Source organism: Tachysurus fulvidraco, chromosome 13 (assembly GCF_022655615.1).
Source record: "Tachysurus fulvidraco isolate hzauxx_2018 chromosome 13, HZAU_PFXX_2.0, whole genome shotgun sequence".
In the NCBI taxonomy this organism is placed as follows: Eukaryota; Metazoa; Chordata; class Actinopteri; order Siluriformes; family Bagridae; genus Tachysurus; species Tachysurus fulvidraco.
The window spans coordinates 24960331-25029654 of NC_062530.1; the positions used below are offsets into that span (position 1 = coordinate 24960331).

The 69324-nt window shown below is 39.5% G+C and overlaps 10 protein-coding genes and 1 pseudogene across 10 annotated transcripts in view; all 11 read left to right on the forward strand.

Annotated features, from left to right (window-relative positions):
- LOC113652539 (extracellular calcium-sensing receptor-like) overlaps window positions 1–2161 on the forward strand; it is a 3294-nt gene extending 1133 nt beyond the window's left edge. The window contains exons 3-6 of the mRNA XM_027161652.2: window positions 1–450; window positions 572–799; window positions 906–1029; window positions 1254–2161. The exon at window positions 1–450 is cut by the window's left edge and continues 342 nt beyond it. Of these exons, the coding sequence (XP_027017453.2) occupies window positions 1–450; window positions 572–799; window positions 906–1029; window positions 1254–2161 (1710 nt within the window). The remainder of the gene's footprint in view (window positions 451–571; window positions 800–905; window positions 1030–1253) is intronic.
- A 4352-nt stretch (window positions 2162–6513) lies between these two features.
- On the forward strand, window positions 6514–9799 carry LOC113652732 (extracellular calcium-sensing receptor-like). Its single transcript, XM_027161980.2, has 6 exons — window positions 6514–6725; window positions 6843–7134; window positions 7300–8091; window positions 8225–8449; window positions 8557–8680; window positions 8867–9799. The coding sequence occupies exons 1-6, from the start codon at window positions 6514–6516 to the stop codon at window positions 9772–9774; spliced, it is 2553 nt and encodes an 850-aa protein (XP_027017781.2). The 3' UTR covers window positions 9775–9799.
- Window positions 9800–13497: 3698 nt separating this feature from the next.
- On the forward strand, window positions 13498–16757 carry LOC113652540 (extracellular calcium-sensing receptor-like). The gene is made up of 6 exons (XM_027161653.2): window positions 13498–13709; window positions 13849–14140; window positions 14280–15071; window positions 15208–15435; window positions 15546–15669; window positions 15850–16757. The coding sequence occupies exons 1-6, from the start codon at window positions 13498–13500 to the stop codon at window positions 16755–16757; spliced, it is 2556 nt and encodes an 851-aa protein (XP_027017454.2).
- Window positions 16758–21669: 4912 nt separating this feature from the next.
- Window positions 21670–25054, forward strand: LOC113652541 (extracellular calcium-sensing receptor-like). The gene is made up of 6 exons (XM_047822807.1): window positions 21670–21881; window positions 22015–22306; window positions 22558–23349; window positions 23479–23706; window positions 23817–23940; window positions 24147–25054. The coding sequence occupies exons 1-6, from the start codon at window positions 21670–21672 to the stop codon at window positions 25052–25054; spliced, it is 2556 nt and encodes an 851-aa protein (XP_047678763.1).
- Window positions 25055–29177: 4123 nt separating this feature from the next.
- Window positions 29178–32502, forward strand: LOC125146245 (extracellular calcium-sensing receptor-like). The gene is made up of 7 exons (XM_047822808.1): window positions 29178–29359; window positions 29481–29772; window positions 29935–30726; window positions 30866–31093; window positions 31204–31327; window positions 31552–32428; window positions 32475–32502. Exons 1-7 carry the CDS (start codon window positions 29178–29180, stop codon window positions 32500–32502), a joined length of 2523 nt encoding a protein of 840 aa, XP_047678764.1.
- Window positions 32503–36108: 3606 nt separating this feature from the next.
- On the forward strand, window positions 36109–40305 carry LOC113652542 (annotated as a pseudogene).
- Window positions 40306–43247: 2942 nt separating this feature from the next.
- LOC113652637 (extracellular calcium-sensing receptor-like) lies at window positions 43248–46496 on the forward strand. The gene is made up of 6 exons (XM_027161840.2): window positions 43248–43462; window positions 43601–43892; window positions 44066–44857; window positions 44949–45176; window positions 45335–45458; window positions 45595–46496. The coding sequence occupies exons 1-6, from the start codon at window positions 43248–43250 to the stop codon at window positions 46494–46496; spliced, it is 2553 nt and encodes an 850-aa protein (XP_027017641.2).
- A 2478-nt stretch (window positions 46497–48974) lies between these two features.
- On the forward strand, window positions 48975–52694 carry LOC113652636 (extracellular calcium-sensing receptor-like). The gene is made up of 6 exons (XM_027161839.2): window positions 48975–49189; window positions 49326–49617; window positions 49759–50550; window positions 50752–50979; window positions 51073–51196; window positions 51790–52694. Exons 1-6 carry the CDS (start codon window positions 48975–48977, stop codon window positions 52692–52694), a joined length of 2556 nt encoding a protein of 851 aa, XP_027017640.1.
- A 3306-nt stretch (window positions 52695–56000) lies between these two features.
- Window positions 56001–59792, forward strand: LOC113652652 (extracellular calcium-sensing receptor-like). The gene is made up of 6 exons (XM_027161864.2): window positions 56001–56281; window positions 56386–56677; window positions 56790–57581; window positions 57721–57942; window positions 58053–58176; window positions 58433–59792. Exons 1-6 carry the CDS (start codon window positions 56064–56066, stop codon window positions 59329–59331), a joined length of 2547 nt encoding a protein of 848 aa, XP_027017665.1. The 5' UTR covers window positions 56001–56063; the 3' UTR covers window positions 59332–59792.
- A 1720-nt stretch (window positions 59793–61512) lies between these two features.
- On the forward strand, window positions 61513–64759 carry LOC113652544 (extracellular calcium-sensing receptor-like). Its single transcript, XM_027161655.2, has 6 exons — window positions 61513–61727; window positions 61833–62124; window positions 62288–63079; window positions 63208–63435; window positions 63566–63689; window positions 63858–64759. Exons 1-6 carry the CDS (start codon window positions 61513–61515, stop codon window positions 64757–64759), a joined length of 2553 nt encoding a protein of 850 aa, XP_027017456.1.
- A 1524-nt stretch (window positions 64760–66283) lies between these two features.
- LOC113652702 (extracellular calcium-sensing receptor-like) overlaps window positions 66284–69324 on the forward strand; it is a 3244-nt gene continuing 203 nt past the window's right edge. Inside the window, exons 1-6 of the mRNA XM_027161943.1 lie at window positions 66284–66498; window positions 66679–66970; window positions 67053–67844; window positions 68025–68252; window positions 68351–68474; window positions 68620–69324. The exon at window positions 68620–69324 is cut by the window's right edge and continues 203 nt beyond it. Of these exons, the coding sequence (XP_027017744.1) occupies window positions 66284–66498; window positions 66679–66970; window positions 67053–67844; window positions 68025–68252; window positions 68351–68474; window positions 68620–69324 (2356 nt within the window). The remainder of the gene's footprint in view (window positions 66499–66678; window positions 66971–67052; window positions 67845–68024; window positions 68253–68350; window positions 68475–68619) is intronic.

Below are 69324 nucleotides of genomic sequence, written 5' to 3' on the forward strand. Positions count from 1 at the left end.
TTGCTACCCATGCTTTCTGAACACAACATCACCGGCTATCAGTGGGTGGGAACTGAGGGCTGGATCTCTGATCCAGTAGTGGCCAAATTAGATAAGCACAACATACTGCAAGGAGCTATAGGGCTAGCCATTCCCAAAACAAAAGTCACAGGTCTGAAGGATTTTATTCTTGATATTAAACCACTGAAATCGGTAGGCAGTACCATTTTTACTGAATTCTGGGAAGCTTTGTTTAAATGCAAATTTACAGTGCAGAATGATTCAGAGGACTCAACAGTATGTACAGGTGAAGAGAAACTCTCTGAGATAGAAAACACCTTTACTGATATGTCTTTTATGCCAATTTTCAATAATATCTATAAAGCAGTCTATGCCATAGCCTATACTCTACACAGTCTTCTTGGCTGCCAACAAACATGTCCTACAAAGAAGCAGCCGGATCTGTTCACAGTGAGTAAATACCATTTCTGAAATGCATTTTGCACTGAAATATGGACTTTACACAAACTTATAATTTACATCAAATATGTAAAGCTTTCGTGAAACATAAAAATTTGCTCTATTCCATCAGTTTCTAGAACAACTCAAAAAGGTGCGTTTCAAGACAAAAGATGGTGAAGAAGTTTATTTTGATGCAAATGGTGATCCTCCAGCAAAATATGAAATAATAAACAGGCAAATGAGTCAAGATCATCAGTTTGAATTTGTTACAGTTGGACTTTATGACTCCTCATTTCCTGTTAATGATCGATTAGCAGTAAACATGGCCTCTATTGTGTGGGCAAACAATTCAAATCAAGTGAGTATTAGGGGACAAAATTCTATGGTATCAATATAAACCATAAAAAGACTTTACAGACTGTCTATCATATTATAATGTAACTACATATTGTATTTAAACAAAGGTGCCCACATCTGTATGTAGTGAGAGCTGCCCCCCTGGTACAAGGAAAGCTGTACAGAAAGGAAAACCAATCTGCTGTTTTGACTGCATACCATGTGCTGCTGGAGAGATCAGTAATATGACAGGTACAGAATATCTCTAATAAAGAAATATAAAAGAAAATTAAAGCTACTACTACTATGAATAATAATAATAATAATAATAATAATAATAATAATAATAATAATAATAATAATAATAATAATAATAGCAGATAAGGATATATACAGGTATAGGAATTAACCTTTTATATAAATGTATCTACATTTTTTCTCATTTGGTATTTTTTATCTCTCTCACTCTATGGCAGATTCCATTGAATGTGAACAATGTCAGCAAGATTACTGGTCAAATGCTGATAAGAGTAAATGTGTAAAGAAGGAAGTTGAATATTTGTCCTATGAAGAAACAATGGGGATTTTGCTAACAGTTGTTTCTATTGTTGGTTCTTTAATGACAATTATAATATCAGTCATATTCTTTAAATATAAAAATACACCAATAGTCAAAGCCAACAACTCTGAGCTGAGCTTCCTGCTGCTCTTCTCTCTGACTCTGTGTTTCCTCTGTTCACTTACTTTCATTGGTCGGCCCTCTCAGTGGTCCTGTATGCTGCGTCACACAGCGTTTGGGATCACCTTTGTCCTCTGTATCTCATGTGTTCTGGGAAAAACAATAGTGGTGTTAATGGCCTTCAGGGCTACACTTCCAGGGAGTAATTTAATGAAATGGTTTGGGCCTCCACAGCAGAGACTCAGTGTACTCGCCTTCACTCTTGTACAGGTTCTTATCTGTCTGCTTTGGCTGACAATATCCCCTCCATTTCCCTTTAAAAATCTAATTCACTACAAAGAAAAGATCATTCTTGAATGCAGTTTGGGCTCAGCTATAGGTTTCTGGGCTGTACTGGGTTACATAGGATTTCTTGCTTTCTTGTGCTTTATTTTAGCTTTTCTAGCTAGGAAGCTTCCGGATAATTTTAATGAAGCAAAATTCATTACATTCAGCATGCTGATGTTCTGTGCAGTTTGGATCACATTTATTCCTGCTTATGTGAGTTCACCTGGAAAATTTACTGTAGCTGTAGAGATATTTGCTATTTTAGCATCAAGCTTTGGTTTACTATTCTGTATCTTTCTTCCAAAGTGTTACATAATTATCATGAAGCCAGAGAAAAACACTAAAAAGCAAATGATGGGCAAAGTGCCAGGTCAGTGATTTAATAATGTAAAAATACTGATTAATGTGGACCAAAATAAAGCATATTATTAAGCATTTAGTTTTTTAACATTTCATTACAAATGTATCAGATGCCAATAAAATGTAAAAAAAAATTGACCTGAATATTGACCTGTTGTTTTAATGCTGTACCCTACTGCATGATATTAACCTTTTGATTCTGAATTTATATTAAGATGTTATATACATATGGTATGAACTAATTAGGAACTACAATAAAACTACCCACAATGTTACAAAATGAGTGATGAATTGTGCCTTGTTGTTTTATATTTTGTAGTTATTTTGAACCTCATCTTAGCTGTATTCAGTTATATGCTCCTTCTGCTTACCAACTAAAATAGCTTAGTTTATTATTTACCCAATATTCACTCAAGTCTTACATACACTCAATATTCCTATTTTATACCATTTCATGTTTTCACAGGAGACAATAGTGTTACACAATTGTAATCAAAAAGTTATTAATTATAAACTTGTTCTATGCCCTTCTGGCATGTGGCATATGTTATTACCTCATTGTATGGTTTTTAATGATACATTTTATTGCATAACAGATGGGATGAATTGGCATTTATGTCATTTTATGAAGGGCCTTGTTTAGGAACCCGGCAGTGGCAGCTTGGAGGTCCTGGGATGTTAATCACTGAGCTATTCATATTAGGACCCTTGGAAATTCATGTCCATAAATCACACTAGCCATGTAGCTAAAATATTATCTCCTATTTCATATTTGTGAAATCCGTAAAATCTGTATGTAGTGCCGCCCCCCTGGTAAAAGGAAAGCTGTACAGAAAGGAAAACCACACCAGGTTACATATGTAACCCGGTTCCCTAAGGAGGGAACGAGACCCTGCGTCAGTGCTGACGCTATGGGAATGCTTCTGTGAGGAAGTTGTGTCTGAAGCTCTGTGTGCACACACGCCAATTTAATGGCTTGGGAAGGACATGTGATGAAGTGATTGCGTGCCAGCAAGTCCATATAAAGGCATCTACAGTATGTCACATTGCTCCAGCTTCTATTTGTCTGAAGAAAGCGCGAGGGGATGCCAGGGCGTGGCCAGCAATGCAGCATCTCGTTCCCTTCTCAGGGAACCGGGTTACATACGTAACCTGGTGTAGTTCTCTTTCGAGGGAACTCAACGCTGCGTCAGTTCTGACACTATGTGAACACCAAAACCCACGCCGCGACGAATCGGTCGATGACTGTGCCAGAGGCCGTGAAATAGCACAAGCAGACTGGGAACAGACCATCAATGGCCCTGCAGGTCCTGGGACCCTGGAGTTGGGTCCAAGTACAGGTTATAGTACCTGATAAAGGTGTGCAGAGAGGACCAACCTGCCGCAGCACAAACATCTCCAAAGGGAACACCCCTGGCCAAGGCACTGGATGAGGCCTGATGCCGAGAGGCGATTCAAGAACGCGCACCTCATAGGCCTGAGCTAATGGCCTCCACAACCCAGTGCATCAGGCGCTGCTCGGAAACCGGATTACCCTTATTCTGGCCCCCAAAGCAGAAAAAAGAGAGGAGGAGTTACTCCACAAGCTAGAGCGGTGGACATAAGTCCTCTAGGCCCTTTCTGGGCAAAACAAATGCAGCCTTTCCTGTTCCGCTGACTCATTGTGCGGTGGACACTAGGCAAACAGTATGACTGGACAGCCAGCCATCCTGGGCACCTTAGGGACATATCCTGCCCTGGGGTGCAGAATAGCCTTGGACATGCCAGGGGAAAAGCAGCCCCTCCATGACCACAGAGGGGTCACAGGAAGGAAGGCGCAGTCTGCAGGAAGGCCTCAGCCACCTGACACCACGCAGAAAGCGAGAGACCAGAGGCAAAAAAGCCTCCACTTCAGAGCATATAGCTTCCTAGTCTCGGTCACCTCAGATGAGAGGCCTGCCTCTAGGAACTGGTCCCCCTCAGGGGCCAGACCCAAAGCTTCCACATCTCGGGGCGGGGTTGTAGGATTGCCCCCTGCACCTGAGAGAGGAGATCCTCCCTGATGGGAACCTCCCATGGAGTGCCATTCAGAAGGGAGGCTAGGACTGTGATTCAACTCGAGAAGGCCTACGAGGGGCAACTAGGAGGAGGTTGACCCGGTTGTGGCTCACTCTGGCTAGGACTTGCAGGAGCAGAGCTACCAGGGGGAAGGCGTACGGATGGATCCTCGGCCACCTCCATACCAAGGCATCCAGGCCCAAAGGGGCCGGATAAGGGAGGGAAAGCCATGGCGGACAGTGGGTCGACTCCTTGGAGGCGAACAGATCCACTTCTGCCTGGCTGACCATCTGCCAAATTCGCTCCACCACGTGGGGTTGTAGACTTCACAGGAAGTCTGCCTCCCAATTTACATGCCCTGGAATGAAAATCGCTCTCAGCGAAAGGAACCTGGTCTCTGCCCAGAGCAGAATCTGCTGTGCCAACCTGAAAAGGGGGTGCAAATGCAGACCACCCTGATGATTGATATAGGGAACCACCGCAGTGCTGTTTGTCAGTACTAAGATATGGCAGCCCCTGAGGTGTGGAAGAAAGTGTTTCAATGCTAGAAACACAGCCCTCATCTCCAGGCAGTTTATGTGCCATGAGAGATAGTGGCCCTCATAATTGACCCTGGGCAGGACGGCCATCCAAGGCCAATCCCCAGCCCGAAAGTGTGGCGCCCATTGAAAAAGTCCTGCGACGGTGGCACGCCCTTAGAGTGATACCCAAGGCCAGGAGCCGGTCTTTTTTTCACATGAGAAGGGTACAAAGCCCACGGCACGTAACATTTATAACCCTGAGGGGATGTCTGCGAGCATGAAAGCCCGCACCCCTGAGCCAGAGCTGGAATGGCCTCATGTGAAGCAGACCCAAAGGGATAATGTTGGCTACTGCTGACATGAGGCTGAGCACCCTCTGTGCCTTGGCGATAGAGAGGCTTCAGCCTAGCCGAATAGCTTTCACTGCTGACAAGATAGAAGCCACCTGAGTGGGACACAGATGTGCCTGCATTGTGGTGGAGTCCCAAACTAGACCCAGAAAGGTGGTTCTCTGAAAAGGAGAAAGCACAGACTTTTCTGGGTTCAACCTGAGGCCTAGAGACCTCATATGGGCAAGTTTCCACGCTTGTTGTCTGATAGTGGTGTCAACCTCGTGCAGACCTCCCAGATGTCCTGAAACAGCGCACTGGCAGGTGATAACCCAGGGAGATCTGTGCCAGCAATAGGAGCAGGTACAGACCCTATTCAGGAATGCTCCCCTACTGCCCGCCCGGTCACTTCCATTGTTCGGGGGTAGTAGGGAGGGTGTTCCTGAATTGGACCCTCCTAGGAACCCCAGTCCTCGGTCATCAGGACTCCTTCGTAGCCTGCCTGGCCGAGATGACGGACCTAAGGTCCCCTCTCACCTGATGGGTCTTGGCTCAGGTACACTGACCGGCCTCCCTTGTCTTAGACGGGGGGCATGGACCTCCACACTAACCCTCCTTACTGCCCTGAGTGAGCTAAGAGGGGGTTGGGTGTGGCTGGAAGATGACCCAGGCTGCTCGCCACGACAAAAGAGAAACTCCCTGAACGCCGCCAAAAAGCATTTTACCTCCTGGTGCCTGTCAACGACAGTACTCACTGCATCGCCAAACAAACCCTGAGGTGAAACCGGGGCATCCAGGAGAAAGGACTTATCCTTATCTTTAATATTAGTTAAATTGAGCCACAGGTGCCTCTCTGTGGCAAACACTGCAGCCATTGAACGGCCTATGGAGCGGGCCATCTGCTTCGTGGCACAGAGCGCAAGGCCGGTGGCTTGGCGGAGCTCAACTGAGTCCTCATTATAAGATTTAGACCACGTTCACCGGAAGCAAACAATCCTTTCCAGTAGTGTTACAGTTTAGTTTCTTAAAGGGCTAATATAACATTTTAGCAATGCATGAAAAAGGGCATTAGTACATCTGTCGCACATTTTACACAAGCTTAAATAACGTGAATGACATGTTATCTTTTTAACCTGGTTACATATTAACATGATTTCAATAAAATTAGCATTCAATAAAACATATATAATACCAGGGTATTATATTGCAACATATATTATAGAAGGTGCTCAACTGCACAAACTGTAAATGAGTAGGTTTTTAGTAAAACAACACTAAAGCACGGAGGTCAAACAGGGTAAAGGCCTAATTTAGCCAGAATAGAACTGTCACACCTCCTCTTGCTGTGACCCACGTGTGTAACTTCACCATAGAGGATTTGTTTTGCTTTCTATATAAATACGACCTATTCTTTTTGTTCAGTTAGCTAAGAGATCAGACCATAGATTATAAACTTTTCTCTCCTCTACACCTGGATAGCTTGATGGAATCAATGTTTACACTCATTCAAGTGGTAATGGCCATCATCTATTCATATACTGCAGAAGAGACTTGTAACCTGCGTGGAGAGCCTGCATACCCACAGATATGGAAGGAGGGCGATATTATAATTGGAGCAATTTTCCCTTTTCATTTTAAATGGGAGATTACAGACTCGTCCTATTCGTTTATGCCACCTCCAGTGAAGTGCACGAGGTAAGCAGTATACATGTTATGTGAAATATTATAATACATTACTAATAAGATCAAAACAAATTATAGTATTTAATACTTTACACAAACAAATACATATTTCTATCTGTTTTTAACAAGTCTGGAATTCAGATCCTTCCAATATTCACAGACCTTGATATATGCAGTAGAGGAGATCAACAACAGTTCATCTTTACTGCCTGGAGTTTCACTGGGCTACAAGCTCTTTGATACCTGTGGTTCCACAACACAGGGAGTGAAAGTAGCAATGGAACTTCTGAATGGAAATGAAAACTCAGTTTCAGATCAGATGTGCACAAAGCCTGCACAGGTTCAAGCCATAATAGGAGAGACATATTCATCAGTGTCCATGGCTATATCAAAGAGTATTGGACCTTTCAGCATGCCCTTAGTAAGTATTCACATTACTTATATTTAAGTTATTGTGAACGTGACTTAAAAGTAATGCATTGAATTGCTTATTCCTAACTGATGATTTACAACATAATGATATTATGTTACAACATAAAATATACTGACTGCTATTGCTGATGTAACTGTGTGAATCTCATTTTAGATCAGTTACTTTGCTACTTGCGAATGTCTCAGTGACAAAACGAAATATCCCTCTTTTCTGCGCACTATACCCAGTGATTATTACCAGACCTTAGCACTTGCAGAGATGCTCAAACACTTTGGCTGGACCTGGGTGGGAGCAATAAGAAGAGATGATGATTATGGTAACAGTGGTATGGCTGCATTTACTAAAATTGCAGAACAACTGGACATATGCTTAGAATACTCGCTTCCATTTTTTAGAACATATTCCAAAGAAAGAGTCTTGAGAATTGTTGAGCAAATTAAAAGCTCTACTTCTCGAGTGATAGTGGGCTTTGTCACTCAATGGGACTTTGAAGTTTTGCTACCTGTGCTTTCTGAACACAACATCACTGGATATCAGTGGGTGGGAACTGAGGCCTGGATAGCTGATCCAGTTGTTGCCAAACTAGATGAGCACAACATACTGCACGGAGCTATAGGGCTAACTGTTCCCCAAACAAAGGTGACAGGTCTGGAGGATTTCATTCTTGATATAAAACCACTAAAATCAGTCAGCAGTGCAATTTTTAATAAATTCTGGGAAGATTTGTTTACCTGCAAATTTGCAGTGCAGAATGATTCAGAGGACTCAGCAGTATGTACAGGTGAAGAGAAACTCTCTGAGATAGAAAACACCTTTACTGATATGTCTTTTATGCCAATTTTCAATAATATCTATAAAGCAGTCTATGCCATAGCCTATACTCTACACAGTCTTCTCGGATGCCAACAAACATGTCCTACAAAGAAGCAGCCGGATCTGTTCACAGTGAGTTGATATTGTTTTTTGTACTCAAGCATTTTACACAAACACATGCAATAATTTAATTAATTAGGAGAAAAATAACCCTTATAATAAAAATAAATAAATAAATAAAAATGTATTTGCTCTACTCTATCAGTTTCTAGAACACCTGAAAAAGGTGCGTTTCAAGACAAAAGAAGGTGAAGAAGTTTATTTTGATGAAAATGGAGATCCCCCAGCAAAATATGAAATAATAAATAGACAAACAACTAAAGATCAGTACAAATTTGTCACAGTTGGACTTTATGACTCCTCTCTTTTTGTTCATGATCGATTAGCAGTAAACATGGCCTCCATTGTGTGGGCAAACAATTCGAAGCGGGTAAGAATAAGAAAAATGTGTCATAAATGTAATGCATAATCACAGAAATACTTTATAACGTGACGTTATCATAAGATAATTTTAAATAACCACATTTTCTATCAAAGGTGCCCAAATCTGTATGTAGTGAGAGCTGCCCTCCTGGTACAAGGAAAGCTGTACAGAAAGGAAAACCCATCTGCTGTTTTGACTGCATACCATGTGCTGCTGGAGAGATCAGTAATATGACAGGTACAGAATATTGCTAATAAAAAAATAATAGAAAATTAATGCTACTACTACTATGAATAATAATAATAATAATAATAATAATAATAATAGTAATAATAATAATAATAAGTATCATTATTATTATTAATTTAAATTCATCTACATTATTTCTCATTCTGTAACTTTGTCTCTCTATCTCTATGACAGATTCCATTAAATGTGAACAATGTGAACAAGATTACTGGTCAAATGCAGACAAGAATACATGTGTAAAGAAGGAACTTGAATATTTGTCCTATGAGGAAACAATGGGGATTTTGCTAACAGTTGTTTCTATTTTTGGTTCTTTTATGACAATAATAATATCAGTCATATTCTTTAAATATAAAGACACTCCAATAGTCAAAGCCAACAACTCTGAGCTGAGCTTTCTGCTGCTCTTCTCTCTGACTCTGTGTTTCCTATGTTCACTTACTTTCATTGGTCGGCCCTCTCAGTGGTCCTGTATGCTGCGTCACACAGTGTTTGGGATCACCTTTGTCCTCTGTATCTCCTGTGTTCTGGGGAAAACAATAGTGGTGTTAATGGCCTTCAGAGCTACACTTCCAGGCAGTAATGTCATGAAATGGTTTGGGCCTCCACAGCAGAGACTCAGCGTACTCGCCTTCACTCTCATACAGGTTCTTATCTGTGTGCTTTGGTTGACAATATCCCCTCCTTTCCCATTTAAAAATCTAATGCACTACAAGGAAAAGATCATTCTTGAATGCAGTTTGGGCTCAGCTATAGGATTCTGGGCTGTGCTGGGTTACATAGGATTTCTTGCTTTCTTTTGCTTTCTTTTAGCTTTTCTAGCACGGAAGCTTCCAGATAATTTTAATGAAGCTAAATTCATTACATTCAGCATGCTGATGTTCTGTGCAGTTTGGATCACATTTATTCCTGCTTATGTGAGTTCACCTGGAAAATTCACTGTAGCTGTGGAGATATTTGCTATTTTAGCATCAAGCTTTGGCTTACTATTCTGTATCTTTCTTCCGAAGTGTTACATAATCATCATGAAGCCAGAGAAAAACACTAAAAAGCAAATTATGGGAAAAGTGCCAGGTCAGTGATTTAATAATGTAAATATGCTGTTTAATATGGACCAAAATAAAGCATATTATTCACACTAGAATCAAAATCAAATTTTCATAAAATTATTTAGATTTTCTGAAAAATGATTGGATGTGTGAATTACAGTCTTGAATTACTGTATTCGGTACAAAAATATTAGTAATTGTCTGATTATATATACGTATATATACGTATATATACACGTATATATATATATACGTATATATACGTATATATACGTATATGTATATAATTTTATTGTTATATTAATGCTGTGCCGCTATTTGTGATTTTACAAATGACTTACAGAATTCTAATAAAACCACCTTAAATGATACAAAATGAGTGGTTTTTCAGTTGTTATTTATATTTAATACAATTGCATGAACCATATTTTAGCTGTATTCATTAGTTACCTACTTTGCTACCAAAGAAACTAGCCTGCAAAGGAAGATTCAAACTATGTACAGGCTGAATTTTATTTCAGCTGCATCAGAATAGTCAAAACATTTCACTGTGTTTCAGATGTCTACTTCAGATCGGGCTGATATGGCATCTGCAAATAACAGGGACGCTACCTCTAGTTACCTAGGCTGTATCATACAGTAACAACCTAACTGAATTTCACTTAATGCCAAGAGAAACTCTCATTGCTCTCCCACAGAGACTATATAAAATACAGTAGCAAATCAGATACCCTGTAATAATTTAAAGATACACGATAAAAGGCCTTCTTCATATACACAAAACAAATGCAGACTGGATTAGCATTTTCCCACAACCCTTACAAAACCCCCTGGTCCATTGTTAGGATGGACCTGTATTGTCCTCCCTAATCCTCTTGGGTTAAATCTCCTTTCTAGGACATTGGTATATACCTTTATTAAGGAGATTATCAAATCGCATCCACCCTTGATATCTTGGTACTAAAATGGGCTCTGGAATTTCCTCCTCAGGGAAGAGCAAGGAGTTCAGTTTCGAGGGAACTCGACACTGCGTCAGGGCTGATGCTATGGGATGGGAAGGCTTCTGTGAGGAAGCTGTGTCTGAAGCTCTGTGTGCAGATTGAGTTAACGGAAGCAGAGAAAGTGATGGGTATTTCCCTTTCTCTTGCCCTCTCCCCTGACTCCGTTTGCTCGGTTTCGGGTTCAGGAGCTCGTGCTGCGATTTCTCCTGACCTGGAAGAGAGCATGCTGCTTCCGCGTCCATCCAAGCCTTGTTGAACTACTTCAGCCCTTGTGGGTAAGGCCTACATGGCAGCAGGCCAAGCAGGTGCAGCCCTGCACCCCATGGCAGTTTTGCAGGCCTACCAGGCCGACCCGCTAACAGAGGTCGACAGAGGCCAGGGGTTGGGACCTCAGGTGGTATCTGAGCTCCACCGAGCCACTGACTTTGCACTCCGTGCCACAAAGCAGACTGCCCGCTCCATAGGCCATGAAATGACTGCGCTGGTTGCCACAGAGAGGCACCTGTGGCTCAATTGAACTAATATTAAAGATAAGGATAGGTCCTCTCTCCTGGATGCCCCAGTGTCACCTCAGGATTTGTTCGGCGACGCATTGAGTACTGTTGTTGACAGGCACCAGGAGTTAAAATGCCTTTCGGCGGTCAGTCAGGGAGTTTGTCTTTCGTCGCAGCGAGCAGCCTTGGTCATCTTCCAGCCGCACTCAACCCCCTCTTAGCTCACTCAGGGCAGTAAGGAGGGTTAATGTGGCTGCCCGTAAAGTAGAAAACAAATATATGCAGTAGTGTTAAATACAAAATAAAAGAAGCAAACAATACAGTAGTTCTTTCAAGCTAATTGCACCAGGTAATAATAATGTATTGTGTAGTTTAAAAAAATGTTTTATTGCACAGTTATTGCAAAAAAAAAATTAAGTTATTGTTAGTGCATGTTTTAGCAGACCCAGTTTTCATGGCATAACAGACCAGATTATACAGTCTAATAGCAGTAGGGAAAAAATGCCTTCGCTATTGATCCTTCCGATCCTGAAGGAGCTGCTCAAAGATGAAACTATTTTGTACAGAGGTGAGAGTAATTTTTCATCAATGATGATGCTAGCTACCATCCTCCTTTCTCCCACCTCCTGTAAGGTGTCCAGGGGAATCCCCATGACTGAGCTGGTCCTCCTTATCAGCTTGTCCATTCTCTTGCTGTCTGCAATAGAGATGCTGCTGCACCAGCATACCATTCCATAGAAGATGGCTGAGGCCACCACAGAGTAAAAAAAAGTTCTTCTGTAGTGCTCCTTGCATTCCAAAAGAGAAGATTCTGCTCTGCCCTTTCTTAGAAGTTACATCTGATTGATGAGCACCCAGGTACTTATAAGAGACCACTCTCTCAATATCCTTTCCCTGAATGTTCACTGGTGATAGTGAAGTGTGTTTTTGCCTGCGGAAATTCACCATCAGTTCTTTGGACTTCCTTGCATTTATCTGGAAGCAGATCCTTTGGCACCAGTCCACAAAGTTCTGGATCAGTTCTTTGTACTCACTGTCATCATTATCCATGATAAGGCTGACAAAGCAGAGTCATCAGAGAACTTCTGCAGGTGAAGGGTTGCTGAGCTGAACATGATGTATTCAGTGTGACAGTGATGAGGAACGGAGACAGGACCTTTCCCTGTGGGGATCCAGTGTTGCAGATAACCATGTCAGACTCACAGACACAAGACGTAACATACTGTGGTCAGTTTGTGAGGTAATCCAGTATCCAGGTACTGTAGATCGATGATAGTCCACTCCCATGTACTCCAGCTTATCCCTTAGAAACTCAGTATAAAAGCACTAGAGAGGTCAAAAAACATGACTCTCACTGTGCTTCCAGAGTTTTACAGGTGTGAAAGCTCTATTAAGAAGGTAGATGACAGCATCATCAACTCCAATGCCAGGCTGGTAGGCAAACTGAAGTGGCTCCATCGATAGGTTCACCATAGGTCAGAGATGAATAAACACCAGCCTCTTCAAAGGCTTCATCCGATGTGAGGTCAGTGCTAATGGTCTGTGGTCCCCAAAGTCTTTTGGGCATGATGTCATTGGTGTAGGTACCACACAGGATGTCTTCCACAGCTCTGGCATCTTCCCCAGCTTCTGGCTCAGACCAAACATGTACAACAATATGAGAAACAGCTGGTCTATACAGGTCTTAAGGAGCCTGGATTTGATGCTGTCTGGGCCTTCAGCCTTCCTCAGCTTGATAATTTTGAGCTCCATTCTTACCTGGGCTACTGTAAGGGGTAGTATGTTGTGTTTGAAGTGGGGGCTGGGGTTACTTGGTAGGGGGATAGGTTGGATGTGTTCTGGATGAACTGTGAGCTGAGAGCAGTGCAGAGAGATGTGGAGCTGGGGCAGGGGTGAATTTGGTATAACATGGTGATGAATGCACAGTTGCAAACAAGGAAACCTGCAGAATACCTAGTAATGTTAAACTTTACTCCAAATGTACATTTAATCATATGTGTACTGATACAGTATATCAATCATTTATTGAAAATCTTTCCCAAAATAAATAATATGGCAAAAATCCAAAGATAAAGTATAGCATTTATTTTAAAAGAGAAATGCCACACCTCCTTTGGCTGTGATCCAAATGCATAACTTAACAATGGATGATTTGTTTTGCTTTCTATATAAATACCACCTATTTTTCAGTTCAGTTAGCTCAGCGATCAGACAATACTGTAGATTATAAGTTCTTCTGTTCTCTAGAGCTGGATAGCTCAATGGAATCAATATTTACTCTCTTTCATGTGGTAATGGCCATCATCAATTCATATACTGCAGAAGAGACTTGTAACCTGCGTGGAGAGCCTGCATACCCACAGATATGGAAGGAGGGTGATATTATAATTGGAGGAATTTTCCCCTTCCATTTTAAATGGGAGATTACAGACTCATTCTATTCGGTTATGCCACCTGCAATAAAGTGCACGAGGTAAGGAGTGAATCATTCAAGTCAAATATTAAAATTTATTAATACTAATATTCACACTGATTACAGTATTCACTTATTTACAAAATAATGTAAATATATTGTAAATGTAAAATAAGGAATTCTTTTCTGTTTTTATAAGTATGGAATTTAGAGCCTTCCAGTATTCACAGACCTTGATATATGCAGTAGAGGAGATAAACAACAGTTCATCTTTACTACCCGGAGTCTCACTGGGCTACAAGATCTTTGATTCCTGTGGTTCTCCAGCACATGGGGTGAAAGTAGCAATGGCACTTGTGAATGGAAATGAGAACTCAGTTTCAGATGAGATCTGCACAAAGCCTGCACAGGTTCAAGCCATAATAGGAGAGACATATTCATCAGTGTCCATGGCTATATCAAAGAGTATTGGACCTTTCAGCATGCCCTTAGTAAGTATTTATGCATTTATAACTTTTAGACTTTTTATATTATTTACTTGTGATGATTTATTTAAAGCTCAAGATACATGACAGCATATGAATGATTCTGACTATTGTTCCTGATGTAACTGTGTGAATCTAATTTTAGATAAGTTACTATTCTACATGTGAGTGTCTCAGTGACAAAAGGATATATCCTTCATTTCTGCGCACTATTCCCAGTGATTATTACCAGACCATAGCACTTGCAGAGATGGTCAAACACTTTGGCTGGACCTGGGTGGGAGCAATAAGAAGAGATGATGATTATGGTAACAGTGGGATGGCTGCATTTACTAAAATTGCTGATAAACTAGGCATATGTTTAGAATACTCCCTTCCATTTTTTAGAACATATTCCAAAGAAAGAGTGTTGAGAATTGTTGAGCAAATTAAAAGCTCTACTTCTCGAGTAATAGTGGGATTTGTCACTCCACGGGAATTTGAGATTTTGCTGAACGTGTTTTCTGAACACAACATAACTGGATATCAGTGGGTGGGAACTGAAGGATGGATTGCTGATCCAGTGGCAGTCACGTTGGATAAGTACAACATACTACAAGGAGCCATAGGGCTAGCTATTCCCAAAACAACTGTAACAGGACTGAAGGACTTCATTTTAGACATAAAACCATTGAAGTCAGTAGGCAGTGCCATTTTTACAAAATTCTGGGAGGCTCTGTTTACTTGTACATATAAAGGGCAGAATAATTCTGGGACTATTCCAGTGTGTACAGGTGAAGAGAAAGTGTCTGAAGTGAGAAACACCTTCACTGACATGTCTATGATGCCAATTTTCAGTAATGTGTATAAAGCAGTATATGCCATTGCCCATACACTCCATGAACTTCTTGGCTGCAAACAAACATGTCCTACAAAGAAGCAGCCAGATCCCTTAACTGTGAGTTTTTTAAGTCATGTTTTTGGTCATTTAATTTTGACATATAAAGATTCACTTATTTAAATGAGTGTGCAAAATATTTTATAGTTTGTAAAAATCTATTATTTTCTAAACACTATGAACTTTATTCAATCAGTTTCTAGAACACCTGAAAAAAGTACGTTTTAAGACAAAAGAAGGTGAATATGTTTACTTTGATGAAAATGGTGATCCTCCGGCAAAATATGAAATAATAAACTGGCAAAAAACTAAAGAAAACCAATATGAATTTGTCACTGTCGGACTTTACGACTCCTCTGTTCCTGCTCAGGATCGATTAGCAGTAAATATGTCCTCCATTGTATGGGCCCAAAATACAAATAAAGTGAGTATATTAAAGTAATTGTAGCTTGACTTCAATTAAATTTATTACCACAGTATTTTTTTATAATGTCTATCTTACTTCAAGTACCCACATTATTTTATGTCAAAAAGGTGCCCACATCTGTATGTAGTGAGAGCTGCCCCCCTGGTACAAGGAAAGCTGTACAGAAAGGAAAACCCATCTGCTGTTTTGACTGCATACCATGTGCTGCTGGAGAGATCAGTAATATGACAGGTGTGTAACGTTTTTAAAGAAACAACATTTTATAGAATAAAACTACATAATAATAATAATAATAATAATAATAATAATAATAATAATAATAATAATAATAACTGCAAAACCAACATTTCTTCCATATTGCTTTTGTATTTCTGTAATGTCTGAATTTTTTTGTCTTTCACTCTATGGCAGATTCCCTTAAATGTGAACAGTGTCAGCAAGATTACTGGTCAAACGCAGACAAGAATACATGTGTAAAGAAGGAAGTTGAATATTTGTCCTATGAGGAAACAATGGGGATTTTGCTAACAGTTGTTTCTATTGTTGGTTCCCTAAAGACGATAATTATAGCAATCATATTCTTTAAATATAAAAATACACCAATAGTCAAAGCCAACAACTCTGAGCTGAGCTTCCTGCTGCTCTTCTCTCTGACTCTGTGTTTCCTCTGTTCACTTACTTTCATTGGTCAACCTACTGATTGGTCCTGTATGCTGCGCCACACAGCCTTTGGGATCATCTTTGTCCTATGTATCTCCTGTGTTCTGGGGAAAACTATTGTGGTGTTAATGGCCTTCAGGGCTACACGTCCAGGAAGTAATATCATGAAATGGTTTGGGCCTCTACAGCAGAGACTCAGTGTACTTGCCTTCACTCTCATACAGGTTCTTATCTGTGTGCTTTGGTTGACAATATCCCCTCCTTTCCCCTTTAAGAACCTTAAAAGCTACAAGGAAAAGATTATACTAGAATGTCATTTAGGCTCAAACCTAGGTTTCTGGGCTGTACTGGGTTACATAGGAGTCTTAGCACTTTTATGTTTTCTTCTAGCTTTCCTAGCTAGGAAGCTTCCAGATAATTTTAATGAAGCTAAATTCATCACATTCAGCATGCTGATGTTTTGTGCAGTTTGGACCACTTTTATTCCTGCTTATGTCAGCTCTCCTGGAAAATTTACTGTAGCTGTGGAGATTTTTGCTATTTTAGCATCGAGCTTTGGTTTGTTACTCTGTATTTTTCTTCCAAAGTGTTACATAATCATCATGAAGCCAGAGAAAAACACGAAAAAGCAAATTATGGGAAAAGTGCCAGGACAGTGAGTTAATAATGTAAATATTCTGATTAATATGGACCAAAATAAAGCATATTATCTGCTGCACATGATGTTTGATTCTCAGCATATTTATTTATTTAGATTGTATGTATTTCTTCTGAAAATTTTTGGATTATATAAACTGATTCGGTAATATTATATGCGAGGTTTTAACAACAACAAAAAAAAATACACATCTATACTTTATCCTTCTATTGTTGCATATCCTACTACTTCTATACCTTATGAGGAACATCTCTGTATACTTTCCTTGGTAAGTTTTACTAAATGACATATGGACACAAGCATTAACATCAAGCTGCAGTATAGTTGCTCCTTGTGGAATCTGTATGAATGATATACCCTCTTAACCTGGGTAGCAGCTTTATGGCACACATAGGTAGGATGTGTGAACCTGGTTCCCTTTCGAGGGAACAAGATGCTGCGTCAGTGCTGACGCTATGGGAACGCTTCTGTGAGGCTTCTGTGTGTCTGAAGCCCTGAGTGCACACATGCCATTTTAATGGCTCGGGAAGGACACGTGACGGAGTGATTACGTGCCAGCAAGTCCATATAAGGGCATCTACGTCACACTACTCCAGCTTCTTTGTCTTCAGGAAGAGCTTTGTGTATGTGTGTCGATTGTTTGTCCTGTCTGTCTAGTACAGGGAAAAATTATATATATATATATATATATATATATATATATATATATATATATATATATATATATATATATATATATATATATATTAGGGCTGTAATTTTCAGCTACAGCTGCGCCTCGTTGTTCGTGTCCCGCGTCCGCTGAGGTCTCGATCGCCGGGGTTCGTAGGTTGAGTTAACGGATGTGGAACAAGAGATGGGGTTTTCCCTTTCTCTTTCCCTCTCCCACAACACTGTTCGCTCGATTTCGGTTTCAGGAGCTCACGCTGCAATTTCTCCCAACCCGGAAGTGAGCATGCGGCTTTCCGCGTCGGGCTCTGAGGAGCTCGATGTGGGCAGGGAGGGGCTTCCCCCCTCTGAATAGCCGACACAATCAGCTGTGTTCGAGGCACTCCTCGTGACATGTCTAGCTAAAATTAGATTGGCCCGAAGAGGAAGTAAGTGTCGCCCGTTATAAGCTAGACGACCACTTCTGACTTCAGGCCGCAAGCCACCTTCACGTGGGCGGCTGCCGTATTTCTCAGACCTCCATGCCGAGGTGTCGAGGTCTTTTCTCCTGCCATGTCAGACTAATCAGCCATTATAGGGCTTGAAGGCCATGGTATGGGGCGATGCCTGGAATTGAGGAGACGCTTACGGGTTATCTCTCACCTACATCGCCCGCACGGAGGAAACCTGCCTTCAGGTGGTATCTGAGGTCCACCGAGCCACTGACTTTGCGCTCCATGCCACAAAGCAGACGGCCCGCTCCAAAGGCCATGCAATGGCTGCACTGGTTACCACGGAGAGGTGCCTGTGGCTCAGTTTGACTAATACTAAAGATGAGGATATGTCCTCTCTCCTGGAGGCCTCGGTGTCACCTCAGGGCTTGTTCGACGATGCAGTGAGTACTGTCATCGACAGGCACCAAATGCCAGTTGGCGACATTCAGGCTCCCCTACTGCCTGCCCTGCCGCCTCCGGCATTTCAGGGAGCAGTGGGGTCTGTGCCTGCTTCTCTTCCTTGCATGGGTCTTCCTGGGTTGGCACCTGCCAGATTCAGGGCACCCGGGAGGTCTGCGCAAGGTTGACACCACTATCAGGCAGCCAGGCAGCGTGGAAACTTCTGCCAGGGGTGTCTCAGTGGGTCCTGGATACCCCTCCCGTCCTCCGCGCTTCCAGGGTGTGCTGCCTACGATTGTTGGCAGACACCAGGGGGCGTTCCTCCAAGAGGAACTCTCTCACTCCTGAGGAAAGGGGCCATAGAGCATGTTCCCCTCCCAGAGCGGGACTCCAGCTTTACAGCCAATATTTCATTGTTCCTAAGAGGGACGGGGGCTGTGTCCAGTTTCGGACCTGTGGGCTCTGAACTGTACTCTGAAGACTTACAGGTTCAAGATGCTCACGCTCAAGGTTATCGTGTCCCAGATCAGGTCCAAAGACTGATTTGTGACTATTGACCTTGAGGACGCTTACTTTCACATAGACATTTTGCCAGAGCACAGGAAGTTCCTCAGGTTCACTTTTGGGGTGAGAAGTGTACCGGTATTGTGTTCTTCCTTTTGGCCTTGGCCTTTCACCACGCACGTTTACAAAGTGCATAGACACTCCCCTGGCACCATTGTGTCTCCAGGGCATCTGTGCACTGAATTACCTGGACGACTGGATCATTCTGTCCCAGTCAAAGGCTAGGGCAGCCAGTCATTGAGATGCTGTGCTTGCCCATACGAGGTATCTAGGCCTCAGGTTGGACCCAGAAATGGGTGTGCCTTCTCCTTTTCAGTGAACCACCTTTCTGGGGCTAGTTTGGGGCTTCCCCCTGATGCTGGCACATCTGTCTCCCGCTCGGGTGGCTTCCATCTTGTCAGCGGTGAAAGCTACAGACAGACAGCACTGCGGTGGTTTCCCATATCAATCATCAGGGCGGTCTGCATTTGTGCCCCCATTTTAGGTTGGCACAGCAGATTCTGCACTGGGCAGAGACCAGGTTCCTTTCACTGAGAGCGATTTTCATCCCAGGGCATGTAAATAAGGAGGCAGACTTCCTGTCGAGGCAGGTGCTGAGGCCCGGGGAGTGGCATAGATGCCATAAAATGTCTCCACCCCCATGGGTTGGAGTGACATTGGTGTGGACATGGCCGAGGCTCTGTCGGTGCACCTTCCCCCCGGTAGCTCTGCTCCCGCAAGCCCTAGCCAGAGTGTGCCACGACCAGGTCAACCTCTACTCCTAGTTGCCCTTCGTTGGCTTTCTTGAGTTGGTTCACGGTCCTCCCTCCTGAACGGCATTCCATGGAGGTTTCCGTCAGGGAAGATCTCTTCTCTCTGGTGCAGGGGGCAATCCTACACCCTTTCCCCAAGATATGGAAGCTTCGGGTCTGGCCCCTGAGGGGGACCAGTTCCTAGAAGGAGGCCTCTCATCCGAGGTGACCAAAACTCTACTGAATGCTAGGGCTCCCTCCACCAGGAAGCTATTTGCTCTGAAGTGGAGGCTTTTTCACCTCTGGTGTGATGAACACTGTCAGAATCCAGTTCACTGCCTGGTCAGTACAGTGCTGGAGTTCCTGCAGTCTCTCTTTTCTCGGGGCTTGTCCCCATCTACTTTAAAGGTGTACGTGGCTGCCATTGCTGCCAACCACAAACCTGTCCTCGGGGCCTCCTTTGGTAGGCACCCTCTGGTCTCTTGCTTCCTGCGTGGTGTCAGGTGGCTGAGACCTTCCTGCAGACTGCGCCTTTTCTCCTTGGACCTCTCTGTGGTCCTGGAGGGGCTGCTGAAAGCCCCTTTGAGCCCATGGAGTCAGCCTCTGAGAAGTTTCTGACCCTGAAGTCGGCTCTGCTTCTTGCCTTTGCCTCTCTCAGGAGAGGCGGGGATTTGCAGGCTTTGTCAATCGCCCCCGGCCGCCTAGAATTTGCCCCCGGCATGTCCAAGGCTATCCTGCACCCCAGGCCAGGATATGTCCCTAAAGTGCCCAGGATGGCGGGATGTCCAATCATCCTGCAGGCCTACTGTCCCCCGTCCGATGAGTCAGCAGAACAGGAAAGGCTGCACTTGCTTTGACAAGTAAGGGCCCTGAGGACTTACGTCCACCGCTCTAGCTCGTGCCGTAGCTCCTCCGCCCTTTTTGTCTGTTTTGGGGGCTGGAAAAGGGGTAATCCGGTTTCCAAACAGCGCCTGGCGCACTGGGTGGTGGAGGCCATTACTCAGGCCTATGAGGTGCGTGATCATGCCTCACCTCTTGGCATCAAGGCCCACTCCACTAGGGGTATCGCCTCATCCAGTGCCTTGGCCAGGGGTGTTCCCATTGAAGATATTTGTGCTGCGGCAGGATGGTCCTCTCCGCACACCTTTATCAGATTCCATGACCTGGACTTGGACCCCACTCCAGGGTCCCAGGTATTGTGGGGCCTGTGATGTGCTGTTCCCAGTCTGCTCGTGGAATCTGTATGAAGGATACTCTTAACCTGGGTAGCAGCTTTATGGCACACATAGGTAGGATGTGTGAACCTGGTCTCAGCAAATCAAGCAAATGTCAATCTGCAAGAAACAGACTTATTTCATTCTTTTTTCTCAGGTCTAAATTAAATTTTTAATTCAACAGGCTGAAAGAAAAAATTTAATTCAACAAATGTGGCAAACTAGTGGCCTCCTCCCAACTCTTGGTTTAATGTTTGTTTTTTTCAGCACTTTATGTTCTCTCCATCTCATGATAATATGTTCATTAATAAGGAAAAGTGGATAAGTTTAGCTTAATTCCACTGCAAAAATTCTAACCATTGATTACAGTGACTGGAAGCATTTTTTAAACTATATTTATGTGTCTGTTTTAGAAATGTTTTAAAATGGGAGGTCACAAGAGAGTAAATGTTCCCATAGAAGGGATATTTGATAAAAGAGTGCTTCTCCAGAAATTACATGAATATTAAGGCCCTATCCATCTCACTGAAGGTCAACTCCCAGAAGGTCTGATAATTTAACCACTTTGATTAAAGTCACAAACTATATTATTTTTAATAAAACACTTGAAATAAAATATTGACAATTTGAGCACAAAGAACACGCTAAATATGAATCTTGTGCCAAGATGTCCTATTTGTTTTAGGTTAGAAACATGTCACACCTCCTTTGCTTGTGACACATATATATTAACAAAGAGCATTTGCATTTCCTAGTATATAAATGTCTCAAATCCTTTCCGTTCAGTTGGCTCAGATCAGACATAACGTATATTTGTTATATTTATCTCTCTGAATATCTCTTCTTTTAACCTGAATAGATAGATGGGGTTAGTCATTACACTTATACCTATACTGATGGCAACAATCGATTTGTACACTGCCAAAGAGACTACTTGCACTGTGCTTGGAATGCCAGACTATCCACTGCTCTGGAAGGATGGGGATATCTCAGTTGGAGGAATTTTCCCCTTTCATAAATGGCAGCTCATGTACCCATCCTATTCGGTTATGCCACCTCCAATAAAGTGTATGAGGTAAGCATAAACATTAAGTGAATATTGTAATAAATTATATTCTACAATTGGTAATAATCCTAGGATTAATTATATGATATACAGAATAATACATCTGTATTTTTTCTATTTGATTTTTTTTTTTTTTAACAAGTATGGAATTCAGAGCCTTCCAGTATTCACAGACATTAATCTTTGCAATAGAGGAGATCAATAACAGTTCATCTTTACTGCCTGGTGTCTCATTGGGCTACAAGATCTTTGATACCTGTGGTTCTGCAGCACAGGGAGTGAAAGTAGCAATGACGCTTGTGAATGGAAATGAGAAATCAGTTTCAGATGAGATCTGCACAAAGCCTGCACAGGTTCAAGCCATAATAGGAGAGACATATTCATCAGTGTCCATGGCTATATCAAAGAGTATTGGACCATTTAGCATGCCCTTGGTAAGAGTTTAATTATTTTTTATTCAAAAATATGACATTTACAATATAATTTCAAAGGTGAGAGAGCATTTTGTATTTTATTTGCAGCTAATGTTATGTGGCTGAATGAACAATACTGACTATTATGCCTGATATAACTATGTGAAAATGTTTTTATTTAATTACTGTCTTAGCTATGAATATCTAATTGTACTACAGATGTTATGCAACTGACCTTAATGCCTTAGATGACGGTGTGTATCTGATTTTAGATCAGTTACTTTGCTACCTGTGAGTGTCTCAGTGATAAAAGAAAATATCCTTCATTCCTGCGCACTATACCCAGTGATTATTACCAGACCTTAGCACTTGCAGAGATGGTCAAACACTTTGGCTGGACCTGGGTGGGAGCAATAAGAAGGGATGATGATTATGGTAACAGTGGGATGGCTGGATTTACTAAAATTGCAGAAGAACTGGGTATATGCTTGGAATATTCACTTCCATTTTTTTTATCGTACTCACAAGAAAAAATTGTAAGAATTGTTGAGCAAATTAAAAGCTCTACTTCTCGAGTGATCGTGGCATTTGTCACTCGTTGGGACCTGGAGATTTTGCTTAATGTATTTTCTGAACACAACATAACTGGATATCAGTGGGTGGGAACTGAAGGATGGATTGCTGATCCAGCAGCAGCCACATTGGATAAGTACAACATACTACAAGGAGCCATAGGGCTAGCTATTCCCAAAACAACTGTAACAGGACTGAAGGACTTCATTTTAGACATAAAACCATTGAAGTCAGTAGGCAGTGCCATTTTTACAAAATTCTGGGAGGCTCTGTTTACTTGTACATATAAAGGGCAGAATAATTCTGGGACTATTCCAGTGTGTACAGGTGAAGAGAAAGTGTCTGAAGTGAAAAACACCTTCACTGACATGTCTATGATGCCAATTTTCAGTAATGTGTATAAAGGAGTGTATGCCATTGCCCATACACTCCATGAACTTCTTGGCTGCAAACAAACATGTCCTACAAAGAAGCAGCCAGATCCCTTAACTGTGAGTTTTTTAAGTCATGTTTTTTGGTCATTTAATTTTGACATATGAAGATTCACTTATTTAAATGGTCATGCAAAATATTCTATATTTTGTAAAAATCTATTATTTTTATGAACTTTATTCAATCAGTTTCTAGAACACCTGAAAAAAGTACGTTTTAAGACAAAAGAAGGTGAAGACGTATTCTTCGATGAAAATGGTGACCCTCCGGCAAAATATGAAATAATAAACTGGCAAAAAACTAAAGAAAACCAATATGAATTTGTCACTGTCGGACTTTATGACTCCTCTGTTCCTGCTCGGGATCGATTAGCAGTAAATATGTCCACCATTGTTTGGGCCCAAAATACAAATAAAGTGAGTATATTAAAGTAATTGTAGCTTGACTTCAATTAAACTTATTACCACAGTATTTATTTATAATGTCTATCTTTCTTCAAGAACCCACATTATTTTTTGTCAAAAAGGTGCCCACATCTGTATGTAGTGAGAGCTGCCCCCCTGGTACAAGGAAAGCTGTACAGAAAGGAAAACCAATCTGCTGTTTTGACTGCATACCATGTGCTGCTGGAGAGATCAGTAATATGACAGGTATTAGAGGACAAACAACAATTAACAATACAATTACATTTACTTCTTTTTTAATGATATACTTACATTTAATAATAATAATAATAATAATAATAATAATAATAATAATAATAATAATAATAATAATAATAAGTATTTAGTCTGCTCATAATTTATGTAACTGTTGAACTTTTTCTGTAATTGTTATCTCTCTCACTCTATCACAGATTCCAATGAATGTCAACAGTGTCAGCAAGATTACTGGTCAAATGCTGATAAGAATAAATGTGTAAAGAAGGAAGTTGAATATTTGTCCTATGAGGAAACGATGGGGATTTTGCTAACAGTTGTTTCTATTATTGGTTCTTTAATGACAATGATAATAGCAATCATATTTTTTAAATATAAAAATACACCTATAGTCAAAGCCAACAACTCTGAGCTGAGCTTCCTGCTGCTCTTCTCTCTGACTCTGTGTTTCCTCTGTTCACTTACTTTCATTGGTCAACCTACTGAATGGTCTTGTATGTTGCGTCACACAGTGTTTGGGATCATCTTTGTCCTCTGTATCTCCTGTGTTCTGGGGAAAACAATAGTGGTGTTAATGGCCTTTAGGGCTACACTTCCAGGAAGTAATATCATGAAATGGTTTGGGCCTCCACAGCAGAGACTCAGTGTACTTGCCTTCACTCTTGTACAGGTCATTATTTGTGTACTTTGGTTGACAATATCCCCTCCTTTCCCTTTTAAAAATCTTATGCACTATAAGGAAAAGGTCATTCTTGAATGCAATTTGGGCTCAGCTATAGGTTTCTGGGCTGTGCTGGGTTACATAGGAATTTTAGCAATACTATGTTTTATTTTAGCTTTTCTGGCTAGGAAACTTCCGGACAATTTCAACGAAGCAAAATTCATCACATTCAGTATGTTAATGTTCTGTGCAGTTTGGATCACTTTTATTCCTGCTTATGTCAGCTCTCCTGGAAAATTCACTGTAGCTGTGGAGATATTTGCTATTTTAGCATCAAGCTTTGGTTTATTATTCTGTATCTTTCTTCCAAAGTGTTATATAATCATCATGAAGCCAGAAAAAAACACAAAAAGACAAATTATGGGAAAAGTGCCAGTTTTGTAGGCCAACTGTATAAAGATACTCGATTAAAATGTTTAACTTATGAAAATATTCATTAATTGATATTTGTAAATAAACTAATAGAAATTAAAAAACCTTGACAATAGAGCACTGGCTATCATTGTTAATGGTGACATTATTTTGTGTCTCTTGCTGTTAAAACTTTCTTTTGAAGAAAAAGGTACCTTTTTTTTAATAAAGAGAGACATAAACCAAATAAAACTTCCAAATAAAATAAATAGTAACATAAAATAAATAGTAAAAAATAAATATTTTCAATTTCAGGTTTCAATATTGTCCACCACATAAAACAAATAATTTAAAAATAACACACATACAAACAACACTAATTAAATAAATATACAACAATGTTAACAATACATTCCAATCACTTAGTAACACATTTAAGCTATACTGTACAAAAAGTAACGATAGTAATGATAACAATATTCAACAGGCAACTTAATACTGTACATAAAATAAAGTAAATAAAGTAATACATTCAAAGTTAAAAACACTAATTTTTAAGACTGCGCACAAACATCTCTCGCCTCAGGCCGCCGCCATGCGGATTGCTCACCGAATTCTGATTGGTCCAGAGGATATATAGCGTTTAGGCATAAAACAGGTTTGGCGCTTAGCGCGGTTTGGAAAGAAACTGCATCTTGCAGTAAATTTTAAACAAGGAAATATAGCGTTTTGGCATGACTCATTGATGGAGCAGTATATAGGTTCACAACACAGCAAAATGACATGACAAACTCGTTTTGGAAAACAGCTCTTCATATATATATATAATAAACAATAAACAAGGAAAAGAAACAGACTAGATTTGTAAAGTTTGTCACGACAAACTTTGATGTTGGCTTTGACGGTGCAAGTATTTGCAAAGGACGGTGCTTTTGGAGGCAAGTGGACATAAGGGTTAGTGTTGCTTTTGGAGGCAAGTGGGCAGAAAGCTAGGGTGCCAAAACATTTGGAGATAAGTGTAGACAAGCATGTGACATCATCCAAATACTCTTGAGGAAGTTCCCCTCATTTGGCTGAGTGTTTTGATATGTCACATGTCCATGTTGTGCTCATTTTTGATTTTCACATGACATCACGTGACGTGAGCAGAATCCACGTGAGGCAGTTCCCCTCATTGTGCTGAGTGTTTTGATATGTCACATGTCCATGTTGTAAAAAGTTTTTTGATTTTGCTTATATTGTGGGTGAGGCTGCGGCATAACCGAAAGGCCAGTCAGTACACTAATTTAAAACTTTGTTCAGAGTATCACTCTAAAGTAGCTGGCCGAGTTTGGTGTAGATAGTTAGAAAGCTTGCCGAGTTATAAACCTCCAAAGTTTATAATGGGAGTCTATGTGGGAAAAAGCCAATTTGTGACCTGGTACCGGAAGTACTGGTACTCGGATTGCTTAGAAAAGTAATAGCAACAAACTTCAGACAAGGATCTACGACATATCCAAATTTGGTGGCTCGAAAGCTCTAGGAGGAGTTGCTCTTGATAAACTTGAAAAACAAGGGTGCATCAAACAACAACGGTTTACATATGTAATCTTGTTCTCTGAGAAAGGAACAAGATGCTGTGTCATGACTGACAGCATGCCAGCAAGACCATAAATGGATGTCTAGATCACATTACTGCAGCTTCTACTGGATGTACAGTACGAGTTGGATCCTGGTCTAGGTTATATAATGTGATAAAGGTGTGTGGAGAGGACCAATCCTGCTGCAGCACAAATATCCTGGTGGGGTATAACCCTTGCCAGAGTGCTGGACAAGGTGATACACCTAGTGGAATGAGCCATAATCCCTAGAAGTCACATCTCATAGGCCTGGAGATAGCTACTGTACCAGCACCCTGACTATGGTGCTGCTTGGAGACCAGATTGCTTTTGTTGTGGCCACCAAGGCAGAAAAAAAAAGGGAAAGGATTTACCCCAATTGGCAATTGGCATAAATTGTGAGAAACCAAACTCTCCTGGGGTGGAAGGCAGAAGGCCTGCAGAAAGACTGAATGACCAGCAGAGCCATTTCCAGGGTCAGAAACTCCTCAGAGGCTGACTCCATTGGCTCAAAGAGAACTTAAAGCAGCCCCTCCAGAACCACTGATGCACCTTTTCCACCAAAAAGAACCGGGTGCTGGTTCAGAGTTAGTGCTGGTGCTGGTTCAAAGTTGGTTCCACTGGCGAACCTTCTAAGAACCGGTTTGCTCTCCACCGGCTAGAGAGCCGTCACAGATCCGAGTCTGACGTCACTGTATACGTGTCACGTGTCCCAGCAACTTTAGCGCAGCAGCGGTAAACACAAACACATCAACAATGGTGGATGTTGCTTTACTGTTAATGCTCATGGCTTTGAGAGCCTACATTGGCATCCAAACATGGCGATTCCAACGTGTATGTGCAGCTCCATGTAATCTATATAAATGGAGGTTGTTATCGAGAAAGTACATAACATTATTACGCTAACAGTAGTACTAAACTAGGTTCCGATACTGATTACACTACAGGCAAAAGTTCAACGTTGTCTCCAAAACCTTGGTTGGGATACAGGAGTCAAGAAGCTGGTTCCCCTCCTCTTAGTCTGGGGCCAGACCAAGAGGTTCCATATCCCAGGGGCGGGGATAGAGAATCACCTCCTGTGCCTGAGATGTTCCTCCTGTGTTGGAGCACACAGGTCCAAAATTGGGCATAGCCCCTGTCCTTCTTGGGAACCAAGAAACGCCGACTGTACAGCCAGAGGTTTAACAAGTGAAGGGAATACACTCTACTCCCCTTTTCTAAGATAAAAGGGAAGTTGCTTCTGGAGAAATGAGGTTTGGACTGTGCCAATAATAGTGGACAGCACAACTTGAATGGTGGCAAACTGGATTCTGTAGCCCTTTTCCAGATATCCAGAACCCACTGTGACACACCTGACAGGCTTTCACACTGCCCGGTGGTATGTTTTTTTTTTGTCCTCGGGCATCCTCCAGGGTCACGCCCTGACCGACCCACACCCTGAGCCCGGTTTTCCCACAAAGAAAAACAGCTGTTGGTGTTCTTTGAGAGGGATTCTCTAAGAACACCAGCCACAAACCAGGAGTTCACTACCAGTTTTACTTTTAATTTCACTCACTCACTTTCTACCGCTTATCCAAACTACCTCGGGTCACGGGGAGCCTGTGCCTATCTCAGGCATCATCGGACATCAAGACAGGATACATCCTGGACGGAGTGCCAACCCATCACAGGGCACACACACTCTCATTCATTCACACACTATGGACAATTTTCCAGAGATGCCAATAAACCTACCATGGATGTCTTTGGACCAGGGGAGGAAACCGGATTACCCGGAGGAAACCTCCTGAGGCACGGGGAGAGCATGCAAACTCCACACACACAAGACAGAGGCAGGAATCGAACCCCGACCCTGGCGGTGTGAGGCGAATGTGCTGACCACAAAGGCACCGTGCCCCCCCTGCTTTTGATTTCAATTCCTGGTTAACAAACAGTTAAACCATGTGCACACATTAAGTATCGTCAGTCTTGCTGCAAGCCATTTCTCCTTTGAGTTGTATTATGCTATGGTGTTTGACATTGTTGTATTTGGATTTTTTGATTTTCAGATTAAATGAATTTAGTATTTAATACAACATAGTGTGCAAGCACAAGTTTGGTCTCATTTAAATATATTTGCATAGGAATTATGTGACATTATATTATATAATTATAACATATTTTTCGGAAATGTTAAATCTTATATGCATATCATTACACATAACATAGCAATCATTATTTTATATATAAATAATAATAATAATAATAATAATAATAATAATAATAATAATAATACATTTGAAAAAAAAAAGAGAAACAATGAAAAACAAAGGAACATTCCCTGATACAATGGTAAGCAAGCATAACCAAGTGGAAACAATAGGGTAAATGACATCAAAACCCACCTGATTCATATTACAATTATGTCACACCTCCTTTGGTTGTGTTCATATAATATGAGGTGTTATTGTTTCCTTCTTTATAAATAGCATAGGTTACTTCTGTTCAGTGATCTAACAGATCATACATTCATTATTACTAACTAGATGGAGTCAATCTGTACACTATTGCATATTGTAATGACAATCATTAATTTTTCCAGGGCCCAAGAAAAAACTTGTAGTGTGTATGGAGAGCTTTCATACCCACAGATATGGAAGAATGGTGATATCATTATTGGAGGAATTTTCCCTTTCCACAGTAAATGGGAGATGACAGACTCATCCTTTTCAGTCATGCCACCTACAATAAATTGCATGAGGTAAGCCATGTAAATATTATGTTAAATAATACAACAAATGACTACTAGCAATTTGCCTATTGCATATGATATCATAAATTTAATAATGTATCTGTATTTCTATTTGATCCTCTTTAAAAAGTCTGGAATTTAGCGCCCTACAGTATACACAGACCTTAATCTTTGCAATAGACGAGATCAACAACAGTTCATCTTTACTGCCGGGAGTCTCACTGGGCTTCAAAATCTTTGATACCTGTACTTCTCCAGCACAGGGGGTAAAAGTAGCAATGGAACTTGTGAATGGAAATGAGAACTCAGTTTCAGATGAGATGTGCACAAAGCCTGCACAGGTTCAAGCCATAATAGGAGAGACATATTCATCAGTGTCCATGGCTATATCAAAGAGTATTGGACCTTTCAGCATGCCCTTAGTAAGAATTTTTTTTAATTATTTAATGTTTAGAACACTACTGTACATGTAAGAAGACAGAAAAGTATTTTATTGCTCATTCATAATTGATAATGTTGTGTGATGGTACGAAAAATACTCACTGAATATTATGCCTGATATAAGTATTTAAATCTAATTTTAGATAAGTTATTATTCCACCTGTGAGTGTCTCAGTGACAAAAGAAAATATCCCTCATTTCTGCGCACTATTCCCAGTGATTATTACCAGACCATAGCACTTGCAGAGATGGTCAAACACTTTGGCTGGACCTGGGTGGGAGCAATAAGAAGAGACGATGATTATGGTAACAGTGGGATGGCTGCTTTTACAAAAATTGCAGAAGAACTGGACATATGTTTAGAATACTCGCTTCCATTTTTTAGAACATATTCCAAAGAAAGAGTGTTGAGAATTGTTGAGCAAATCAAAAGCTCTACTTCTCGAGTAATAGTGGGATTTGTCACTGCCCGGGAATTAGAGATTTTGCTTAATGTATTTTCTGAACACAACATAACTGGATATCAGTGGGTGGGAACTGAAGGATGGATTGCTAATCCAGCAGCAGCCACATTGGATAAGTACAACATACTACAAGGAGCCATAGGGCTAGCTATTCCCAAAACAACTGTAACAGGACTGAAGGACTTCATTTTAGACATAAAACCATTGAAGTCAGTAGGCAGTGCCATTTTTACAAAATTCTGGGAGGCTCTGTTTACTTGTACATATAAAGGGCAGAATAATTCTGGGACTATTCCAGTGTGTACAGGGGAAGAGAAAGTGTCTGAAGTGAAAAACCCCTTCACTGACATGTCTATGATGCCAATTTTCAGTAATGTGTATAAAGCAGTATATGCCATTGCCCATACACTCCATGAACTTCTTGGCTGCAAACAAACATGTCCTACAAAGAAGCAGCCAGATCCCTTAACTGTGAGTTAACAATGTTTTCTAAGTCATGTTTTTTGTAATTTAATTTTGACATAGATTCACTTATTCAAATAAGCAACAAAATATTTAATAGTTTGTAAAAACAGGTTATTTTCCTAAACTATGAACTTTATTCAATCAGTTTCTAGAACACCTGAAAAAAGTACGTTTTAAGACAAAAGAAGGTGAAAATGTTTACTTTGATGAAAATGGTGACCCTCCGGCAAAATATGAAATAATTAACTGGCAAAAAACTAAAGAAAACCAATATGAATTTGTCACTGTCGGACTTTACGACTCCTCTGTTCCTGCTCAGGATCGATTAGCAGTAAATATGTCCTCCATTGTATGGGCCCAAAATACAAATAAAGTGAGTATATTAAAGTAATTGTAGCTTGACTTAAATTAAATTTATTACCACAGTATTTTTTTATAATGTCTATCTTACTTCAAGTACCCACATTATTTTATGTCAAAAAGGTGCCGACATCTGTATGTAGTGAGAGCTGCCCCCCTGGTACAAGGAAAGCTGTACAGAAAGGAAAACCAATCTGCTGTTTTGACTGCATACCATGTGCTGCTGGAGAGATCAGTAATATGACAGGTACCGAATATTGCTAATGAGGACAAACCACAATTAACAATACAAATACATTTACTTCTTTTTTAATGATATACATACATTTAACAATAATAATAATAATAATAATAATAATAATAATAATAATAATAATAATAATAATAATAATTTAATCTGCTCATAATTTATTGTATAGATTTAACTTTTGAACTTTTTCTGTAATTATTATCTCTCTCACTCTATTACAGATTCCAATGAATGTGAACAGTGCCAGCAAGATTACTGGTCAAATGCTGATAAGAATAAATGTGTAAAGAAGGAAGTTGAATATTTGTCCTATGAGGAAACAATGGGGATTTTGCTAACAATTGTTTCTATTATTGGTTCTTTTATGACAATAATAATAGCAATCATATTTTTTAAATATAAAGACACTCCAATAGTCAAAGCCAACAACTCTGAGCTGAGCTTCCTGCTGCTCTTCTCTCTGACTCTGTGTTTCCTCTGTTCACTTACATTCATTGGTCGGCCCTCTCAGTGGTCCTGTATGCTGCGTCACACAGTGTTTGGGATCACCTTTGTCCTCTGTATCTCCTGTGTTCTGGGAAAAACTGTAGTGGTGTTAATGGCCTTCAGGGCTACACTTCCAGGCAGTAATGTCATGAAATGGTTTGGGCCTCCACAGCAGAGACTCAGTGTACTTGCCTTCACTCTTGTACAGGTCATTATTTGTGTTCTTTGGTTGACAATATCCCCTCCTTTCCCTTATAAAAATCTCATGCACTATAAGGAAAAGATCATTATTGAATGCAATTTGGGTTCAAACCTAGGTTTCTGGGCTGTACTGGGTTACATAGGAATTTTAGCAATACTATGTTTTCTTTTAGCTTTTCTGGCTAGGAAACTTCCAGATAATTTTAATGAAGCTAAATTCATCACATTCAGTATGTTAATGTTCTGTGCAGTTTGGATTACTTTTATTCCTGCTTATGTCAGCTCTCCTGGAAAATTTACTGTAGCTGTGGAGATATTTGCCATTTTAGCATCAAGCTTTGGTTTATTATTCTGTATCTTTCTTCCAAAGTGTTACATAATCATCATGAAGCCAATGAAAAACACTAAAAAGCAAATTATTGGAAAAGTGCAAGTGCTATAAGCCAATTGTGTACAGGTATTTGATTTATAAATCTAACTCATAAAAACATTTATCAACTAATATCTGTAAATGAAAAAAATAATATTAGTAATAAAAGAAAACTTGACAACCGATGACTGACTATCCGTGTTAAAGGTGAAAATTTTTGTGTTTATTAAAACCTTTCATTCAAAGAAATTGGTATGCAGGTACACATAAGATGAACAATAAAGCAGGAAATAAAACAGCAAAACAAAAACAAATTACCATATAAGAATGGCCAGGCAAGACAATACAACACAACAACATTACACTCAGCAAGAAATGCTATCAGAATAGATGAAATAAATTTAACTTTTTGCCTGGGTGTCAGGTACCTTGGATTGTTGGTGCCAGGTACCTTGTTTCAGTATTTCTATAACTGCTGATCTCCTGAGATATTAATGCAAAGCAGTCTAAACCAGATGGTGCATTAAAGTTAAAAAAAATAAAATATAAAAAGGTGATGAGATGTGAAAGGTCAGGAAGGACAGAAAGGCTACATTACCTCAGATGATCACTCTGTACAATTGTGTTGAGCAGAGAAGCATCTCAAAATGACAACATGTCAAAGATTAATACAATACAAGAAGAGATGAATTCATCACTGGGGCCCTCATGACTTTGGGGACCTGGGGACCTGAATCTAATGTGTCAGAAGGAATGGGCCAAACCTGAATAACAATGGTGCAAAAACCTAATTACTTATCTAATTACCTCTCAAAGCTAAATAACCTACAGTGGTCTGAAAAGTGTTTGTCCCTTCCTGATTTTTTTTAAATTTTTTGATCTAATGAAGGACAATGATCCAAAACACACCAGCAAGTCCACCTCTGAATGACTGAAGAAAAACAAAATGGAGACTTTGGAGTAGCCTAGTCAAAGTCCTGACCTGAATCCTATTGTGATGCTGTGGCATGACCTTAAAAAGGCAGTTCATGCTTGAAAACCCTCCAATGTGGCTGAATTACAACAATTCTGCAAAGATGAGTGAACCAAAATTCTTCCACAGTGCTGTAACAGACTCATTGCAAGTTATTGCAAACGCTTGATTGCAGTTCTTGCTGCTAAGGGTGAGCCAACCAGTTATTAGGTTTAGGGGGCAAGCACGTTTTCACACAGAGTCATGTAGGTTTGGATTTTGTTTTCCCTTAATAATAAAAGCCTTCATTTAAAAACTGTATGTTGTGTTTACTTGTGTTATCTTTGACTTTAAATTAGTTTGATGATCTGAAACATTAAAGTGACAAAGATCTTTTTCCATTCTATTCCATTTTCTACCGTTTATCCGGAACCGGGTCGCAGGGGCAGCAGTCTAAGCAAGGACTCCCAGACTTCCCTCTCCCAGACACTTCCTCCAGCTCCTCTGGGGGAATACCAAGGCATTCCCAGGCCACCCGAGAGATATAGTCCCTCCAGCGTGTCCTAGGGCGTCCTCCCGGTTGGACATGCCCGGAACACCTTCCCAGGGAGGCGTCCAGGAGGCATCGAGATGCATGAGCCACCTCAGCTGACTCCTCTCGATGTGGAGGAGCAGCGGCTCTACTCTGAGCTCCTCCCGAGTGACTGAGCTCCTCACCCTATCTCTAAGGGAGCGCCCAGCCACCCAACGGAGGAAACTCATTTTGGCCGCCTGTATCCGGGATCTTGTCCTTTCGGTCATGACCCAAAGCTCATGACCATAGGTTAGGGTAGGAACGTAGATCGACTGGTAAATACAGAGCTTCGCCTTGCAGCTCAGATCTCACTTTACCACAACAGACCAGTATATCGACCGCATCACTGCAGAGGATACACCGATCCGCCTGTTCATCTCCCACTCCGTCCTTCCCTCACTCTTGAACAAGTGAACCCCAAGATATTTAAACTCTTTCAATTGAGGCAGGAGCTCTCCACCAACCTGAAGGTGGCAAGCCACCCTTTTCCGGCTGAGAACCATGGCCTCGGACTTGGAGGTGCTGATTCTCATCCCCGCCGCTTCCCACTCGGCTGCAAACTGTCCCAGTGCACGCTGAAGGTCCTGATTTGATAAAGCAAACAGGACAACATCATCTGCAAAAAGCAGAGACGAAATCCTGTGGTCCCCAAACCAGACTCCCTCCGGCCCCCGACTGCGCCTAGAAATCCTGTCCATATAAATAATGATCAGTACCGGTGAAAAAGGGCAGCCCTGCCAACATGCACCCTTGTTCCCTACAAATCTGACTTACTGCTGGCAAAGCAAACCAAACTCCTGCTCTGGTCATGTAGGGACAGGACAGCCCTTAGCAGAGGGCCCCAGACCTCGTACTCCCAGAGCACCCCCCACAGGTCACCATGAGGGATATTGTCGAATGCCTTCTCCAGATCCACAAAACTCCCATGAACCCTCCAGCAACCTGGCAACGGTATATAGATGGTCCAGTGTTCCACGACTGGGATGAAAACCGCATTCTTCTTCCTGAATTCGAGATTTGACTATCGGCCGAATTCTCCTATCCAGTACCCTGGCATAGACTTTTCTGGGGAGGAGTGTGACCCGCCTGTAGTTGGAACACATCTTCCGGCCCCCTTAAACAGAGGGACCACCACCCCCGTCTGCCAGTCCAGAGGCACTGTCCCCAGCCACCACGCGATGTTGCAGAGGCGTGTCAGCCAAGACAGCCCCACAACATCCAGAGACTTGAGGTACTCAGGGCGGATCTCATCCATCCCCTGTGCCTTACCACCGAGGAGCTTCTAAACTACCTCAGTGACCTCAGCTTGGGGGATTGACGAGTCCACAACTGAGCCCTCGGCCTCTGCTTCCTCAGTGGAGATCCTTGAAGTACTCCTTCCACCAACCGAGGATGTCCCCAGTCGAAGTCAGCAGATTCCCACTCCCACTGTAAACAGTGTGTGCACCTATCAGCTGCCTCCGGAGTCCCCTGAGCCAACCAGGCTTGATAGGCATCCCTTATTTCCGGGGCCCACCATCGGGTTCGGGGATTGCCGCCACGACAGGCATCGGAGACCTTACGGCCACAGCTCTGAGCAGCCGCGTCGACAATGGAAGTGGAGAACATGGTCCACTCAGACTCTATGTCTCCAACCTCCCCCGGGATTTGGTTGAAGCTCTACAGGAGATGGGAGTTGTCAATCTCTCTGACCAGAGACTCTGCCAAACGTTCCCAGCAGACTCTCACAGTACGTTTGGGTCTGCCAAGTCTGTCCAACTTCCTCCCCTGCCATCAGATTGACCATCATGTGCCTCCAGGTGTCACTGTTGCTGCCCACGTGAGCGTTGAAGTCCCCCAGTAGAACGACAGAGTCCCCGGTCGGAGCACTTTCCAGCACCACTCCCAGAGACGCCAAGAAGGTCGGGTACCCTACACTGCCATTTGGCCCATAAGCCCAAGCTGTGTATGGAGGCGAGGCCAACTATCTCTAGTCGGTATCTCTCAACCTCCCGCACCAGCTCAGGCTCCTCCCCCCCCCAGCGAGGTAACATTCCATGTCCCTAGTGCCAGATTCCGTGTCCGGGGATTGGATCACAGAGGCTCCCGCCTTCGACTGCCACCCAATCCACATTGTACCAGCCCCTTACAGTTCCTCCTGCAGGTGGTGGGCCCACAGGAGATCGGCTCCACGTCTCTCCTTTGTGCTGGGCCCCATGGGGTAAGACCCGGACACCAGGCACTCGCATGCGAGCCCCAACCCTGGGCCTGGCTCCAGGGTGGGGCCCTGGTTGCGCCATACCGGGCGACATAACAGACCTTGTTTTATTTTTCCTCATAAGGGGATTTGAACCGCTCTTTGTCTGGCCCATCACCCAGGACCTGTTTGCCTTGGGAGACCCTACCAGGGGCAGAAAACCCCAGACAACATAGCTCCTTGGATCATTTAGGCATGCAAACCCCTCCACCATGATAAGGTGTCGGTTGATGCAAAAAAAGGAAGGGGGCCAAAATTTTTCACACCAGTTTATGTTAATAATTTGTGGTGTCTTCTGGCCTTTGCTGGTCTGCCATAGTTACTTTGATCAAAAGGTACAGGCTCTTTTTTGATACCTTGAATAATGAAGGCTACTGTATACAATTTAATGAAATTATTATTTCAATATTTTATAAAACACATTGTGCAAGAGCAAGTTGGGTCTCATTTACATATATTTACAGATATGTTCTAGATTTCTGACCCAAGAAAACATATATTTATTAAAAATGTGATATATATATATCAATATACTCCAATATATATATTGCGTTCTATGCATAGCCACAATAATTCTATTTAAAAAAAAAAAAATGAAAGCAATATTTGAAGAAAAACAAAATAAAGCAAAACACAGGATCAACTCTGCCCCACCCCATGGTAAGGGTAAATAACATTAAGGCCCACCTGATTCAGATTAGAATCGCCACACCTCCTTTGGTGTGTTCATATAATATGAGGTGTTATTGTTTCCTTCTTTATAAATAGCATAGGATTCTTCTGTTCAGTGACTCAACAGATCACACATTTATTATTAACCAGATGGCGTCAATCTGTACACTATTGCATATTGTAATGACAATCATTAATTTTTCCAGGGCCCAAGAAAAAACTTGTAGTGTGTATGGAGAGCTTTCATACCCACAGCTATGGAAGAATGGTGATATCATTGTTGGGGGTATTTTCCCTTTCCACAGTAAATGGGAGATGACAGATTCATCCTATGCAGTCATGCCACCTACAATAAATTGCATGAGGTAAGCCATGTAAATATTATGCTGAATAATACAATAAATGACCACCAACAGTTGGCAATACCACTGCATATGATATAAACTGAATAACGTTTCTGTATTTTTATCTGATTCTATTTAACAAGTTTGGAATTTAGAGCCTTCCAGTATTCACAGACATTAATCTTTGCAATAGAGGAGATCAATAACAGCTCATCTTTACTGCCTGGTATCTCATTGGGCTACAAGATCTTTGATTCCTGTGGTTCTCCAGCACAGGGAGTGAAAGTAGCAATGACGCTTGTGAATGGAAATGAGAACTCAGTTTCAGATGAGATCTGCACAAAGCCTGCACAGGTTCAAGCCATAATAGGAGAGACATATTCATCAGTGTCCATGGCTATATCAAAGAGTATTGGACCTTTCAGCATGCCCTTAGTAAGTATTTATGCATTTATAACTTTTAGACGTAATATATTATTCTACATGTGAGACGTATTGTGATGGTTATTTACAGCTTATGACATGTGACAGCATGAATGATACTGACTATTGTTCCTGATGTAAGTGTGTGAATCTAATTTTAGATAAGTTACTATTCCACCTGTGAGTGTCTCAGTGACAAAAGGATATATCCTTCATTTCTGCGCACTATTCCCAGTGATTATTACCAGACCATAGCACTTGCAGAGATGGTCAAACACTTTGGCTGGACCTGGGTGGGAGCAATAAGAAGAGACGATGATTATGGTAACAGTGGGATGGCTGCATTTACCAAAATTGCAGAAGAGCTGGGTATATGTTTTGAATACTCACTTCCATTTTTCAGAACTTACTCACAAGAAAAAGTGTTAAGAATTGTTGAGCAAATTAAAAGCTCTACTTCTCGAGTGATCGTGGCATTTGTCACTCCCTGGGACCTGGAGATTTTGCTTAATGTATTTTCTGAACACAACATAACTGGATATCAGTGGGTGGGAACCGAAGGATGGATTGCTGATCCAGTGGCAGTCACGTTGGATAAGTACAACATACTACAAGGAGCCATAGGGCTAGCTATTCCCAAAACAACTGTAACAGGACTGAAAGACTTCATTTTAGACATAAAACCATTGAAGTCAGTAGGCAGTGCCATTTTTACAAAATTCTGGGAGGCTCTGTTTACTTGTACATATCAAGAACAGAATCATTCAGGGACTATTCCAGTGTGTACAGGTGAAGAGAAAATGTCTGACATTGAAAACACCTTCACTGACATGTCTATGATGCCAATTTTCAGTAATGTGTATAAAGGAGTTTATGCCATTGCCCATACACTCCATGAACTTCTTGGCTGCAAACAAACATGTCCTACAAAGAAGCAGTCTGATCCCTTTACTGTGAGTTAACAATGTTTTTAGGTTACACTTTTTGTGTCTATAGTGCTTTGGTTGCTATAGACAGCAACATTTATATTTTAATGTAAAATGCATTTCTCTCCAAAACTGAATTCATTTTAATTTTACCCATCAGTTTCTAAAACACCTAAAAAACGTGCATTTCAAAACCAAAGAAGGTGAAGAGGTTTATTTCGACAAAAATGGTGATCCTCCAGCAAAATATGAAATAATAAACTGGCAAAAAAGTAAAGAAAACCAATATGAATTTGTCACTGTTGGACTTTATGACTCTTCTGCTGGTGCTCAGCATCGTTTAACAGTAAATATGGCCTCTATTATCTGGGCACAAAATACAAATCAGGCGAGTATTTAATGACATTTGTGACTTGAATTCATTACCACTGATAAGGTGTTCTTACTCTATATAATATAAAAATTTTGTTTAATTATAGTCTTTGTGCCCATGGGTTATATATTTTAATGCTTAAGCAATGCCCAGTGGAAACAGCATTTAATATGAATTTAAACATTTGCCTTGGTCACAGGTGCCCACATCTGTATGTAGTGAGAGCTGCTCGCCTGGTACAAGGAAAGCTGTACAGAAAGGAAAACCCATCTGCTGTTTTGACTGCATACCATGTGCTGCTGGAGAGATCAGTAATATGACAGGTACAAAAATGCCTTAAATCAAAGAAACAAAAAGGAGTTAAATACAGTATTACCGTTAAAATTTAAGAAATCAGAATATATTTTAAAATATTGTAATGATACAATATTTTAAAATAACAGCAACAAAGTTTGTGTTCTATCATATTGTGTGTTTCTGACGTATTTAAAAGCACTATCTTTCTCTCTTTGACAGATGCGATTAAATGTGAACAGTGCCAGCAAGATTACTGGTCAAATGCAGACAAAGATAAATGTGTAAAAAAGGAAATTGAATATTTGTCCTATGAAGAAACAATGGGAATTTTACTAACAGCAGTGTCTATTATTGGTGCTTTAATGACGGTGGTAATAGCAATCATATTTTTTAAATATAAAGACACTCCAATAGTCAAAGCCAACAACTCTGAGCTGAGCTTCCTGCTGCTCTTCTCTCTGACTCTGTGCTTCCTCTGTTCACTTACTTTCATTGGCCGGCCATCTCAGTGGTCCTGTATGCTGCGTCACACAGCGTTTGGGATCACCTTTGTCCTCTGTATCTCCTGTGTTCTGGGGAAAACTGTAGTTGTGTTAATGGCCTTCAAGGCTTCACTTCCAGGAAGTAATGTCATGAAATGGTTTGGGCCTCTACAGCAGAGACTCAGTGTACTTGCCTTCACTCTCATACAGTTCCTTATTTGTGTGCTTTGGCTGACAATATCCCCTCCTTTCCCCTTTAAAAACCTAATGCACTACAAAGAAAAGATTATTTTAGAATGTCATTTGGGCTCAGATTTAGGTTTCTGGGCCGTGCTGGGTTACATAGGCCTTCTGGCACTTTTATGTTTTGTTTTGGCTTTTCTGGCCCGAAAGTTACCGGATAATTTTAATGAAGCTAAATTCATCACATTCAGCATGCTGATGTTTTGTGCAGTTTGGATCACATTTATTCCTGCTTATGTCAGCTCTCCTGGAAAATTCACTGTAGCTGTAGAGATATTTGCTATTTTAGCATCAAGCTTTGGTTTACTATTCTGTATCTTTCTTCCAAAGTGTTATATAATCATCATGAAGCCAGAGAAGAACACCAAGAAACAATTAATGGGAAAGGTGTCTTAACTGAGATAATATACATTATGATTTATTATTATGATTATAATTATACTATAAATTACTAAGGGCCATAATTATATAACCCACTTAATCTTTCAAACCTTTTTCAAAAGAAGGATAATCTTTACTTGTAAGTAAACTAAAATGCAATACGTTTTTCTTTTTACAGTAAATCACTATATGTAAACTTAAAAAAAATGCCCTTAAAATGATAGAATTAATAAATATTACCATTTCCCTATTTTCATTTCCAGTGTCATTTACTTAAATATTTTTTTTTTACGGTTAACAAATTGATAGTACCTGTTCATTCATTCATTCATTCATTCATTCATTTATTTTCTACCGCTTATCCGAACTTCTCGGGTCACGGGGAGCCTGTCTCAGGCGTCATCGGGCATCAAGGCAGGATACACCCTGGACGGAGTGCCAACCCATCACAGGGCACACACACTCTCATTCTCTCACCATACGGACAATTTTACAGAGATGCCAAACAACCTACCATGCCTGTCTTTGGACCGGAGGAAACCCCCGAGGCACGGGGAGAACATGCAAACTCCACACACACAAGGTGGAGGTGGGAATCGAACCCCCAACCCTGGAGGTGTGAGGCGAACGTGCTAACCACTAAGCCACCGTGCCCCACGATAGTACCAGTTTTGCTTTTTTAATATTTATCATATATAAAAAGATCATACCAAACATATTTGCTTACTTACGCCTATTAGATTTACAACACTGATTGTTGTAAATACATATTATATTTAATGAAAGTTTGAACACATTTCCTTACATCCCCTTCCTACCTCATCTTTGATGTGTGTATGACACTCTCCCCAATGTGTATCTGGATTGGAATCTAATATTCAGGACATATTAATACATAGATACATCAAATCTCATAGAAACAGTATTTTTTTCATGTAATCCTAATTAACCACTTATTATGGAGCTGCATAATTTCATATGAGGATTAATGTAGAACTGTACTGATTTGGCCATTTATCTGTCATTTTCTACATATCCACAGGGGGTCACTAATTCCTGCTGTTACACATGGCCTTACACATGGGTCAGATATTCTGTAAATATATTCCCAATTTCCTGCCAATATTTCTTTATAAGTCTTAGTTCCTGCTTGGGAGGTTTCATAATGCATAATTTCTTTTTTGGGCATAAACACCACTTATAAATGAGCACCCATCTGAGGAAATATTGGCTGTCTGTAGTGACAAATTAATTTTATTTCATGCATAAAATAAAAAAAAAACACACATTACTGGCTATGGGAGTCCAAGCAATGACACCACTTGCAGCATCATTTTTCTCTCATCTCTTTGGTCTTCATGATAGTTTATCCTTTTCCTAACAAATGCACTCTTCATGGGAAAACTCAGGCCTAAAAAAATATTTTTGACACTATATCAGAAAATGATTTCAGGGCTGTCAAGTGTCACGAACTGAGAGTGACAGTCACACATTTGGGTCTTTTGTCACGATCTCCCGCCACACATTATATTTCTCACGCAGAAAAACTTTTTAACTATCATATATTTAATATGCCGCAGAGCCCAAAATATATCAGTCCACACCGCTGTCTCTATGGAACCGGGCAGGAATCAAGCGCGTCTCCCCTGGAGTCGAGCCTGACACTTATCAGCCAATCAAAAAAAGGGGGGGCTACACAAGAGCCAATCAGAAAATAGCACTATTGTATCTGGGTAAGATTTAAAGCAACAACCAATGAAAAAAAAAAACATATTCATTAGAAAGGGTATTTTCGATGGTCGGTTTGAACAAAACCTCAACACGAAAGAGCTTGTCTCTGGCCGGGACATTGTCCTCAATCATGACACTAAAAATGGCTGGGCTTGAGCCGAACTGTTTTATATGGGAGCGACATTACACATGATAAAGGAGTCCAAAAAGGCAACAAACACTTACAATAAACAACACCAGTCATAATCTCTCTCTCTCTCTCTCTCTCTCTCTCTCTCTCTCTCTCTCTCTCTCTCTCTCACACACACACACACACACACACACACACACACACACACAAATTAATAAATGGAAATTACTTTGTATTTGGTTAAATTGCGGTCAGTGATCCTTACTAAACACAACTCCCCCATTATTGTTTTTTTATTTTGGAGGGGGTTTGGAGATGTCACACTTGCCTGTCTTCAAAACTTAAGAGCCCTGTGAATGCTGAACTTCTGATTTATCATCTCATACCTCTCCCTATATATATATATATATATATATATATATATATATATATATATATATATATATATATACTGCTAGCATGTTCTGTATATGCTAATAATTAGCAATGTGGCATGTGGCCCACAAGTGAAGAGATTAAAATAGCATAATAATTCAATAATTTAAGATTGAACTAAAAATTACATGTCTCTGCCTACAGTATATAGTAAGCCTTTTCTGAAGTCTTACAAAGCCAAGAGGCTAACTGATGTAGTGGAGAATAAAGTATTAAAACAAAACAAAAAAAAGACATTGGCAAATATAGTCTTATTATTGCCTAGCCGTTTCATCTGCATACTTACTACAGAAAGGTATATTCTCTGAATTTTGAAATAAGGTGCCAGTTAGTGCTGGTGAGTGACAGATGCAGTTATTCTACATAATTGTTTGTAATATCTAGAATTACTGATTATTCTTTACCCCTAAAGAACAATATGTTGGGGGTGCAGTAGATTCTGTGACCGAGGAAAAGAAACAGGAAAAGTAAAGATAAAACAGGCTCACATTGTCACGCCTTCTTTGATCATGACCCACAAGTGTAACTTTACCATAGAGATTTGCCTTTCAATTTGTATAAATACCATCTATGCTTCCTGTTCAACTTAATGATATATCAGACAACACACACATTCATACATACACACTCTCTTATATCATTTCTTGAGCATTAGTTCTAAATGGAGTCCATTTTTACACTTGTGCATGTTTTAGTGGCCATTGTCAATTATTCAGGAGCTAATAATTATACTTGTAGCCTGCGTGATGAGAATGTAGACCCACATATATGGAAGAATGGTGATATCATAGTTGGAGCAATTTTCCCCTTTCATAGTAATTGGGACATCTCGGAGTCATCTTATTCTGTCAGACCATCTTCAATGAAGTGTATGAGGTAAGCAGCATTGAAAAAATACATCCTGGCATTATTGATCATCTATTATAATTAATATATGTATAATGATCCACAAGTAGCAAAGTTACTGTTAGTAAATAATATTAAGTAATTTTTTCTGATTTTTTTTTTAATCAGTCTGGATTTCAGAGCTTTCCAGTATTCACAGTCCTTGATTTTTGCAACAGAGGAGATCAACAACAGTTCCTCTTTATTACCTGGAATATCATTGGGTTACAAGATCTATGACACCTGTGGTTCTGCAGCATTGGGGACGAAAGTGGCTATGGCTCTCATTAATGGAAATGAAAACTCAGCCTCTGATGAGATTTGCACAAAGCCTGCACAGGTTCAAGCCATAATAGGAGAGACCTACTCTTCAGTGTCAATGGCTATATCAAAGAGTATTGGACCTTTCAGCATTCCCTTAGTAAGGTTTAACTTAATATTTATACATTTTGGGGAAAAAACATTACAACACTATTTTACGAATGTGTATGAAATGAACATCTGGAAACAAACTTTCTAGTTTATTTCTGATGTGAAATGAAAATATTCTGACTGAACCTAATGCCTGAGATACCTGTGTGAATCTGATTGTAGATCAGTTATTTTGCCACCTGTGAATGTCTCAGTGACAAAAGGAAATATCCCTCATTTTTACGCACTGTTCCCAGTGATTATTACCAGAGCAGAGCCCTGGCAGAGATGGTTAAGCACTTTGGCTGGACTTGGGTGGGAGCAATAAGAAGAGATGATGATTATGGTAACAACGGTATGGCCACTTTCACAAAAGTTGCCGAGCAACTGGGCATCTGCTTAGAATATTCGCTTCCATTTTTTGGAACCTACTCAAAGGAGAAAGTGCTAAGAATTGTTGAGCAAATTAAAAGCTCAACCTCTCGAGTAATAGTGGGATTTCTCACTCAATGGGATTTGGAAATTTTGGTGCATGTGCTTTCTGAACACAACATCACTGGATATCAGTGGGTGGGAACTGAGGGCTGGATCGCTGATCCTATAGTGGCCACAAGCGATAAGCACAACATACTGCAAGGAGCCATAGGACTGGCTATACCCAAAACAAAGTTGGCAGGTCTAAAGGACTTCATTCTAGATATAAAGCCACTAAAATCTGTAGGAAGTGCAATTTTTACTAAATTTTGGGAGAGTTTGTTTAAGTGTAAATATACAGTGCAGAATAATTCAGAAAACTCACCAGTGTGCACAGGAGAAGAGACGTTGTCTGAGATGGACAATGCTTTCACTGACATGTCCCTGATGCCTATTTTTAGTAATGTATATAAAGCAGTATATGCCATTGCCCATACGTTACATGAACTTCTTGGCTGCAAAGAAACATGTCCTACAAAGAAGCAGCCCGATCCTTTCACAGTAAGTTAATACTATAGTACTTGTTTTAAATTTTTTACAGTTTTACATCTACATTTTTTTATTAACATATAAATTTTCTTTATTTCCTAAGTTTCTAGAATACCTTAAAAAGGTACATTTTAAGACCAAAGAAGGTGAAGAAGTTTATTTCGATATAAATGGTGACCCACCAGCAAAATATGAAATAATAAACTGGCAATTAAATAAAAACAATCAAAGTGAATTTATAACTGTTGGACTTTACGACTCCTCTTTACCTGCTCCTGGTCGACTAGCAGTAAATTTGTCCTCGATTGTGTGGGCACAAAATAGCAATAAGGTGAGTGTAAGGTAAAATTTAAATAAAAATCCCCATATTTTAAATATTTTGTTACATATTGACATGGCTATTGTTTCAATTATGTAATACTTAAATGATTAAAATAAAATAAAATAAAATATTTATAATTTCTTTGTAAATATTCATATCGATGCTAGGTACCAATATCTATATGTCAAGAAAGCTGTCCTCCAGGCAGCAGGAAAGCTGTACAAAAAGGAAAACCCATCTGCTGTTTTGACTGTATTCCATGTGCTGCAGGAGAGATCAGTAACATGACAGGTAAAGAAATGACCAAGAAAGGACCAGGGAAAAAACCTTCCCAGTTGAAGGGTCTCCAATATATCAATATCCTGTATATACATCACTTTGTCTATCTTATTTTTTATTACTTACTTTCCCTTTTTCTATATGACAGATGCTATAAAATGTGAACAATGCCCACAGGACTACTGGTCAAATGCACACAAGGATGAATGTGTAAAGAAGGAAATTGAATATTTGTCCTATGAGGAAACAATGGGGATTTTGCTAACAGTAATGTCCGTTGTTGGTGCATTTATGACGATGGTAATAGCGATCATTTTCTTTAGATATAAAGATACCCCAATAGTCAAAGCCAATAACTCTGAGCTGAGCTTCCTGCTGCTCTTTGCACTGGCTCTGTGCTTCCTCTGTTCACTTACTTTCATTGGTCAGCCCTCTCAGTGGTCCTGTATGCTGCGTCACACAGCGTTTGGGATCACCTTTGTCCTCTGTATCTCCTGTGTTTTGGGGAAAACCATTGTGGTGTTAATGGCCTTCAGGGCTACACTTCCAGGAAGTAATGTCATGAAATGGTTTGGGCCTCCACAACAGAGACTCAGTGTACTTGCCTTCACTCTCATACAGGTGCTAATCTGTGTGCTTTGGTTAACAATATCCCCCCCTTTTCCTTTCAAAAATCTAAAGCACTACAAAGAGAAGATTATTCTAGAATGTCATTTAGGCTCCAGCTTAGGTTTCTGGGCCGTGCTGGGATATATTGGACTTTTGGCACTTTTATGTTTTGCTTTAGCTTTTCTCGCACGAAAGTTACCAGATAATTTTAATGAAGCTAAATTCATTACATTCAGCATGCTAATGTTCTCTGCAGTCTGGATCACTTTTATTCCAGCGTATGTGAGTTCACCTGGGAAGTTTACTGTAGCTGTGGAGATATTTGCTATTTTAGCATCAAGCTTTGGTTTGCTGTTCTGTATCTTTCTTCCAAAATGTTATATAATTATATTGAAGCCAGAGAAAAACACCAAAAAGCAAATCATGGGGAAGGTTAAGTAAAGCTTCTGTAATAGTGTACATACTAATCAACTTTATTGCCCTATATGAAGCTTATTGCCAAATACTTTAAATACTAACGTTATGCTTTTTTCACTGAAACACCAATATAGACATGAATATTATTCTTAACATTAATTCAACAGTATAAATTGCTGTTACAGCTTTGAACCATTGTACAGTGTAAAGTTTATTTTACTATATAGAACCCAGTTCATTTGTTGTAACAGAAAGGGTGTAAAGGGCCTTTGAACTCTTCAATAAAATTTCATACACCATATCTATAACAGTTGCAGTAGCTTATTACATAGAAACATACTGTAGATTATATCGGAACTAGTTCAGTAAAATGATGAATAGCCTATATGGAAAACCCTATAATAAAAATGAATAAAGTACAGTCATTTTAAAGAGTTTGTGGTGTGAAGATTTCTATAGAATGTACCTGTACCGGATTCTTGTACTCATGCCTTATCTGAAACTACCTTCAACTTTAGTTACCAAGGGCTTAATAACACTTGTGTGGTGTTCACCAAGTTCTGTAAACACACAAATAAGTCAACTGACAATTAAATACAAATAACTGCAGGTCATTTTTTCCAAAGCATAAACCAACATTTATAGCAATCAGGTGAGGAAAAAAGTTTTACCTACTGTACATTGTAAATGAAAAAAGCCACATGTAGCACCACCTACACCACCAACACCTACACATACAATATTCTTATAAAAGTCTTATAAAAGTCTTTTTTGATGTACAACTCATTTTACAAGCCATTTTATTGCCTCAGTTCATTGATGTTTGAAAGCATGTGTTGTTTGTGGTGATGGGTAAAAAGCAAACATAACCTAATGTGGTGCTTTGCATAATGACCAAGCATCTCCATCTTGGTCTCATCAGTCCAAGTCATGTCGCCATATTCTTTATGGAGAAAATTGGTCACCCTTAAATAGCCATATGTTTAGTCTTTTTGTAATTGTGCTGTCACGGAGATAAACATTACATGGTCTGATGTAACATCCGGTCCTGCAATGCCGACCCAAAACCACCAGATGGAGCTGGTTCCGAGTGGCAGAGAACAAGCAAATGATTGTTTACACCTGTGTGTCTGCTGAAAAGCCTACATAAATTATTTTGTTGTTTTAAGATTAGCTGGAATACCAGAGACCATTCCCATGCAGCTTAATAAATCAGACAGTGCTGAGCAGCATGATTCCTGGTGTGTATTTTCAGTTTTGTGTATTCTTACAGTGTCATAAATAAAATCATTGCACTAACAACATTTTAAGGCCTTGGTACAAGTGTAGTTGAAGGACTGATAAGTACTTGATAAGCTTTGTAGAATTAGCCAGCACTCTAGCTGCTGGTTCTCAAAGCCCTTGCGTCACTGTATTGAAAATGACCCAGAGGATGATTAAGAAGCACCTTTGAGCATGTAGCAGGGATATGCTGCTGGCCGGATTCAAAGTGGCCAGTCTGTGTCCAGCTTCTGCCCAAAACGCTACATATTGTGAGACAGCCATTTTTCCTGATCCATTCTTGCCACTATGAAGCTGTGTTGTACATGGTTGTGGACATTCATTCATTTTCTACCACTTATCCATTCTGGGGTCACGGGAAGCCTGTCAGTATCTCAGGCGTCATCGGGCATCAAGGCAGGATACATCCTGGATGGAGTGCCAACCCATCGCAGGGCACACACACTCTCATTCACTCACGCAATCACACACTATGGACAATTTTCCAGAGATGCCAATCAACCTACCATGCATGTCTTTGGACCGGGGGAGGAAACCGGAGTACCCGGAGGAAACCCCCGAGGCACGGGGAGAACATGCAAACTTCACACACACAAGGCGGAGGCGGGAATCGAACCCCCAACCCTGGAGGTGTGAGGCAAACGTGCTAACCACCAAGCCACCGTGCCCCCCTGGTTGTGGACATAGCTACAGGTATAAGAATTCTATAAGTAAGCTTATAGTTCAAATATTATAAATTATTATGACCCAGTATAAAAAATAGATAACCATAACTAAATACATTGGAAACATTTGACAAATTTCCTTAATGTAGCATCCAGTAAAAAAGAGTGAATGAATGAATGACACATGAATGTAGAATCCCAGTGTCCAAAGCAAACACGTGTGGAGACTGTGTTATATTTGGAAAGCAAAAATATTAGTGTCACTGCAGGACAAAACCTCTGCACTGCTTTTTCTGTGAACTGTATAAGACTTTTAATATTGGTAATACATCATTTCCATGGCATGTAATCAGGTTGTGCAGGGGGAATGTATTCCAGAAAACATCTCACCTCCTTTGATTGTGGCACATGTGAGTAACTATACCATAGAGGATTTGCATTTCCATTTGTATAAATACCATTAAATCCTTCCCGCTCAACTAACTGGCAGATCATAACTTAATAGGCACACATATGCTCTGTATTCATCATCTGTTCTCAAAAGCAGGATAGGTAAATGGAGTCAATATTTACTGTCTTGCATATGATAATAGCCATTATCAATTTTTCCAAAGCTAATGAGACTACTTGTAGCCTTCAAGGAGACCTTGCATACCCATATTTTTGGAAGAATGGTGAAATCATGGTTGGGGGAATTTTTCCCTTCTATAGTAGTTGGGAGTTCGCAGACATGTCCTTTTCAGTCATGCCACCTCCAATAAAGTGCACAAGGTAAGCATTATTTACAAAGGATAATTCTTAATTCATGTTATTAATTGAGTGTTTACTATGGGAAAATATGATTAGATGCCTTTACTGTATTCTAAAATGTTGGATTTGTCACTCTGTCTGATTTTTTTTTAATTAGCTTGGATTTCAGAGCCTTTCAATACACACAGTCCTTGATCTTTGCGATAGAAGAGATTAACAACAGTTCCTCTTTACTTCCTGGAGTCACCTTGGGCTACAAGATCTATGACACTTGCAGTTCTTCAGCAATGGGAGTGAAAATGGCAATGACGCTTATTAATGGAAATGAGAACACAGTTGCTCATCAGGTCTGCACAAAGCCAGCCCAGGTGCAAGCCATAATAGGTGAGGCATACTCATCAGTGTCCACAGCTATAGCGAACAGCATTGGACCTTTCAACATGCCCATAGTAAGAACATATGTGATTTTTAACACTTTAAAGACATTTAAGTTACAGCTGAAGGCATTGTTATAGCTCACTCTTTGTGCATTGTGTTGTGCAAAATGAATGAACATAATGCCTGAGTTGCTTGTGTTAATGTCATTTTAGATCAGTCACTATTCCACCTGTGAGTGTCTCAGTGACAAAAAGAAATATCCCTCGTTTCTGCGCACTGTTCCCAGTGATTACCACCAATCTAGAGCCATGGCTGAGATGGTCAAGCACTTTGGCTGGACCTGGGTGGGTGCAATAAGAAGAGATGATGATTATGGTAACACTGGGATGGCTACATTTACTAAAGTTGCAGAACAGTTGGGAATCTGCTTAGAATATTCCCTTCCCTTTTTTAGAACCTACTCAAAAGAAAGAGTGCTGAGAATCGTAGAGCAAATCAAAAGCTCCACTTCCCGAGTGATAGTGGGATTTCTTGCTCACTGGGATTGGGAGATTTTAGTGCATGTATTCACTGAACACAACATCACTGGATACCAATGGGTGGGAACAGAAGGTTGGATTGCTGATCCGGTTGTGGCCACACTGGATAAACAAAATATATTGCAAGGAGCCATAGGGCTGGCTATTTCCAAAACAACTGTAACAGGACTAGAGGACTTCATTCTAGACATAAAACCACTGAAATCTGTAGGAAGTGCCATTTTTACCAAATTCTGGGAAGCTCTTTTTAACTGTAAATATGCAATGAAGAATGATTCAGAGGGGTTACCACTGTGCACAGGAGAAGAAAACCTGTCTGAAGTGGAAAACACCTTCACTGATATGTCTATGATGCCCATTATCAGTAATGTGTATAAAGGAGTTTATGCCATTGGCCATACCCTACATGAGCTTCTTGGTTGCAAAGAAACCTGTCCTATAAAGAAGCAGCCTGATCCTCTCACTGTGAGTTAAAAGTGGTGCTAAGGCACTGTTTATGCACCTTGGATAACACATACTGTACAAATATGCTGTATTGAAAAAAAAAACTGTGTATACTTTACACACAAAGTGTAATATTCCTTACTTTAGAGAATTTCTAAAGTATATCATTTTTCTTAACATTTGAACTTTCCTTGGTTAATATCTAATTGTTGTTATTTTTAGTTCCTTGAACATATCAAAAAAGTGCATTTCAAGACCAAAGATGGAGAAAGCATATATTTTGATAAAAATGGTGACCCTGCAGGAAAATATGAAATAATAAACTGGCAAAAAGATAAAGATCACCCACATAAATTTGTCACTGTGGGATTTTATGACTCTTCCCTACTTCCTCAGAGTCGTTTATCTGTAAACATGCCCTCTATTATTTGGGCAAACGATACTGATACAGTGAGTATATAAGAAAATATGTGAACATATTTCATGATATAATTCTTTTAATATGTATAGCACTGTAAAGTACTAAAAAATGCCTTTGCTTAGATTCCAAAATCAATATGCAGTGAGAGCTGCCCACCAGGAACAAGGAAAGCTGTGCAAAAAGGGAAGCCAATCTGTTGCTTTGACTGCATACCATGTGCTGCAGGAGAGATTAGTAATATGACAGGTACAGAAATATCTAGGTGTTGTGACAATTATAGTGCCATTTAAGACTTTGCCCTGGACATCTAAAAGCTTGCAAATAAGGTTATAATTCAAAATCAATTTTGCTGTAGGTAGGTTGATTGGCATCTCTGGAAAATTGTCCGTAGTGTGTGAGTGTGTGAGTGAATGAGAGTGTGTGTGTGCCCTGTGATGGGTTGGCACTCCGTCCAGGGTGTATCCTGCCTCGATGCCCGATGACGCCTGAGATAGGCACAGGCTCCCCGTGACCTGAGAAGTTCGGATAAGCAGTAGAAAATAAATGAATGAATGAATGAATTTTGCTGTGCATACACATATTTAGTAGGAAGCTTGAATTGTGCAGTTTCAAATCCCTGCAATATATGATACAACTAATATTAAGAATGACAAGTATTTAATGAGCTGTGGTAAAAAATATATGGATATTATATTATACATACATATAATAATAAATTATATAAATTAAAATTATTAAAATATAATATTAGATTTACATTATTTAAATGAACAGTCATTTTGTATTTGTACTTATTATTTCTCAAGTATATATCTAACTTCTTTATTTCTCTATTACAGATTCTATTGAATGTAAACAATGTATGCAAGATTACTGGTCAAATCCACAGAAGGATGAATGTGTGAAGAAAGAAATTGAGTATCTGTCATATGAGGAAACTATGGGAATATTGCTCACAGTTATTTCGGTTGTTGGTGCAATTATGACAATGGTAATAGGAGTCATATTTCTTAAATATAAAAACACACCAATAGTCAAAGCCAACAACTCAGAACTGAGCTTCTTACTGCTCTTTGCATTGGCTCTGTGCTTCCTCTGTTCGCTTACTTTCATTGGTCAGCCCTCTGACTGGTCCTGTATGCTGCGCCACACAGCGTTTGGGATCACCTTTGTCCTCTGTATCTCCTGTGTTCTTGGAAAGACAATAGTTGTGTTAATGGCCTTCAGGGCTACACTTCCAGGCAGTAATGTCATGAAATGGTTTGGGCCTCCACAACAGAGACTCAGTGTACTTGGCTTTACTTTCATTCAGGTGCTAATTTGTGTGCTTTGGTTGACAATATCTCCTCCTTTCCCCTTTAAAAACCTAAACCATTACAAGGAAAAGATCATTCTAGAATGTCATTTAGGCTCAACTATAGGTTTCTGGGCTGTACTGGGTTATATAGGACTTTTGGCTCTTTTATGCTTTGTTTTGGCTTTTCTGGCCCGAAAGTTGCCTGATAATTTTAATGAAGCTAAATTCATCACATTCAGCATGCTCATATTCTGTGCAGTTTGGATCACATTTATTCCTGCTTATGTCAGCTCTCCTGGAAAATTCACTGTAGCTGTAGAGATATTTGCCATTTTAGCATCAAGCTTCGGCTTATTATTCTGTATCTTTCTTCCAAAATGTTACATAATTATACTGAAGCCAGAGAAGAATACTAAAAAACAAATGATGGGGAAAAATACCAGTTAACTAAGCTAATAGTCCAAATATTATTAATAAATTTTGACTTGTAAAAATATGACTAGGTAACCTTAATGAACACACTGGATTACACACCAAAGCACTTTAAGTTCTTTTCTGTACTTTTACTCATTTAATAATGGATTTTATTTTCTCCTCCACTTAAAAAAACACTGTGGCTCATTGATATTGAACATCTAGTTATTATTCTTTAATGATAAACTTCTATTTTTAAATGTTTCTATATCTATATAACGAATATATTTGTATATTTGTCGTGGCCTAATGGTTAGAGAGTCTGACTCGTAACCCAAAGATTGTGGGTTCGAGTCTCGGGCTGGCCACGACTGAGGTGCCCTTGAGCAAGGCACCGAACCCCCCAACTGCTCCCCCGGCGCCGCAGCATAAATGGCTGCCCACTGCTCCGTGTGTGTGTTCACAGTGTGTGTGCACTTTGGATGGGTTAAACGCAGAGAACAAATTCTAAGTATGGGTCACCGTACTTAGCCGTATGTCACGTCAATATAACGAATGCATATAAAAAGCCACGTCACCAGTATCAGTGCTGTATTATGGCCAAGTGTAAAATCACTGGCTAACAGTAATCAAACACTACGGACCAAGACTACAGACCAAATGAACAATACCATATACTTTGGTAAGAAATACAATCTTCCATCATTTTAGTTTCCAAAATACATTATATATTAATATAAATGTAATTCTAAATACAGGTGTGGCACATTTTCTCTTTCTTAGACAGTGAAGACATTCAAATGTCTTACATTAAATATGTTTTCTGTTCTATTTCACTTTATTGAACAATCAGAGGCAGTGTTTAATTCTTTGGCATCCACTTTTGAATGCAGATACATGTAGGGACCTTCAACAATATCACACCGTGACAGTGACATACAGTAGTATTTGCTATAAATAATGAACTCTCCCCTTCTTTTTAACTTGCATTTGTGCATGTACCAGGTAACATGGTCCCAAAAGAGCCCTTTATTGTAGTACTTGTGTAGACCTCTCTTCACAACTCCCAAAGGATACTTTTAAGAAGTGGGTATAATTTAGCAAAAGGATTGGAGAAGTGCATGCCTTATTATTAACCTTGCCCTGCATACCTTTGTAACTGAATAATTTCAGTTACAAAGGTCTTGTAGATTAGCCCACTATTCTGTGTAATGGGACAGTAAAAACCACTGCTTTTCAGTCCATGAATAAGCAAATAGAATTTATAGAAGTGAGAAATTATTTTGCAGAAAGAGTGAAAAATTGGAATAGGCTTCTGAATCCTGATATTATAGGTGAATCAGCCTGCCTACTGAGTTCTCCAGAATGGACGCTCACACTATGTACTGCTACTCCCCTCTGCTGGATGATGGTGGTGTAGCACAGCACCTTTGAGGACCCTGCAATACCAAATTAAAATAATAGCTAGAAAACTGGGTCAGACAACAGACTGCAGGCATCCTTTGCACATGGGTAATGTGTTGCATTAATAGCTTCACTGTCCCCTCGGTGGAAGGGACCTTGGACAGAGCTTCAATTTCAAGAATCAGTCAACTAAAACCAGCAGGACTCTTTGCTGCTGGACCCGAGAAGACCTTTAAAAATGTCCATGGATATTTGGGACCATTAGACATTCTGAATAATAAGGGGATGGAGAAGGCCCATTGGGGTGGTGTAAGGGATCTTATTGAGGATGCACACATGAAAGCTGCAACAAAGGCCTGGATATCCTTCTCCATTCTCAACCACCAAAACCTCAATCTAAGAAATTCAAGGATCCTAGTCACTTCTGGTCATCTTGAGAATTGGGACACATACCACTCCAAGATATGCTCACATGTTGAGGTAGGGACATAAAACTTTCCCAGGGGACTGCCTTTTGGGTCAGGCTCCTGCCATAAGGCTTCTCTGATGGCAGTACTGTATGTAGAAGCTCACAAACTAGAACCACAATTTGAGTGCTTGGGATTATAGGCTCAGGCTCCTGATTTAGACCTGAGTGAGACCATCAGCAGGAGAGGGCATCAGGGTTACTATTGCAAATCAAACCTGCCTAAAAAACAAAAGCCCACCTTTCCTGTTCGAGTTTGAGACACTTGGTCTGTTGGATATACAGTAGGTGCTTAGCCCAAATGGCCCACCTAGCTTTCATAAGTCCAGCCACTGTTACACTTCTTTAAAGACCTTCTTAAAAGTGAAAATGTCTCGGCCCCCATTATCATAATTTTACTTCTGCAGGGTATGCCTGTTGAATATAATGCCCAATGACTGTGAAAGAACTTCTTCCATGAATACAGTTGATGCAGGATGGATCTCTTTGACAAATGGTACCTTGTGATCAGGCAATTCAAGAACTGGGACTCAGAAACTCAAAAAACGGAAAGGCTGACTCCCACAGGACCTCATTAATAAAAATTGATTAAATGTCATATATCATTATTTGTTTTAGTAAATATTGATGTTTTCACACCTGAGTAGATACGTACCCACTGATGGGTCTATACAAGTGGAATACCACGAGCAAGAATTTGATCAATGCACAATATTGTGTTTTTTTATAGTGACTGGAAACAAATAAAATTAGACCCTTTTACAGTTTCATATAATGTCTTCTTCTTTACTGTTCAACCATAAATAGTGGCATATCATTTATACAAGAAATATAATACATGATGAGATGCAGGATTCACTAGAAGAAAAGTAATCAAATAAATGATCATATCATAGGGAGGAAGCAGTCATGAGCTGAATTACCTTTGTTACTTAGTTATAGTAACATAGTTTATTGAGAGAAGTAGTCCCTCTTACGAGATTTTTCCGAATGGCTGAAAAAAAGACATCCCATAATGATAAATATCCAGAGAGATACCAAAAATTGTAATAATCAGTTTAAAAAATACACAATAAGAAAAAACAATACAAAAAAAAAAGAATATTGGGATGTGGGATGTGGTAGCTCAGTGGTTAAGGTGTTCGACTCCTGATCAGAATGTCATTGGTTCAAATCCCAGGTCCACCAAGCTTCCACTGCTGGGCCCCTTAGCAAGGCCCTTAACCCTCAATTGCTCAGAAATATAAACTGAAATAAAAATGTAAGTCACTCAGAAAAGAGTGTCTGCTAAATGCTGTAAATGTAAATATTAACACTGAGTAATAGGCCATCATGGAAAGATACTGTACAAGCTAAAAAATGGCCTAGCTACTGTATTTGGTCACACCTCCTTTGTCCCATCAGTGTAACGTTTCCACAGAGATTTTTTTTTCCATTTGTATAAATGCCACAAAATCATTCTAATTCAAACAGCTAGGACAACAGACCTAGCAGACATAACCAATATCACCATCCTGTAGCTGAGTAGGTTGATGGAGCCTTTACTCTTTACGCTTTTACATATGGTAACAGCCATAATAAATTTCTCCAGAGGTAATGGGACTACCTGTTCGTTGCGAGGAGAACCTACATATCCACAGATATGGAAGGATGGTGATATCATTGTTGGCGCAGCTTTCCCTTTTCATAGTAATTGGGAGACCTCGGACATGTCTTATTTGGTCATGCCACAACAAATGAAGTGTGGGAGGTAAGAACTTGAGCATGTCACACATTTATCATCTATAATATTAAACATGTTTTCATTTTTCATTCTAAAATAATAATAGCGTATTTTTCTCTGATTTTAAACAGTCTTGATTTCAGAGCCTTTCAGTATTCACAATCCTTGATCTTTGCCATTGAAGAGATCAACAACAGTTCCTCTTTATTACCTGGAGTATCACTGGGATACAAGATCTATGACACTTGCAGTTCAGCAGCATTGGGGGTGAAAGTAGCTATGGCTCTCATTAATGGGAATGAAAACTCAGTCTTGGATGAGATGTGCACAAACCCAGCCCAGGTGCAAGCCATAATAGGAGAGACCTACTCTTCAGTGTCCATGGCTATTGCAAGGAGCATTGGACCTTTCAGCATTCCCTTAGTAAGAATTATTATATAAGTAAAACGATTCTGATGTTTTGAGCCATATAAAATGACAAATAATTATTATCGATCATAATGCCTGTGAAATATCTTTTTCAATATACTTTTAGATCAGTCATTACTCTACCTGTGAGTGTCTCAGTGACAAAGGGAAATATCCCTCATTTCTACGCACTATACCCAGTGATTATTACCAGACAAGAGCACTTGCAGAGATGGTCAAACACTTTGGCTGGACCTGGGTAGGAGCAATAAGAAGAGATGATGATTATGGAAACAGTGGGATGGCTGCATTTACTGAAGCTGCAGAACAGTTGGGCATCTGCTTAGAATATTCCCTTCCGTATTTTAGAACGTACTCAGATGAAAAAGTGCTGAACATCATTCAGCAAATCAAAAGCTCCACATCTCGAGTGATTGTTGCATTTCTTGCTCATTGGGACTTAGAAATCTTGCTCCAAGTCTTTTTTAAACATAACATCACTGGATACCAGTGGGTTGGAACTGAAGGCTGGATTTCTGATTCAGAACTTGCTGCAAAAGATGAACACCATATACTGAAGGGAGCCATAGGACTAGCTATACCTAAAACGACAGTGACGGGTCTAAAAGACTTCATCCTAGATATTAAACCACTAAAATCTGTGGGCAGGGACATTTTTACTAAATTCTGGGAAGCATTATTTAAGTGTAAATATGCAATGCAAAATGCTACAATGGACTATCAGTTGTGTACGGGTGATGAGAAACTCTCAGAGATGGAAAACACCTTCACTGACATGTCCCTGATGCCTATTTTCAGTAATGTGTATAAAGCAGTATATGCCATTGCCCATACACTACATGAACTTCTTGGCTGCAAAGAAACATGTCCTACAAAGAAGCAGCCCGATCCTTTCACAGTGAGTTAATACTGCTACTTAGACATCATTTTAGCACTGCAATTAAATCAATTAACAAAATGCTACTCTTTAAGTGAGAACATACTTTCCAGTACTGGAGAACACTTTTCATGTGAAATAATTATTTATATTTCTTCAGTTTCTAGAAAATCTAAAGAAAATACATTTTAAAACAAAAGAGGGTGAAGAAGTGTTTTTCGACAAAAATGGTGACCCTGCAGCAAAGTATGATGTAATAAACTGGCATGGGAATGTACAACATGAATTTGTTACTGTTGGATTTTATGACTCATCCATAATGGGTCATGATCGATTAGCAGTAAATATGGATTTAATTGAATGGGCACATAATATCAAGCAGGTGAGTACAAATGAACGACAAAATCGCAATTGATAATTTGCATTGATAAATGCTTTCCCAATCTATGAAAGCAAGCACATCAAATATATAAATACATGTCTCAATCAAAGGTGCCGATTTCGGTGTGTAGTGAGAGCTGTCCTCCTGGCAAAAGGAAAGCTGTACAGAAAGGAAAACCCATCTGCTGTTTTGACTGCATACCATGTGCTGAAGGAGAGATCAGTAATATGACAGGTACTGAGACTAAAAGTAAATGATTACTAGAAAACAATCTAGAAAATGATTTCTGTTGTAAATATATTAGACGGTATGTTAATTCACAAAATATCTAAAGCTCTTTGGTTGTTTTGAGTCAGGTAAAGAGAATGTGTTTTTTTTTTTTTATAGTCAACTCCTTTAGAGAATTATATTTGTATTACATTATATCATGCTGAAGATTTCTACATGGATCCATTTTTGCTATTTTTCCTTCTCTCTCACTCTGTGACAGATTCCATTGAATGTCATCAGTGCTATCAGGAATACTGGTCAAATCATCAGAGGGATCAATGTATCAAGAAGGAAGTTGAATATTTGTCTTACAAAGAAACGATGGGAATTCTGCTAACAGCTGTTTCTATTATTGGTGCATTTATGACGATGGTAATAGCAATCATATTATTTAGACATAAAAATACTCCAATAGTCAGGGCCAACAACTCTGAGCTGAGCTTCCTGCTGCTCTTCTCTCTGACTCTGTGTTTCCTCTGTTCACTTACTTTCATTGGTCAGCCCTCTGATTGGTCCTGTATGCTGCAACACACAGCCTTTGGGATCACCTTCGTCCTCTGCATCTCCTGTGTTCTGGGAAAAACGTTAGTGGTGTTAATGGCCTTCAGGGCTACACTTCCAGGAAGTAATGTCATGAAATGGTTTGGGCCTCCACAGCAGAGACTCAGTGTTATAACATTCACTCTCATACAAGTGATTATTTGTGTGGTTTGGTTGACAGTATCTCCTCCTTTCCCCTTTAAAAATCTAAAGAGCTTCAAGGAAAAGATCATTTTAGAATGTAATTTGGGCTCAACTGTAGGTTTCTGGGCTGTTCTGGGTTATATAGGGTTTTTGGCTATTCTCTGTTTTATCTTGGCTTTTCTGGCCCGGAAGTTGCCTGACAATTTCAATGAAGCCAAATTCATCACATTCAGCATGCTGATATTCTGTGCAGTTTGGATCACATTTATTCCTGCTTATGTCAGCTCTCCTGGAAAATTCACTGTAGCTGTAGAGATATTTGCTATTTTAGCATCAAGCTTCGGCTTATTATTCTGTATCTTTCTTCCAAAGTGTTACATAATTATACTGAAACCTGAGAAGAATACTAAAAAGCAACTGATGGGCAAAGTGTAATTTCCATGAACTAGTAGTCTGTATGTGTGTAGGAATGATTATTGATATGATCTCTACTGACTTTATTTGGAAGTAACAACAACCCATATACAAAGTTTAATCTGTGGGATTCCTTCCATGAAGGAAGAACCATTATGTCTCAGACAACTACCACTACCGGACAAAGTAAAAACAAGCTTTTGCTTACATTCAGGAAAATAATTCATATTATCATTAACTATCACAATACTTTTGTTATTGATAAAGCTTGTACTACCAGAGAAAGATATCTCATGACCAAAATGTAATTTTTTTTTCAGTTATATTAGATTGCATTTTCTCATATAGGTGCTAAAACAAATGTGAAACAAAGTCATAGACTAATAACACTTTCATTTCCCAAAAATTAAAATCTCCCATCATACATGCATATATTCCTCACATCTGTATCTGCATACTTATCTACATTTTCTTAGGTTTAATGCAGCTACTATATCAATTATTTAATTTCCATTTTTCCATAATATGGCTTACTATATGCAATATGTAATAACAATTATTAATATTCTTTGTATGTATTCTGATACATAAAAATGACTTAAATTGGACTTTATCCCTTCTGTAATCATTGGAGATTTAGCTGAGCCTTGTTATAAGGTTTCTGAGGTAAATAACAAAGACTTTATTTGAACACATGGTCGATTTAAGTATACAGGTCAGTTATTTATATTTTTAATTGTTTCATTGGAGTTAAATCATGCAGAGCTGTCAACTGATCATCACTTAGTGGTGAGTTAAATTCCTCACACAGGGCACGTGACAAATTTACCTGGTTAATCCAAGAAAACCTTTTTTGGGTATCGTGGCAGCAACTGGCAAAAGACATGAAGTTTTACAATAGATTTTACTTTTAGGAACATTTTTAATTCCTTTATGCTTGAGGCAGCTGTATTAATCTGTAGAGGAGGCGGTTGATTATCTTGGTCCATAGTGTCCACAGTGTCCACAGCCCAAAGTGTCCCAAGGGAAGAAGAGATGCTAGCAGTGAGTAAACCATATGAGGTGGTACAGTAATAGCTCAATGCTTTAGATGGCAGACTGTAATGTTGCCTGAAACCAATTCACTTTGATGAGAAGAGAAGCCAGTTGGAAAGACATAAATGATTTAAAGGTGCGGTGCACGATGTTTGAAAGCCAATGTTGACATTTGAACTCACCAAAACAAACACGCCCCTAACCCAAATGGGTCCCACCCCGTTTTGATAGCTCCGCCCCACACATATATACGTAACCCAGGCAACATTTATGGCGGAACCTGTTGGGGCAGCTGGCCGAGGGATATTTTTATCAATAAATGAGCACAATGAGTAATACTATGGTAATACAAATGTGTTTTTGTAGTACTGTGTGTTGTACCGTGAAAGGTTTATCTCCGTTTAGAGAACGACAGGTATCCGCCATGTCAATCTTTCAATCGCTTTCTGTAATGTCAGACGTGCGCTCTGAACACTCTCTCCGCTGCATATTGACAAGACACGCCCCTTTCGGCACATTGGCTACACGTTTGTTTTGTTAGTTGGCTCGACTCAGTTTTCTGAAGCATTTTTCAAACATTGTGCACCCCACCTTTAATAAGAAATCTAGGGTTAAAATTGTCTTCAGGACCCAATGGGATTTCATCCAAGTTGTCTTTGGACAACTTGGCCTCTAAACACCTCAAGAACTTTTGAACCACCTTACTAATAAATGTGGACAAGAAAATCTTTGAATCCTGATAAAGAGGCTGACAACTTGCAGAGATTAATACGAAGAAGAAGAAGAAGAAGAAGAAGAAGAAGAAGAAGAAGAAGAAGAAGAAGAAGAAGAAGAAGAGGAAACAGAAGAAGAAGATGAATATTAAGGCAGCAAAAATGAAATGTATACAATAATAAAAGCTCCAAAAAAAAACAAACAAAAAAAAAACATTGCTAAGGCATCCAGTAGGTACACAGGCTAAACACAAGATTGAGGCCTACATACAACAGATTGCTGTTGATTACAGTTGCAAGTCACACCTCCTTTTTCTCACCAGTGTAATATTACCACAGAGAATTTGTTATCCTGTCTGTATAAATACTACTAAATAATGTTTAATCACCCAGATGAGACACCAGACCTGGCAAACTTTTAACCAGTACCACTGTTGTATAGCTGGACAGATAGATGGAGTCCATCTTTATCCTATTACATATGGTAATGGCCATTATCAATTTCACTAAAGGTAATGGTACTACTTGTATACTTCAAGGTGAGCCTGCATATCCACAGTTATGGAAGAATGGTGATATCATTGTTGGAGGACTTTTTCCCTTCCATAGTAATTGGGAGACGACAGATTTGACTTATGTGGCCATGCCACAAACAATGAAGTGTATTGGGTAAGAGATTTAGCAAATGCAGCATCAGATCATTCACAATTAAACAACAATGAAAATTTTTTTTGTAAATAACGTCACTATTTTTCTCTGATTGTTATAAATTAGTCTTGATTTCAGAGCCTTTCAGTATTCACAGTCCTTGATCTTCGCAGTTGAAGAGATTAACAACAGTACCACTTTACTGCCTGGAATCTCACTGGGGTACAAGATATTTGACACCTGCAGTTCATCAACAATTGGAGCACGAGTCGCAATGACACTTGTGAATGGAAATGAGAACTCAGTCTTGGATGAGATCTGCACAAAGCCAGCTCAGGTGCAGGCCATAATTGGTGACACATACTCTTCAGTGTCCATGGCTATTGCACAGAGCATTGGACCTTTCAGTATTCCATTAGTAAGAATTTACTCATTATATTATTATTATTTTTTTTAAGTGTGCATGTTGAAAATGGAAATGTGGAGATAAATTCTTTTCTTTTTTTTTTTTTCTTGTGACTTACCTTAATTTTCTTGTGTCATATTATAATTGGCATTTACATTTGTAAATCTAATTTTAGATCAGTCATTACTCCACTTGTGAGTGTCTCAGTGACAAGAGGAAATATCCCTCGTTTCTGCGAACTGTTCCTAGTGATTATTACCAAAGCAGAGCACTAGCAGAGATGGTCAAGCACTTTGGCTGGACCTGGGTGGGAGCAATGAGACGAGACGATGATTATGGTAACAGCGGAATGGCTGCATTTATAGAAGCTGCAGAACAGATGGGCATATGCTTAGAATATTCCCTTCCGTATTTTAGGTCTTACTCACAAGAAAAAGTGCAAAGAATTGTAGAGCAAATCAAAAGCTCTACTTCTCGAGTAATTATTGGATTCCTTGACAACTTGGACTTGGAGAGTTTACTGGCAGTATTTTTCGAGCACAATATCACCGGATTCCAGTGGGTTGGAACTGAAGCCTGGATATTTGATTCAGAATTGGCCACAATGGATCAACACCATATTCTGCAGGGAGCTATAGGATTAGCTATCCCTAAATCAAAGGTGTCCGGTCTGCAGGACTTCATTTTAGATATACATCCACTGAAATCTGTAGGCAGTGCTATTTTTACTGAATTCTGGGAGGCGTTGTTTAAATGTAAATTTGCACTGCAAAATAATTCACAGAACCTAAAAGCCTGCACTGGTTATGAGAAGCTGTCTGAGGTTGAAAACACATTTACTGATATGACCCTAATGCCAATATTCAATAATGTTTATAAAGGTGTATATGCAATTGCTTATACTTTACATGAACTTCTTGGCTGCAAGAAAACATGCCCTACGAATAAACAGCCTGATCCTTTCACTGTGAGTTTCAAGTACTTAGCATAATCCAAATAATCATCCAAAATGCTTTAAAATGTAGTGTGTAGCTTAATATGTACTCCCTTATCATATTGTAATGTGCATTACTTCTATTGTGTTTAATTTCTTAGTTTCTACAACAGCTTAAGAGAGTGCATTTTAAAACCAAAGAGGGTGAAGATGTTTTTTTTGACAAAAATGGTGACCCTGCAGCAAAGTACGAGATAATAAACTGGCATTTAAATAAAGAGAATCAGCATGAGTTTATCACTGTTGGTCAGTATGACTCCTCTCTAACGGGTCATGACCATCTATTTGTAAATATGACCAATATCATGTGGGCACAACATACAAATCAGGTGAAGAATTATTAGAAATTAGAATCTCAATGCAATCCCAATAAAAATCATTGCTAAAATTTTAACGTGCTGAAAGTTTGCAGTTAAATAATTTAAGTTTAGGTTGTTTAAATACGTCTCTTGATCGTAGGTGCCAAAGTCTGTATGCAGTGAGAGCTGCCCTCCTGGCACAAGGAAGGCTGTACAGAAAGGAAAACCCATCTGCTGCTTTGACTGCATACCTTGCGCCGAAGGAGAGATCAGTAATATGACAGGTACTAAAATTTCCTTCCTTCTATCACTTAATTTGCTCTATCAACTATATGACTAATGAACTGTCCAGAAGGTTTTTTTTTTCAGTCAGGTATTTGTGGTTCTTGTAACACCAACATTTTTTTCTTGAATCTGAAGCTATGTTTATTTCCTCTCTTATTTTGTGAAAGATTCCACTGAATGTCAACAATGCTATCAAGATTTCTGGTCAAATCCTCAGAGAGATGAATGTGTGAAGAAGGAAATTGAATATTTATCCTACAAAGAAACGATGGGAATTTTGCTAACAGCTGTTTCTATTAGTGGTGCATTTATAACGATGGTAATAGCAATCATATTCTTTAGACATAAAAATACACCAATAGTCAAGGCCAACAACTCTGAGCTGAGCTTCCTGCTGCTCTTCTCTCTGACTCTGTGTTTCCTCTGTTCACTTACTTTCATTGGTCAGCCCTCTGAGTGGTCCTGTATGCTGCGTCACACAGCGTTTGGGATCACCTTCGTCATCTGCATCTCATGTGTTCTGGGGAAAACTTTAGTGGTGTTAATGGCCTTCAGGGCTACACTTCCAGGCAGTAATGTCATGAAATGGTTTGGGCCTCCACAGCAGAGACTCAGTGTACTCACCTTCACTCTTGTACAGGTTCTTATCTGTGTGCTTTGGTTGACAATATCCCCTCCTTTCCCATTTAAAAACCTAAAACTCTACAAGGAAAAGATCATACTAGAATGTCATTTAGGCTCAAACCTAGGTTTCTGGGCCGTGCTGGGTTACATCGGATTTTTGGCTCTTTTATGTTTTCTTTTAGCTTTTTTGGCCCGGAAGTTACCCGATAATTTTAATGAAGCTAAATTCATTACATTTAGCATGCTGATCTTCTGTGCAGTTTGGCTAACTTTTATCCCAGCTTATGTCAGCTCTCCTGGAAAATTCACTGTCGCTGTAGAGATATTTGCCATTTTAGCATCAAGCTTCGGCTTATTATTCTGCATCTTTCTTCCGAAGTGTTACATAATAATACTGAAACCTGAGAAGAATACTAAAAAGCAAATGATGGGCAAAGCTATTTGAATTAGTGACCTTTCTTTTTGTTTTTGGTTCACTTTAACACATGTGACCTCAGCTGTATAATTTTATTTACCTTAATCGTATATAGTGAGGCAGTTTATGTAAGATGATTTTGAATTATGTGTACTATACCAGTTTTCAGTGTAAATATGAAGTGTAAATACAAATTTGATGATACAATAATAATGCAACTAAGAAAAAGTTTTTCCCCCTGTTGCCAGACCTGTATGTTCAAACACCATTCACATTATCAGACACTGAACATAAAACGCCATTTGAATATAGCAACTGTCTTTTAATTCTAGGTAGATGATAACAACTTCTTAAAACTTGTCTTTGGCTCTTTTGTAACATGAACTGCATTGTCTCTCACTCGGTACATGTTTAAATGTGAGACATTGAAGCACCAAATATCAGTCAAATGTAAACTGCTGATTGAATTGTTATACCAAGCATTACTGTAATAGTCACAAACCCAAAACACGAAAATCAGCTTCATAAGCACTATAGACATTCACTATTCTGATAAGATAATACATTTTATGCAGTAGTAATACATGCTGTGGTTATATGCAGTGGTTATATGCAGTGGTTATATGCAGTGGTTACTGTATATGCAGTGGCAATACATCTGACCATTCAATACAAACAATACATACAAGGATTTAATTTCTCATAGTGAGAAAACACTATGAACCGCTTGGATTCTATAAAAGAAATCAGATAGATCATCACAAAGATGTGATTTTATAGTATGGGAATAAATAAACCTCTTCAAAGACCAAAGGTAAACGTTTCTTTTCTTTCTTTTTTTTTTATTATAATATTTTTTCTTATTGTATTAAAATTGCATTAAACCAAACCTTTTTTAAAGCACTGTGTTGTGTTGCTATGTTCAGGATAAATGTAAAGGAGGTTCAGTTTTTAATCCTCATGCACTGTGTTCTGATATTGAGAAAGTCCATGATCCAGAAGCTCATCATATTTTCTAATATGTTTTCCAATTCTTTGTACTTAACTGATTATTTAATAAAACGGTTTAAAATGAAGCTGCTTGTGTTGACATTTACGGGGGAAATTTTTTTTATACATGATGTAAGATGATATTATTAATCTTTCTGACTCTGTGCTACATTTTCTGTAGTTCTCTACAGACTGATAAAAATGTTCCATGTGGAAAGGTTTTTTGTGATTGTTTGGCCAGTAATAAACAACCAACCAGTAGACACTGTCTTAATGTAGGCATTTTACTGAAAAAAAAAAAAATCATAACATTCTGTGCATTCCAGTGGATATGAAAGGGTTAAAAAAATAGTTTAAACAAAGCCTTGAATACTCTTTTATGATTAGTGATAGTCACGTATGAAAGGCACACCCCCATTTACTGTGGCCATGAGACGTCACCCTTCCAGTGAGGATTTGTCCAACTAAATTATAAATGCAGCTCATCCGTTTTGCTTACTGCTCATCTAAACGAAATCAACCACATTGTGTATGCTCTTAGCATTTTTACTGCTGAATAGATCAATGGATCCAGTTTTTCCTTTACTGCATGTGGTAATGGCCATTCTTAATTTTTCAAGAGCTAATTTAACTACTTGTAACCTACAAGGACATCCACTATATCCACAGCTGTGGAATGATGGAGATATCATAATTGGAGGTATTTTCCCCTTACACAATTATTGGGAGATCACAGATTTGTCCTATTCGGTCACTCCACCTCCACTGAAGTGCATGAGGTAAGAAATATAAGAAAGGTACAGTATTACACAAGAAATTGGACAATTATGTATTTTGATTGAGTTTCATGACCCCAAAATAACAACTCAGTGATTGAACTCATTAAGATGAACTAATATTAAAACACTCTAATCTCAAATAATATTTTATTTATTTTATTTTATTTTATTTTTGACAAGTCTTGATTTCACAGCCTTACAGTCTTCACTGACCCTGATTTTTGCAATAGAGGAGATCAATAACAGTTCATTGTTATTGCCTGGAATCACGTTGGGCTACAAGATATATGACACATGTAGTTCTGCATCACTGGGGGTCAAAATGGCTATGGCTCTTGTGAATGGATATGACAACTCAATCTCGAGTGAGCCCTGTACAAAGCCAGCGCAGGTGCAAGCCATAATAGGTGAGGCATACTCATCAGTGTCGATGGCTATAGCGATGAGTATTGGACCTTTCAGCATTCCTCAAGTAAGTATTTAATCATTAGCAATTAATAATATTAGACAAAAACATTTATTTTACTCACATTTTGTTTTATGTACCATTTTAGATCAGTTATTTTTCTACCTGTAAGTGTCTCAGTGACAAAAGGAAATACCCTTCCTTTCTGCGCACTATCCCTAGCGACTACTTCCAGAGCAAAGCACTGGCAGAGATGGTCAGTCACTTTGGCTGGACTTGGGTGGGAGCGATAAAAAGAGATGATGATTATGGTAACAGTGGGATGGCTGCATTTACTGAAGTTGCAGAACGATTGGGCATATGCATAGAGTATTCCCTACCATTTTTTAAAACATACTCCAAAGAAAGAGTACTGCATATTGTCGACCAGGTCAAAAGTGCCACGTCTCGGGTGATTGTGGCGTTTCTAGGCACTCGTGAGCTGGAGATCTTGCTTCATGTTTTCTTTGAGCACAACATCACTGGATTCCAGTGGGTAGGAACAGAGGGTTGGATCTCTGATTCAGAACTTGCCAAACTTGACAAGAGCAAAATATTACAAGGAGCCATTGGGCTAGCCATTCCTAAAACAAAGGTTACAGGTCTAAAAGACTTCTTTCTAGAAGTAAGGCCGCTAAAATCTTCAGGCAATGTCATTTTTAAAGAATTCTGGGAGACTCTCTTTAAGTGTAAATATACAAATCAGAGTAATTCAGTGAACATAGCAGTGTGCACAGGAGAGGAGAAATTGTCTGAGGTGGAAGACATATACAGTGACGTTTCCCTAATGCCTATTTACAGTAATGTGTATAAAGGAGTATATGCTATTGCACAGACCCTCCATAACTTTCTCGGGTGTAACAAAACATGTCCTACGAAAACTCAGCCTGATTCTCTCACAGTGAGTCAGCAATTTTTTAAATTCTTGTTTTTGCATTAAGGCCTAAGAGCTTTGACATATACATGTAACTGTAAGCAGGCAAATATTAAAACACTATGAATAACAAGAACAACTTTATGATGTTAACAACCTTTAACTAAAAATGGTAATTAAAATATAGACTCTGATGTGTCTTAACAGTTTCTACAGCACCTTAAAATGGTGCATTTCAAAAGCAAAGACGGTGAAGAAGTTTATTTTGATGAAAATGGTGACCCTCCTGCAAAATATGAAATAATAAACTGGCAAGTAAACAGAGACTATAAACATGAACTTGTGACTGTTGGACTTTATGACTCTTCTGTGTCTTTTCGGGAGCATCTAATGATAAATATGACTCATATTTTGTGGGCACAGAACAACACTAAGGTGAGGAAAAAGGAATTCTCTACATGGGTTACAATAAAAAAGCTCCTCTTAAAAAGTGAGTACTTGCAACGTGTAATTAAGTTCTTTCTTTATCAAAGGTGCCAAAATCTGTGTGTAGTGAAAGCTGTCCTCCTGGCACAAGGAAAGCTGTACAGAAAGGAAAACCTATCTGCTGTTTCGACTGCATACCGTGTGCTGAAGGAGAGATCAGTAATATGACAGGTACCAAGAACCCCAAAGAGTAAACGAATATGAAGTTTACAACATTATAATGTCTTTAAGTTTAGTCTTAAATCCTGATTTAATTCCTTATTACAGGAACTGCTTCAGAATTTACCAAAAACTCATGTTCTTTCCTACTCTACAGATTCTATTACCTGTGAACAATGCCAGCAGGATTACTGGTCTAATCCTCAGAAAGATGAGTGTGTAAAGAAAGAAATTGAATATCTTTCTTATGAGGAAACCATGGGAATTTTACTGACAGCAGCTTCTATTCTTGGTGCATTGGTGACGATGATAATAACAATGATATTATTTAAATATAGAAGTACCCCAATAGTCAAAGCCAACAACTCTGAGCTGAGCTTCCTGCTGCTCTTCTCTCTGACTCTGTGCTTCCTCTGTTCACTTACTTTCATTGGTCAGCCCTCTGATTGGTCCTGTATGCTGCGCCACACAGCGTTTGGGATCACCTTTGTCCTCTGTATCTCCTGTGTTCTGGGAAAAACAGTAGTGGTGTTAATGGCCTTCAGGGCTACACTTCCAGGAAGTAATGTCATGAAATGGTTTGGGCCTCCACAACAGAGACTCAGTGTACTCGCCTTCACTCTTGTACAGGTCATTATTTGTGTACTTTGGTTAATAATATCCCCACCTTTCCCCTTTAAAAATCTAAAGCGCTCAAAGGAAAAGATCATTCTAGAATGCCATTTGGGATCAGCCTTAGGTTTCTGGGCTGTACTGGGTTATATAGGACTTTTAGCACTGTTGTGTTTTATCTTGGCTTTTCTGGCCCGGAAATTGCCCGATAACTTTAACGAAGCCAAATTCATCACATTCAGCATGCTGA

What these genes read in the sequence shown, in the direction of transcription:
- LOC113652732 (XM_027161980.2), top strand. Translation starts at nt 6,514, where the DNA reads ATGGAATCAATGTTTACACTCATTCAAGTGGTAATGGCCATCATCTAT. An exon ending in AGCAGCCGGATCTGTTCACA is followed by an intron (nt 8,092 to 8,224) that starts GTGAGTTGATAT and finishes CTACTCTATCAG; the next exon opens with TTTCTAGAACACCTGAAAAA. An exon ending in GGGCAAACAATTCGAAGCGG is followed by an intron (nt 8,450 to 8,556) that starts GTAAGAATAAGA and finishes TTTCTATCAAAG; the next exon opens with GTGCCCAAATCTGTATGTAG.
- LOC113652540 (XM_027161653.2), top strand. Translation starts at nt 13,498, where the DNA reads ATGGAATCAATATTTACTCTCTTTCATGTGGTAATGGCCATCATCAAT. An exon ending in GACCTTTCAGCATGCCCTTA is followed by an intron (nt 14,141 to 14,279) that starts GTAAGTATTTAT and finishes ATCTAATTTTAG; the next exon opens with ATAAGTTACTATTCTACATG. An exon ending in AGAGATCAGTAATATGACAG is followed by an intron (nt 15,670 to 15,849) that starts GTGTGTAACGTT and finishes ACTCTATGGCAG; the next exon opens with ATTCCCTTAAATGTGAACAG.
- LOC113652541 (XM_047822807.1), top strand. Translation starts at nt 21,670, where the DNA reads ATGGGGTTAGTCATTACACTTATACCTATACTGATGGCAACAATCGAT. An exon ending in CCTCCAATAAAGTGTATGAG is followed by an intron (nt 21,882 to 22,014) that starts GTAAGCATAAAC and finishes TTTTTTAACAAG; the next exon opens with TATGGAATTCAGAGCCTTCC. An exon ending in AGAGATCAGTAATATGACAG is followed by an intron (nt 23,941 to 24,146) that starts GTATTAGAGGAC and finishes ACTCTATCACAG; the next exon opens with ATTCCAATGAATGTCAACAG.
- LOC125146245 (XM_047822808.1), top strand. Translation starts at nt 29,178, where the DNA reads ATGACAATCATTAATTTTTCCAGGGCCCAAGAAAAAACTTGTAGTGTG. An exon ending in GACCTTTCAGCATGCCCTTA is followed by an intron (nt 29,773 to 29,934) that starts GTAAGAATTTTT and finishes ATCTAATTTTAG; the next exon opens with ATAAGTTATTATTCCACCTG. An exon ending in AGCAGCCAGATCCCTTAACT is followed by an intron (nt 30,727 to 30,865) that starts GTGAGTTAACAA and finishes TTATTCAATCAG; the next exon opens with TTTCTAGAACACCTGAAAAA.
- LOC113652637 (XM_027161840.2), top strand. Translation starts at nt 43,248, where the DNA reads ATGGAGTCCATTTTTACACTTGTGCATGTTTTAGTGGCCATTGTCAAT. An exon ending in AGCAGCCCGATCCTTTCACA is followed by an intron (nt 44,858 to 44,948) that starts GTAAGTTAATAC and finishes TTATTTCCTAAG; the next exon opens with TTTCTAGAATACCTTAAAAA. An exon ending in AGAGATCAGTAACATGACAG is followed by an intron (nt 45,459 to 45,594) that starts GTAAAGAAATGA and finishes TCTATATGACAG; the next exon opens with ATGCTATAAAATGTGAACAA.
- LOC113652636 (XM_027161839.2), top strand. Translation starts at nt 48,975, where the DNA reads ATGGAGTCAATATTTACTGTCTTGCATATGATAATAGCCATTATCAAT. An exon ending in CCTCCAATAAAGTGCACAAG is followed by an intron (nt 49,190 to 49,325) that starts GTAAGCATTATT and finishes TTTTTTAATTAG; the next exon opens with CTTGGATTTCAGAGCCTTTC. An exon ending in GACCTTTCAACATGCCCATA is followed by an intron (nt 49,618 to 49,758) that starts GTAAGAACATAT and finishes ATGTCATTTTAG; the next exon opens with ATCAGTCACTATTCCACCTG.
- LOC113652652 (XM_027161864.2), top strand. Translation starts at nt 56,064, where the DNA reads ATGGAGCCTTTACTCTTTACGCTTTTACATATGGTAACAGCCATAATA. An exon ending in CAACAAATGAAGTGTGGGAG is followed by an intron (nt 56,282 to 56,385) that starts GTAAGAACTTGA and finishes GATTTTAAACAG; the next exon opens with TCTTGATTTCAGAGCCTTTC. An exon ending in AGAGATCAGTAATATGACAG is followed by an intron (nt 58,177 to 58,432) that starts GTACTGAGACTA and finishes ACTCTGTGACAG; the next exon opens with ATTCCATTGAATGTCATCAG.
- LOC113652544 (XM_027161655.2), top strand. Translation starts at nt 61,513, where the DNA reads ATGGAGTCCATCTTTATCCTATTACATATGGTAATGGCCATTATCAAT. An exon ending in CAAACAATGAAGTGTATTGG is followed by an intron (nt 61,728 to 61,832) that starts GTAAGAGATTTA and finishes GTTATAAATTAG; the next exon opens with TCTTGATTTCAGAGCCTTTC. An exon ending in AGAGATCAGTAATATGACAG is followed by an intron (nt 63,690 to 63,857) that starts GTACTAAAATTT and finishes ATTTTGTGAAAG; the next exon opens with ATTCCACTGAATGTCAACAA.